General features: G+C 44.3%; 5 protein-coding genes, 1 non-coding gene and 1 pseudogene across 8 annotated transcripts; 2 read left to right on the top strand and 5 right to left on the bottom strand.

Annotated features, from left to right (window-relative positions):
• The first annotated feature begins 5306 nt into the window (after positions 1-5306).
• Positions 5307-6270, top strand: LOC136453901 (uncharacterized). Its single transcript, XM_066454455.1, has one exon. It carries the CDS (start codon positions 5353-5355, stop codon positions 6229-6231), a length of 879 nt encoding a protein of 292 aa, XP_066310552.1. The 5' UTR covers positions 5307-5352; the 3' UTR covers positions 6232-6270.
• Positions 6271-17434: 11164 nt separating this feature from the next.
• On the bottom strand, positions 17435-20389 carry LOC136453900 (protein YLS7-like). 2 transcript variants are annotated; one of them, XM_066454453.1, is made up of 4 exons: positions 20223-20389; positions 19674-20141; positions 19226-19503; positions 17435-18604 (listed from the first exon to the last, which is right to left on the bottom strand). In XM_066454453.1, exons 2-4 carry the CDS (start codon positions 20098-20100, stop codon positions 17807-17809), a joined length of 1503 nt encoding a protein of 500 aa, XP_066310550.1. In that variant the 5' UTR covers positions 20101-20141; positions 20223-20389; the 3' UTR covers positions 17435-17806. The 2 variants fall into 2 exon arrangements, with proteins under 2 accessions (XP_066310550.1, XP_066310551.1); XM_066454454.1 differs by having other exon boundaries at positions 19674-20135.
• A 17025-nt stretch (positions 20390-37414) lies between these two features.
• On the bottom strand, positions 37415-40530 carry LOC136450998 (signal peptide peptidase-like 3; annotated as a pseudogene).
• A 118-nt stretch (positions 40531-40648) lies between these two features.
• On the bottom strand, positions 40649-47220 carry LOC136450997 (EPIDERMAL PATTERNING FACTOR-like protein 9). 2 transcript variants are annotated; one of them, XM_066451713.1, is made up of 4 exons: positions 46896-47220; positions 46684-46757; positions 46175-46390; positions 40649-40787 (listed from the first exon to the last, which is right to left on the bottom strand). In XM_066451713.1, the coding sequence occupies exons 1-3, from the start codon at positions 47008-47010 to the stop codon at positions 46208-46210; spliced, it is 372 nt and encodes a 123-aa protein (XP_066307810.1). In that variant the 5' UTR covers positions 47011-47220; the 3' UTR covers positions 40649-40787; positions 46175-46207. The 2 variants fall into 2 exon arrangements, with proteins under 2 accessions (XP_066307810.1, XP_066307809.1); XM_066451712.1 differs by lacking the exon at positions 40649-40787 and having other exon boundaries at positions 45944-46390.
• Positions 42186-42382, bottom strand: LOC136455691 (U2 spliceosomal RNA). The gene has a single exon (XR_010759171.1). It is a non-coding gene; the product is annotated as a U2 spliceosomal RNA (small nuclear RNA).
• LOC136450996 (pentatricopeptide repeat-containing protein At3g29230-like) lies at positions 42673-44738 on the top strand. The gene has a single exon (XM_066451711.1). It carries the CDS (start codon positions 42673-42675, stop codon positions 44443-44445), a length of 1773 nt encoding a protein of 590 aa, XP_066307808.1. The 3' UTR covers positions 44446-44738.
• A 2938-nt stretch (positions 47221-50158) lies between the features above and the next one.
• Positions 50159-50476, bottom strand: LOC136455510 (putative lipid-transfer protein DIR1). Its single transcript, XM_066455507.1, has one exon. The coding sequence runs from the start codon at positions 50474-50476 to the stop codon at positions 50159-50161; it is 318 nt and encodes a 105-aa protein (XP_066311604.1).
• Between the last annotated feature and the right edge of the window lie 20738 nt (positions 50477-71214).

Below are 71214 nucleotides of genomic sequence, written 5' to 3'. Positions count from 1 at the left end.
CCGATGGATGAAGGCAACAGTGAAAAGCAAGTAAAGTCAAGATCGATGAACCAATACAGTCACGTGATGATATGAAGTGGATCATATTATTTGGTGATTGGTTGGTGCATGTGTTGCATCAATATTGGAGAAGATGGAATGGAATACACAAGGCAAAGGTATAACCTAGGGCATTTTATTTCACCGATCATAGGTGTGTAGAGAAGTTTATGACCAGATTTAGGATAGATGGCCGTACTATCAAGAGGGGCAAACTTGTTTGCATATCGATCATCTAGTGCCACTTGAGTGATCTAACTTTGCATCATCGCTAGGATAGAGTGGCGTGGCAAGCTGAGTGGCTAAATCCTTTAGAAAATGATTATGAAAATGCTAACACATAAACACATGGTGGTGTTGGCACATTTACAAAGGAGATGAAGTTGGAGTTGATATGGATCAACTCGGCAATGAAACGGAGGCGAGAAGGGTTCGAAACTTCACCGGTGGAGTGTCCACCTGTAGAGTGCGGACAGTCTGACGGTGCCACTGGCGCCCTGTACAGAAAAGACAGAGTTTCATAGAGTGCACCGGACGCTGGTCACGTAGTGACCGCTAGCTAGGGTCATGCGTCCGGTCAGTGACAGCAGAGAACACACGGGCGTCGGTCTTCGACCGGACGCTAGTTGGGTGTGTCCGGTCGCACTGGTGTGGCGGTGCACAGAGGAGATAGTGAGTGATTGGACGCTGGGCGAGTCCGGTCGGGGTGACCAGATGCATCCGGTCACGAGTGGAACCTTACTGGAAGTGACCGGACGTTGGGGTACTACGTCCGGTCATACAATGTGCTACGTCCGGACACAACTTAACCATTGAGATCGGACGCTCAGTATTTAAAGCCAGGATGACATGGCAGCCGTCCGTTGACCGGACGCTGGCAGGGTGCGTCCGGTCGATCTGACCGAAGCGTCCTGTCACCCCGAGCTGTGTCTAGTGAAGGGGTACAACGGCTCTATTTTCATGGGGGCTATAAATAGAAGGGGTCTCGGCCTTGGGCTACTCACTGAGCACACTAGAGCCTTAGTGGCTTATGTGGTGGTGCTTGGGAGCTCTCTAACTTACTCTAGCTTGATAGTGATTATCCGATTGAGTGAGTGAGTGATTCTAGTGTGATTGCATCGAGTGGCACTAGGCGATCAAGTTGTAAGTCGATGGTACTTGTTACTCTTGGAGGTTGCCTCCTCCTAGATGGCTTGGTGGTGGTCTACGTCGAAGCCCGCAAGAAGCTTGTGCGGTGCTCTGGAGAAGAGCTTTATGAGGGACATTGTGCTCGCCCCGCGGGAGCCACGAAGTGCAACTCTAGTAAAGCGTGTCATTGAGCAACCCTCACTTTTGGGGTAGGTTCTTGCGGTGCCCGACGTACGGGCTTGGTGGGTGATGCCAATTAGCCATCGAACCATCAAGTGAGAGGTCGACACAATGGGACTAGCGTGTTGGCAGCAAGAAGCTTGTCCGGTGCTCCAGAGAAGAGCTTTGTGAGGAGCGTTGTGCTCGCCCCACGGGAGCCGCGAAGAGCAACTCTAGTAAAGCGTGTCATTGAGCTACCCTTACTTTCGGGGTAGGTTCTTGCGGTGCCCGACGTGCGGGCTTGGCGGGTGATGCCAATTAGCCGTCGAACCATCAAGTGAGCGGTCGACACGATGAGAACTAGCGTGTTGGCAAGCACGTGAACCTCGGGAGAAAATCACCGTGTCAACATTATTCTTCCCGTTGGTTTGCTATACCCTTACACAAGCTTGTATTTACTTTTATATACTTTATGCTTGTGTAGTTGCTCTTGTAGTTAGTTAGCTTGTGTAGCTCACTAGTTGTCTTCTTGCTTGTATAGCATAGAAGTAGCTCCCTTGCATGGCTAATTTAGTTTGTGTAACCTTGTTTGTCACATTGCTTAGTTTGTGTAGCTAAGTATTTGCGCTCTCTAATTTGACATTGGTTGCCTTGTTATTGAGCATTGCTAGTGAGCTTAGTTGGCTCTGTGATTTTGCTTACTAGCATGTGTAAGAGCTCCCTCATTGCTTGAAATGCTAGTGGTATAGGTTTATGTGACCTTGCTCCTAAAATTAGTTAGGTGAGCTCTAGCTAGCCCGACACCTTTGATGCTTAATTAAGATCTTTGCAAGGTGCTAGAGAACATAGATAGAGGGGTGTAGACTTGACTAGACCGATAGTTTTAATTTCACACTTATTTCGGTTAGCCGACGCGATTAAATTTAAAAACAATTATTCACCCCCCTCTAGTCGTCATCTCGACCTTACAACAAGGAGGTTAGGAGGGACGGGGGCATCTTTACTAGACGCGTCGGGGTATAATTCTCTAGGACGACCCTGTTTTCGCTAAAACTCCTCCCGATACATGTCTTGCATCTAACAAAACGGTTGTAATTTAACAAACACAAATCAAAACATCACAAATTAATGTCAATAAGAACCATTTGCAATACAACAAATAAAATATAACCTACACTTTGGTGCAAACTCTATCTTAGATGTAAACATGCAAACTATATAAAAACTATACTTTGGTCACTAAAAATAAAATTTGGTACATCAACGGTATGTCCATATATTTATTCACATATAAAAGTTGAGATGCAAACTCAAACAAGCAAAATTCATATAAAAATTGACCTTAGAATACATGGTAATCATAATTCTAACTAACCAATTAACCTTAACATTGATAATCCTAATTCTAATCCTTCAATCCAACGTTCTAACGAACTCATATTTTTCTCTATACCCTAACTACTCATTCAAATCCTTCGATCCACCGTGGAAGCCGAGGAGGAGCTTCGAGGAAGATAGGGAGGAGGCCGGCAAGGGAGGGAAAGTCAGCGACCGGCCGTGGGGGAGGCGGGAGGCAATGGCACGGCGGTGCGGGCTGAGAGGCGTGGCGGCGGGGGCTGGGCGGCGCGGCGGCGGCGGCTGCTGTGCGGCGACTGGACGGCGTGGAGTGAAACAGAGAGAGGAAAGGTACTGGGTCGCGGGCCTCTGTTTCGCTCTGCCGCACTCTGACGGGTGGCGCGCCACAGCCGCGCCCTGATCGGTGGCGCGGCAAGGCCTGCCACGTCAGCGATCAGCGGGCCGAGACGTTGCCACGTACGCACTCCTGCCGAGCCGCCATACATGGCATGACAGCATTGTTTCGCCGCGTCCTGGAAATAGGCGCGGCCAAAAGTGTTACTTTTAAAGAAAAAAAACAGTGTTAGAATTAAAAATAGTTTAAAAAGTCTTAAAAATAAATAAAAATTCTGAGCACGTACGTAATGTGCGCGGCGGCGGACCCCGCGGGATGCAACGCGTCACGCGTGGGTGTGGGTTAACCCGGCGGCATCGACCGGAGTCGAGTCACCGGACCTGGGTGGTGGTGGCCCAGTGGGCGGGCGAGGGAGTGGTCGCAACCGTCGTCCTACCTTCTAGTGGCCCACCAGCGCGGCTCGCCGCTCTCCATCGGGAGTCGGGACCTCCCGATACGATTCGTGTTCGGTGCTCGTGCACCGGCGTGGGTTACGGACTTACGGCTGTTGGGGAGGATACGGAGTACATTACATGGTCACGTTGCCTGTCACGCACCTCATCCTGGCTTGACGGAGGGGACGGCGAATCATCGAATAGACGGACCTACAGTCCTACACTGAGATGGATCATTGTCGTACTGACACCAGTGTTTCGTACGCATTTGACGCTAGCTAGCACGCGTGCTGCTGAGCTTCGTTGATTTCTCACTGACAAGTTCTCGCTGGTAAACTGTGTGTTGCGCTGCAAACCTACAGTAATAGGTACAAGTACAGGAAAGGCAACAAGTCCATATCTAGATCTCAGAACACGATAAAAAGTCTGTGCAAAGCCCTACAAAATTCCTGCTGAATTCTTCGTAAAGTCAATGCATCTCGAACGGTGCTTAACCCACCACTTAGAACTTCTTCGTCATCAGCATATACACGACCTCAAGTAGCCCCGTCCTCACAACGTCAGGCACCAACCCTCCTAGAATAACGTGCACGAGAATTCCCAAGCCGATGGCGACTTTTGCCACTTCGCCGGCCAGTGCCGAGTAGATACACGATGTATACCCCGCGACCAGGGCAGCAGCGCCTTGGGCCTTGGAAAGAAAGGGGCATGGACGCAGGCAGGACGCCCACTGCCCCGAGGACGAAAGGGCAGGTCCCTATCGGCGGCACCGGCAGGGCTAGTAGCGACGCCGCGCGGCCGCGGGCGCCCGCCCCCACGGCAGCGCCAAGAGCCAGACGCATGCGGGGGCGGGCGTCCGCGTCCCACCGGCACGGCACCTGGCACGCGTTGACCTGGACCAATCGCCCCCGCCCCGCCCGGTCCCCACCCCACAGGCCCGCGTGACAGAGGATAAAGACCGCCGCGATGCCGCCGCATATCCGCAGCCCCCGCCACGCAACTCAGACAGCAGTACTACCAAACCCGAAACGGCCTCCCCGAGTGGGCGAGTGGCATATCCTGCCGCGCTGACGCGCTGTGAGTGTGGCCACGGTGTGCTCACCTTGTCCCCCCCGGGCCATCTAGCTAATCCATCCGTGACCGTGACCATGGACTTTTTCAGTCGCCTCCGTCGAGTCTCGGCACACGGACGTGATGCCTAGTCACTCACTGGTTTTTGATTGAGAACTTGCCCCATCTACACGATCTCGCGAGGAGAAAATAATTCGGGGGCCTTCGTGGCTTCGTTTATTCCCCAGAAGGACTGCGAATATGCTGCGTCTTCATCCTTTTGGAGGCCAAAGGGTCGCTTCTAAACACTGTACAAAATGCTAAGGGTAGGCCACGTAGTACAAACCTCGCTATTTTATCGTCACCTTGACGCTAAAATATGTAGACGGCGTTATGGGCGATAATCACGTGCCTAGAACTTCACAAAGCGGCTACTGAAAATCTCTGTACCAGAAACATGTAGTAGGAGCACGAAAGGAAAAAAAAATGCAGTGCACACGGTAAAAGTGAAACAAGAATTTAGACGTTGTAACGTGCCAGCTATTGGGTCCCCGGAATGGCTACCAATCCCAGCGCGGCATGACAGAATTAGCCAGAAGGTTTTCTATCTTTAGCGCCATCAGGAGAGCATATTCCAGGGCTCACCGCTCGGTGCTCGCTAATCCGTTTTCTCAAACGCCTAATGCCGCTGTTAATCCTGGGAATAAACCCTCCTCCCGTTGGGCGCCCGTCTCCGAGCCAGCCACGACCACCCTATAAAACCCAGGCGCCCGCCTCGCCCCCTCCTCCCCCTCACCGTCGCAGCAGCAGCTCACACCACCACCACCACGGCACCACCGCCTCGCCGGCGACATGGCCGTGTACATCCGCCTCGACGACGCCGTCCGCCCGCGCCTCCGCGGGGACGCCGCGGGGTGCACCAGCAGCGGCAGCGACCACGACGCGTCCGCCTGCCTCTCGGAGCTCGTCCAGGCGTTCCTCGAGACGGGCGCCGGGGCGGCCGAGGAAGGCGGGCCCGGCCCGGCGCCCAAGGAGTACGACTCTGAAGAGGAGGACGGGTCCGGGCGGGCGGCCGCCGCCGCGGCGTCCGTGAGGGCGCTGCTCGACCCGCTGGCGGAGGAGGACGTGTTCCGGATCAGGCTGGCCGCCGCGGTGGCGGCGGCCATGGAGGCGGAGGCGGCTCTCCGGGCGCACGGGGCGGCGTTCCGGCGCGCGGTGGTGCGGCGGCTGCGCGGCGCCGGGTACGACGCCGGCGTGTGCAGGTCGCGGTGGGAGGCGTCCGGCGGCATCACGGCCGGGACGTACGAGTACGTCGACGTGGTCGCGCCTCCATCGGCCTCGGCCGACGCGCGGCAGCGGGCCAGGTACATTGTGGACGCCGACTTCCGGGCGTGGCTGGAGGTGGCCCGCGCCACACCCGAGTACGCGGCCGTCGTCGCCGAGGTGCCGGCGTCGGCGGTGGTCGCAAGGGAGGAGTCGGTCGGCCGCGCCGTGCGCGTCGCGTCCGACGCCGCGCGCCGGTCGCTCCGCGCCCACGGGCTCCACGTCCCGCCCTGGCGCAAGACGCGGTACATGCTCGCCAAGTGGCTCGGCCCCTACAAGCGCTCCACCGCCACCTCGCCGGCCGCCGGGGCAATACCGATGCCCGGCGGTGCCGGGCTGGACGTCAAGTGCCGCGCCGTCGGTTTCTTTGCTCCTCCGGCCACCGCGCCGGCGGCCAGGATCAAGTAGCCTTGCTTTGCTCCTGGTGGTCTCCAAGGACATCGATCACTCGGGGGGAGGGGGGGGGGGGGGGGGGGGGGGGGGGTATGTTTCTGGTAGTGTAGAAAGGTTTCTAGTGCGAGAGTTTGATTTTGACTTTGAGTTGCTCTCGAACTTGTTTTGTACAGTGATTTTTGTTCGAGATTATCAAGAGCAAATTGTTCTTGCACTTGCACATCATTTTGCTTCTTTTTTTTAAAAAAAAAGATGGCGCGAGGAATCATTTAGGACTCAGACCCTGATCTTCCCTTCCTCGGAAAACACCAGAGTTTTAGATGGATAAAACGAATAATGCAGCGGCGACGAGACGGGACGGATCGTCCCGTGGACACATGCGGGGGCCATGCGGTGCTCAGTCTCCGCTCCACTCCAAGGCGTCCGGCTCCGGCAGCTTGGCGAGGCTTCCCGCACGGCTGCGTTCTCGTGCTTTGCAGCTATGCATACTCGTAGATACTTTCTATTTTTAAGGAATAAATTAAAGAGAGAATAGTTTAAATTGTGGCAGTGTGTTTGAACTCTAAGATCAAAGAGCACAACAACGTGTGGCATTGCTGCAACTGCCGTTTGGTGCTATGCAACGGGATATCTGAGTTGCATGGCCATATCCCATAGGGGGGCATGGCATGTCAGTTGACGACGACTCGCCTAGCTAGTGGTCTGTGGATCACTCATCATTGCATGAGAAGTGCGCGTCATGCTTGTCTGTTCCTCCATCCTTACATGGCCAAACGGCCCAGGCACGGCACCACGGGCCACGGCGGCGTTGCCGTGCCGGCCCATCGCCATAGCTTGGCGCCGTCGAGCCACAGCCGCATCTCCGTGCGGATGCACCATCGTCGCAGACGTGTCCCGTCGCGCGAGCTCGCCCCTGCCACCCGCAGCCGTCATGGGGACGCGCCCCGGCCGAGCGTCGCCGCCACGGGGACGCGCCCTGGCCGAGCGCCACCACCGCGAGGATGCGCCCCTGGCCGTGTGAGCGCACCTCGAGGCTGCTCCAGCACTTCCACGCCGGTGCGCCGAGGTCGTCGCGCGCGCGCCGTGGGAGTAGTCAAGCAATTGGGAGGATGGGAGCGGTGACGACTGGGGATGAGGCTATGGGAGGTGTTTGGAAACAAGGAGTTAGAGTTTGGAGATCCTAATATGCTCTCATTCTGATGACTAGAATATCTCCTCAAGTCATCCAACGGTTAGAAAACATCGGGCCGCATCGTGCCGACCCAATTTCTGTGGCGTGCCTGGGCCGGCACTACGGACCGACATGGCGGCCCAGGCACGGCACTATGACCGGACCGTGCCAGGCATGGGCACGATGGGAGCCAGGCCAGGCCGAGCCTGGACCGTGCTTCTTAGTGCCGTGCCTGGGTTAGCCCATAGTGCCAGTGCCAAAGGGCGAAGTATAATCCTCCTCTGTGTGTGCCCAAACGCTGGTTCGGTATGCACCACCAGCTGAAACCGAAATCGGATATACATGTCATATTCGCTTGGCTGATAAGTTATGGCTGAATGTACTGTTGACTGATTTATTGTGAGAGAAAAATACTATTTGTTGACTGAAAAAATATGGCTTATAAACCAAGCGAACAGAACCACTAGGAGTATACTCTCACTGTCTCACACATGTGTCAATCAGCCACTACTAGACACTATACTAGTAGTATATGCGAGGGCATGGATCACAAGCACAGGATTATTGTAAGAGGTGATACGGCACGTGTGCCATCAATCATGGACCTTGACGTGGTGAATTTTGCGAAAGCTTTTGACGAGGTTCAGTGGTGAAAAACGCATGGTCAAAATGTCGGGGAGGCAATTCCCCGCGCACCATTATAAAAGATCCAACTTTTTCATCAGCCACCGAAAAAATTCGCTTTCTCTCTCAACCATTATTTGGATGTTCACATTCTCTCTCAACCATTATTTGGATTTTTTCGACCCCTAAACGCGACTGCCATCGACTTTCGTGATAACAGCAGCTAACCGGATGCGACCCTCTTACACAGGTGGGACCCATGCGTCAGCCTTCTTCGCCCTCTAGCCTCCTCAGTCCCCACGCGACTGCTGCAGGTCCAGCCCGTCACCTCTGCCGCCGTGCGTAGCGCTGTCGCCCGCTGCGAACACTCGCGAGAGCGATGGCTGGCACCCTCCGCGGGGCATGAGCTTGCAGCGCTCCTTGTGGGCGGGTGCCGTGGACACGCTCGCCGGAGACCACGACCACGTCCTCAACGCTGCCGCGCCGTTCGCGGAGCAACCGGCCCTCGACGCCCCTGGCGGCGGTGGCGACGCGGCTTGTCCCTATGCACGGCACCCCTGGCGGAGGTGGCGGCGCGACTTACCTCGCGAGTAGCCAAGCTCCGCACCGACGGCGCCAGGGAGGTATGCCCAGGCCGTGCGACGTGCGCGCCGACGAGCTCCAATCCACCCCCACCCCAGCCCTCGCACCCAGCCCAAGGCAACGCCACGCCCACGGCGGCCGACCGGGCTCGCTCGCCCGCGCCATCCTTCTTCAGCGACTTCGGTAAGCCCATCCTAGACAACGAGAACCCGACTAAGGTGTTGGGGTTTAGTCCTACATCGTTTAACGATGGTGGGGGAGCACAACATATAAGGCGGAAGAAGCTCCCACATATCAGGCTAGTCTTTTTGGTTGGGAAGGCCCAAGGCCTTATGTGTTGTAGCTCCGGTAAACCTAGGACCCGTGGGAGCGTAGACTCGTGGTAACGAGCCTACAGCCAGCTCAAAGATCGAGAACTCGGTGGTCACCACCGGTTCCAATAATTGGTATCAGAGCCCATGGTCAAAAAAGCTAAACCCAATAAAAAAATCTCGAGCGTCACACATACGGAGGGGGCACCCCGATGTATGACTAAGGAGGAGATTATTGACTAAGGGAGAGATTGTTGGGGTTTAGTGAAAGCATAACATATAAGGCGGAAGAAGCCCCACCTATTAGGCTAGTCTTTTGGGTTGGAAAAGGCCCGAGACCTTATATGTTGTAGCTCCGATGGACCTGGAACCTGGTAATGAGCCGGATCGGCTGTAAGCCAGCTCCAAGATCGAGAACTCGGTGGTCACCGCCGCCTCCAACGTGAGGCTCCCGCGCACCTGCTCCTGTGGTGGCCGACGACGGCTGGCCAGGCACGTGCTAGAGCTGTGGTGGGTTGGAGCGGTCGTGCCCCCGTGCTCGCCAGCCGGTCGTGCCCCATGCTCGTCAGGCGGGCATGGCCGGCGGTGGCCGAGTGGAGCCAGCCCGTCCGAGCTTTGTGGCGGCCAGGATGCGAAGACGGGCAGCGCAGCCACGGCCCGCTGGTGGGACGCCGGGAGGAGGTCCCCACCGTCGGCTGCCGAGTCGAACAGCGCAGCCATACCGCGGAGACGGCCGTAGCCGCGGAGGGCGCCGACAGCGCCGCCACCGAGCACACAGTACCCGTGTTTGCTACAATAACAGCGGATTTGCTACAGTACCCACCAGCGGGTTTGCTACAGTGCCCGTGTTTGCTACAATAACCGCCCAGGGGGTAAAACAGACGGTTTTAGATAGTTCAGGGGGCAAAACAGACGGTTTCATAGTTGAGGGGTAAAGTAGACCAAGTATGATAGGTGGGGGGTTAAGTAGACTTTTTCCTGTTGATTAGGACCAGAGGTTTTTTTTTTGGGTGAGATTGGCTTCGATCCATGTTGAACTCTTCTCTTTTTTCTTTCTTTCTTTATTATTGTCTACAGTTCCCCTAACCTGTTTGGAGTAGTAGCTAACGCACACATAACTCGACGGGAAATGCTTGAATTCTTCTACTGAATTTTCTTTTTCTTATTGAAAAAAGAAGTACGTATATTTACACACGCAAGTTGTGATGTTACTGAAAGATTCTTCGTTCATCACGGGATGCCAATTGCTGGTTTGAATTACGATATGGGAGGCACATGTTTTCAGTGGCTACTCCGGGAGCTACTTCCTCCGTTCTAAATTATAAGTCATATTAATATAAAAATATGATGATGTGATCAACATACAACAAGTCGGAAGATTTGAGTGGAATGAGACCAGAGATCTGCTTGGCTTTAACATAGAACCAGCCGATTCTAAAAACCCAACGACGTGCCAGTCAATTAGACCTGCAATTGATTTGAAGAGAAAAATCTTATCAGTAATTTAAAGTGGAACATGTCTGTTGCACCAAGCAGTTCCAAATGTATGGCTAGATAGCCGATTCAATGATGTTATCGACTAAATAGTCGATATCCAGCGTATCCATGAAACGAAGATCTTTAAATCAAGGATTGTTGGCTAATATTAAATGATAATGATACGAATCAAAATAACTGATACCCATGGAACATTAAAAAGCATCATCGCCTAAATGGAACATGATTGATATAAAGCGCCGAGCCGATAAATTTGATGAAAAAAGTATAACATGCAAACAAATCGACTGTCTAATATAAATAAATCTATAAACATTTTTATGTCTAATCTATTATCATCAACAGTGAGGTTCGATCGGATCGATACAGCTATGATAATGATAATAAACTAAAGCCAAAGAAGCTATACAACCACCTATATATTGACAGATTCATGAAAACAGGCTATATGCGTGAGGGTATAGGCAAATCGACTAAAATAGTCGATGCAGTCATAACAAACAAACAATATATATCTTGATCATGAACAAGATCACTAATCGATAATTTCTAATCTAAAATCCTACCAGTGAGGTTCGATTAGATCGATGTAGCTATGGTAGTGTCATTAGATTGTATCTCATTAATTAGTGAGCTTATTCAAGATTGAAACATGTCTTTGAATACATACCATGTTTGATTGGAATAGAGATAAAACAGCCGGAATTAAGCCATCAATTATAAGATTTAAAGCGTGACCAGATCAAAGGATGATCAATTAAGATGATATGATGTCAATCTATCTCTATCTCAATTAGATGATTTGTTATAATTAGTAAAACATTAATTATAACAAGATCGATAACTGGTAAATCAACCAAAAACAGTAAGGAAATCTTACTAATCTTAGCTAATTCGATAACTGGTGATATTGTATTAAACAACAAATTATTTAACACAAGATCAATAACTTTGATCTATATTATGATTCGTAAGAGATCAATCAGCTGATGTAGCCTTACAAACTATGATACGGATCGATAATTAACTTATATTATGGCTCATAAAAGATCAATTAGATGATGCAGTTTTACAAACACAATACAAGTTGTGACGATAGTCATAAGCAAGCTGGAGGCCGATCAGTCGATGCAGCCCTGTTTGCTGAAGAACTTATCGAGATCTACAGTACTCCTACTCCTAATGCGATGGCAAAAGCCGAAAAGATTGTATTGATTGAATGCTCGTGTATTTTTTTACAATAACCAGGATCTAATATTTATACACAGAACCTAACACATGAATCCTACTAAAATACGGCTCATTATAATTCTTGGAATAAAAAAACTTTCTAACTTAATAATAACTTGGACCTCAATTTTTCTTATTCGTAGAATCCAACACATCTCCCTGGCACCACTCAAGTATAGCCCATTGACGCCGTCTGCTGACGTCATCCATAAAATAGCCGATTCTGACCTTACATCTAAATCTGCTGATACCGATTCTCATCCAATCGATTCCTTAAATGACACAATCCTGGAAGCTTCGAGTTCCCATGTTCTTTTTCCTAATTTTTTTGTGTAAACAAGTCGCTTTGACTTTTTTTGATTCATCCATTTTGCTATGTATCTAGACTTAATATTATATCTAGATGCATAGCAAAATAGATGTAAAAAAAAATCAAAGCGACTTATAATTTGGAACGGATGGAGCAGTATACATCAAATTGTTGACAGTCTGGCCCACGTACGCTGACACAATTTTGATCTCATTGTGGATACCGGTGATTTTCAAAGAAATAAAACGATACAAACCCTGTTTCTAAATCTATGGTGTTTCATGTATTTTAAAACGGGACGGGGAATTCTAAACACTAGTCATATCGTTGCTCAACACGCCTTACTGCTCACACAATGACACAATGTGCTAATCCCTTTGCTGATTGGCTCATCACTGGGGTACTGGACAGCCACGGTCCTAGATTATTAGCACGCTGTTCGCATGGTCACCGAAAAGACGAGCAAACAGCATCCGAATCAGGTTGACGACGATATCATGGGTATAAACTAATTCACCCTTGATGAATACAAAAAAATTGCTGGAGCAAATGGCTTGAGGAAGGGATAACATGGGGCCAAAGGCCAAGTGGCATATTCTCCCGGGCCATATATAGAACCTAACCGATGAGATCAAAGCCTAGGATGACAGCTGACAAAAACAATGTTATCTTGAGCTCTGCGGCGATTGACGTTACTGACTGGAGAAGTGTCACATCACATGTCCGTTGTTTAGGCTCATCATGCGAATAGAATTTTGTCGGGGTCGTGCTTCTTTTCCAGGAGTAGTAAAGCTCATGTTTCTTCCTCTGATGAACCAAAACCTCATCTGAAAGCTGAATTTTGTGGACCTATCGGCCATTCAGAAGCTTCCAGTGACAGAGATGGCCATGGACACTTGAAATTTACACCTCCAAGACTGATTTCATCGTCAAGACACCCAGTAGTTGTTACTCTCACTGGCAGTGCAGCCCACTGGCTATCTTGCACGTCCCACTCCCTTTTTCCACAGGGGGTAATAATTAAAACAATGTTTGATCAGTTAAAGCTCCATCCGGCTGACCTTTTGCAGAGCATAATGCGATTTATTATTATCTCACGTACATATATTGATAGCGTGAAGCTCTACGAAGGGACTGGACGCAACAAGCTGTCACTAAACTAATGGCAGACACATTACTGAGTTTATGCGGACGATCTCCACCTAACTGATAAATGGTACTATATCTGTCCAAACAGATTAATATTTTAGTTTTGTTCTATAAATTAAATTACCTTAGGTTTGATCATGTTCTTTTATATAAAAAAAGAATCACTAACTAGTGTCATAAATGTTAACAAACAAATTTGATCAAACTTGAAATAGTTTAACCGAGAACAAATTAGAGGCGAACCAATCATCCTATGTCCACCGCCTCGATCGAGGTATGGAGGTCAGAATAAATAGAATAATAATGAATAAAAAAGAGAAAATCATTTAACTGGATAAGGGGCGGATGTAGCCAGGTGGATCAAGGCAGTGGATTGTGAACCCACCATGCGCGGGTTCAATTCCCGTCATTCGCCCAACGCATTATTGCAATTTCTAAAAATGCAATTTTCCATATCAGTTGTTGGGTTCCTTGTGGTGTAACATGTCCACCCGGTTCAAGTCATCGACTTAGCATGGGTGCACGGCTATGCTTTCAGTGGTAGGCGGCGTCCCCGTCGACAGCGAGACGCCTGTGGTGACTTCATGAATCTCGAGATCTGTCTGTTCAGTCCTTTGAAAGTGCTCATAGGGGTAGGATTTGCGTACGTAGGTTCATAGGGGTGAGTGTACGTATGTGTTATAGGCGTATACGTTGTACTCTGTAATTCTTAAAAAAAGAGAACAAATTAGAGTATCAAGTTTCTCTAGAAGAGAGGTAGGGAGAAAATAAACCTTTCTTCTAACAAGTTTTTGTGCACTTGCTTCTGAAAATAACCCTCCATTTTAAATTATGAGTCATTTCAATTCTTCTTAAGTCAAACTTATCTAATTTTGACAAGTTTATCATAAATTATATTAGCATATATATAACATCAAATAAATGCACTATCAAAATATATATCTAACGGTGTATCTAATGAATCTTGTTTCATGTAGTAGATGTTTGTGCATTTTTTTGTAAACTTAGTCAAAACTACGTAAGTTTGACTTAGAACCAAGCTAAAACGACTTACAATTTCGAATGTGAGAGTAAATAAATAACATATAAAGATCATGTGTCAACAAAGACCAAACACCATTTATGTAACTTCATTGAATATAATTTTTCAGAAGCTTCTAAAGATATTTTTATAAGCTCTAACTATATTATTTAGGTTCTTGTGTCTCCTATCTGAGACTTTTCTCGGGATTTTTAGAAGTTTGAAGATATTTTTGTGACCGCCACACCGTTACATATAGACAATGACTTAGCGTCCTTCATGTGACCTCTTTTAGATTTCTTAACTGATAAATGGCGAGTTATAATGTACTCCATGGGTTTATCAAATTTGAAAAATCATAACTTTTCATAGCGAAGATAAATATATAGTTTATAAAAAAGTAAAACCCTACTGAGACCCACAGCTCTGTAGTTCAACGTTTTTCTATTTGAGGTCATTTGAATACCAAAATAATGGTCGAACCTGCCCCCGCGTCGCTCCCACGTGAGCGGCTCGGGCGGCTCCTCCCCCCAATCCCTAGCAGCCCCTCCCCTCCCCTCCCCGCCGTGCCGCCGCCAGAGCTGGCCGCCGGCATGGCCGCCCGGCCAGTAGGGATGGCGGCGGCGGGGCCTTTCTCCTTCCTCTTGGCGGCGCGTGCGGCAGTAGGCCGACGGCCCCTCCCCTCGCGTGAGCTGCGTGGAGCTCAGCGGGGAGGGCTGTCGCGGCTATGGCGGTGCCGGCTGGTGCCCTAGCTGGCGCAAGGGACGGCGGCGAGCTCTCCTTCTCCTCCGCGCGTTCCCCTCCTCCTCTCTTGACGGCGACAGCGACGACAGCTGGGGCCGCCGGTTCGGGCCACGTGAGGTTAGATCCGGTGCCCGGGAGGCCGGATCTAGACTCCAGGTGGCCAGTTCAGCTTCGGGGCCGGCGGCGGGTGAAGTGGTGGCCGGTGGCGGTTGCGGCGGCGGTCGGGGCTTGTGATGGCGCTGGGGCAGCACTCCCTCTGCGTGCCTCTCCCCTCACGGCCCTGGCTGTTGCGGTGGCGGCCGGGCCTCTTCAGGGACTGGTTATGGCCAGGGCGGCAACCTGCTGGCTAGCCTGCCCGTGATGGCCGGTTTACCGGCCTCGGCGGCGGGCAGGGCGACGGGTCGGCACATTGCGGTGCCTGCGGTTGTGGTCAAGACGGAGGCGGCAGCGGCGGCATGGGGCGCCGGGTTCGGGGCCTGATGTCCGGATCCGGCGATCCCAGGGCAGGGGGCGGCGCCCGAGATGGTGGGGCACACGCCCTGTAGCGGCTAGCGGCGAGGTCGGCTACGACATCGGCGGGTGCCAGGGGCGACGAAGATGGTCAGTGGTGGCCTCGTCGTGCAGCACTGGGACGCGAGCGACGGAGTCAGGTCCGGCTATGCGTGGCCCGGACAGAGGGGGCGACGGCTGACGCAGCTGTGCGGCTGCTGCGTGCAGCCGGCGCGTCGATGCCCCTCTGAAGGGGCTTCCTTGGGCGGCGGGACAGCGACGATGGCGGTGAAGGCTGGCAGGGGGTCCGGCTTCGTGACCCGGCGTTCGTGCTAGAGGGTTCTTGGGCGAAAGCCTTGGCGACGGTGACGCCATTGGGCGCCGTTTCCCTGTTGGGGGAGTCATGTTTTTCCCTCTAGCATGTCATCCAAGGGTGAAAACCCGGTCCACTTTAGACGTGCGACGGTGGGGCCATCGGCAATGCTCCCTTCCTGAAGACGTCGCATCTGGATTATTGCCGTGGCCTCGATGCGAGGCATGGGTTTGCGACTGGAAGTCGGAGCTGCTCTTCAATGGTTGAGCTTGGCAACGATGACCGGTGGCGGTCGTTCCTTTGGACCAGTCGGAAGGTGACCAGTGGGTGGCCTGCCATGGGAAGTCCAAGCTGCTGGCAGCTTTGCTTCCATGCTCGGCAACGATGATCCATGGCAGCATGTCGTGTTTGTGCTCAATCACGTCGCGTGGGGTGGTTAGCCCCTCGGGTGCCATTTTGGCTACTCAGTTGGCTAACCTTCTTGTATATTATTACATTCTTTCGTCTTAATTGAGCGACAAAGCTCCTGTCTTTTGTTTCAAAAAAAATACCAAAATAATTTGTAGAATGTGTAGATCTACGATAGACTTGCTCCAAAACATACAGTTGTATGCCAGATATACCATGTATCTCATAGTAACTCAGTAATGTCCAACTCCTTTGTATTACCTGTCATTCATGCTAGACAAGGAAACATATTTAAAGGGCCTCCGTACTCGTGTCAAGCACTACTGCACTCTCCTTTCAAGATGCAGTCTTGTTGACAAGATAGGGCAAATTCAGCTTGTCGATGCTGTTTTGTAAGTTTTTTCTATGTATAAATAAAAGACATATTACAAGCCCGAGAGCTTTCATGGAAAAGAAGAACTTTCATCTAGAGGAGCGATTCTTCACACTTTTTTCTTAACACAAGCGGATTCACAAGTATGGCAGTCAAATGTTTTTGTTTCTTGCTCAATCCTGCAACTATCTTCTCGCCAAGCCTGCTGGGATCACTAATATTTCTACTCCCTCCATCCCAAATTGTAAGTCATTCCAAGAATCTTGGAGAGTCAAAGTTTTTCAAGTTTGACCAAATTTATATAACAAAATAATAATATTTATCATACCAAGTAAGTATCATTAGATTCTTCATTAGTTATATTTTCATATTATACATATTTGATGTCATCAATCTTTGTGTTTCTCTCTATAATTTTAGTCAAACTTGAAAAAGTTTGACTCTCCAAGATTCTTGGAATGACTTACAATTTGGGATGGAGGGAGTATTTTTTATAGTTGCACCCTATGTTCACTTTCTTAAGAGGTCCCTGTTCTTGTGAACTGTAAACTGGATGGCAGTTGAGAATATTATACGCCATGCGCAAAATTTTTATCTGAAGTGGCCATGGGATTCTATCGAACTGGTGCGTGACGATAGTATGACAGTTTGCCTCACTGCAATTTCAGAGGATTTGAAATTGCCGTAGCTTTTGTCTAGCGTCTAGCCCTGATACTTGTCCTATCCTAGCTGGTCAAGCTAGTTGAACCAAAAGCAGTAGTTGACCTTAGTTACTCCTAGCTCCATCCGGCTGACTTCTTTCCAGTACTTTATTATCCACCAATCAGTGTCTCTAGTACACTGGTAGTCGCACACAATACAGAACTTCTGCAGCCAAAAGCACCAATCTCCACCTAACATATCAAAGATCATGCGTATTGGCAGAACCAAACACCATATATGCCACGCCAAAAAAAACATATCTGCAATTTCAAGAATAACTGCATGTAGTTGCGCGATGGCAAAAGAGCAGTACATTTTTTGTGCAAAAACGCACACAAAAAAAAGCAGTTAAAAGCGATTTTTCAGCAAATCATTCTCTCCTTTCCACCTGTTACATTTTCATTCTATTACACCAAACCAGGCTGACTACTACAAAGACAGCACGTAATATCAGTTGACACTATTGGGCTTCAGGTCCACAAAATTTGGCAAGAAAATGATATCCAAGAATGTGTCAGAAAAAAATACAGTGAATCTTATGTATCCGAAACTATGTTCCTTCCTATCTATGGTAAACACAACATGCTAAGTGCTGCGGTACATGTCTATGATGTTTGCAGCGCAGAATGTATCACGTGATGGCGAAGTAGCCAGCAATTTCTATCCTCAGGTTCTCTCTCTATCAAACTCTCTTCGTATGGTCTCTAGCAACATCTCATTCCATGTGTCTACTGGTCCTGGCATGCACCAATGCAAACAATCCTGAGGTGGAGGTTTTCCATCTGGCCCTCTCTGTGTCTTCTTGTGAGGGTCAGGACTTCTATACGGGCCAGGATGACCATCAGCCCTGAAGGCAAAGGGTTCAGTGATATCCATCAATTTCAACCTGGAACCGTGTTCCCCCGCATTCTTCACTGCCTTCCTGAAGCCTGTAACCTGCTTTTCATGCATCGCATCGGTAAAGCCATTCCTCACCACTTCATCCAGGGGCTTGACCTTTCCAGTGCATGATCCACCAGTGTTCCATGCTCCACCTTCATAATGATCAGGTGACCATGTTCGCACAATAGCTAGGCCTGTGAAATTTGGGTTAGTCGCCACAGCAGTTAGGCAAGTCTCGACAGAGATACCAAAAGCATCCACATTGTTGACCTGCATTTTTCCTGCTTTACGAGGCCACCAAAGCTGCCCTCCAACAACATTCCCATTCAGGATATAGGCTGATCGTTTGGCAAACCAGTGGCCAGAGGAAAGGACAAGTACATCAAACCTTGGGAGGAATTCCATGAAGGTCTCATCAGGAATATCCAGAAAAACCTTATCAATACCCTTAGGAGCAATCCCCACAGCTTCAGTTGACCTGTGCACTAACCAAGAAGACCAGACACGGGCGATAGTTGTTTTAGTTGACTTGAAGAGCCACTTATGCATCCTTTTGTTGCCTCGGTTTTGTGGGACATCTACCTGTAAAAAGGAGAACACCAAATGCTTTAAGACAATGAAGCGGATATATGTTGCCTGAGAACAAATGCTACAAATACATTGAATGTAGAAACACAGAACTGTTTAAAGTTGCCCTTCATATTACATTTACTGTATTCTAGGAATAAAAGCTTGTTAAGAAGTGTTCAGTAGAGATTAATGTCAAACATGGCGAGAAAAGGAAAGCTACTAATCTTAGTATAAGTCTTCGGAACTCCTATAAGAGCTTCTGAAATAGGAGGAGCCTTGTACCCTGATGAAATACACACTTTTAAGCAAATCTAACTCACAGAGCCTCCTACCTGTAACCCTGTAAGGGTATGGATGGAAGGATCCAGTTATTTTCCATTCTTTTTCTTATCAGTAATAGTTATTTTTTTTAGAGAAAAGATCTCCAATGAAAAAAAAAACGATGATGTTTGACCTAGGGTACATCATCATCTGTAAAAATGCCTACGAATTTGTTTGTATTCACATACCAATTGTATGACAGGGTATAAGTTAGTAAACTAGTCACATAAAGTATTCAGCAGGTCATGGTTTTATCATAATTACACTATAATGCAAATGTAAGATTCTGAACAGTAGCAGGAGGTATCTCACCTGCCACAGAATGCAAAGGAGGGACTCCATCTGGTTTCGAGCAACTGAATCCCCGACAAACGCAAGTGTCTTTCCTCTCATCAACTCCAAGAACTTCCTTGCATCAAAGCGCGGGAGGTTACACTGCTCTGGTTTCCATCTCCAATTCTCATAGTCCTTATCCGGTCGCCCATTTCCTTGGCAATTTTGCATCTGTGTGATGATAGGGCAAGAGTTGTTTGTGTAAAGTGGCCCAGAAGAATCAGTAACCCACTCTCCACGATATAGATCGCAAGTATCTGCACAGTCAGAAAACAAAGATCAATTCCAGCTATCCCAGATACTCTGATACGATGATGAATCTAATAAAATCACTACAGTACAATGACAAATGACATCCCAATCCATTCATGTTGGTAATGGTAAATATGCTGTGCAGAAATCTCTGGGGAACGAACTAACAGTTCACCTTGCTCAGCCTTTTGAGATTCGTTAGATGTCTCTTCGTCAGGAGTCGCTGTGGGATCACTAGAAGCAACTGGATCCGGCTCGTTGTCATCAATCTTTCCTGTAACTGCAGAAGTTTGGCTTGAATTCACGTCACCACCCTGACCATTCTGCTCCACTAAGGGTTCCCGTCCGCCCTGCGACAATTCTTCCCCAATTGCAGCGCCACTGCTGTTTCCATCAGCACGCTCCGACGACGAACGCTTCCCCAGGTCAGTAACTCCGGCGGGGAGGTATTCGTGCAGCGACGTCCGAGGCAGGGACGAGCCCTGGGACAGCGATATCACCACGAGGGTCAGCACCAGCGCCAGTACCGACACGACGACGGTGACGAGCCACCGCCGGACTCCAGAGACCCCCGCCGGGGCCTTCCTCCCCGGCAAGCTCATGGGCCCCGAGATCAACCCTCCCGTCCGTGCGGCATCTGCGGCTACGCGGGGCGAAATTCAGATCCAGGAAAGGGAAACGGTAGCGACGGTGGACCGTGGACAAGCTAGACGAGGAGGCGTACCAGCGTGGAATTTTGTGCGGGCGGCGCGGGGATCGGACCCGGGCGCGGAAGTGGCCAAGCGGAAGCGGCGTTGCTATGCTCACTGAGTCACCGCGGTCGGAGCTGGAGGAGGAAGCGATGGGGGGAAGGGGAACTCCGAACTCCTGGGGTTGGAAGGGCAAGGTGATTAATTGCTGATCAAGTGATCATGCGGCTTGTCCAAGTTAAAGGGTACAATGTTTCCAGTGGTTAAATAAATGTGGTTAAAATAGATTCACCGGGAAAAAGCACCGGCGACCTGTCTTTTCGTCACCTGACGAACTCGTTGTCATTTACCCTACCAGGAATTTATTAAAACAAATAAAGGGTAAATGAGACAGTTACGACAAAGAAAAGCAAAGAAAGCGAAAGATTGGGAAATATTTATTAAAATACAAAAAAGATTGAATAATTTTACTTTTTAATCATTTTGTATTTCTTTCTGTTAAAATAAAAGAGTTTTGTTGTTTCGTAATTGATTGATTGAATTCCAAAGAAAACCTATATTTATAGAAAATTCTTGAATATTTCATGGGGCTTAAGTTTAACCCACTCCGTTTAGTCACTTTTAGCCTTCCATTGATCCAAACAGAAGAGCTAAAACTAGGGACTAAACTTCAGTCCACCTCTTTTCTATTAGCTAAAAAGAGCTAAAAGTGGTCCTGAAACCAAAAGACACATATTACCCCCGCTCACCCAACGCTTAAATCTTGGACTATACTATGAATTATTTTAAGATTCCTGGATTCTAAATTTAAACATGAATTACATTGTGTCATTGATCCACTCATCACATTCAGCCTGTTCGCTGGTTGGTTTCTGGGCTGATAAGCCCGGCTGATGCTGGTTTACTGTGAAAGAAAAACATTGTGTCATGTCTGATAAACCCTCGCTGAAACCAGCCAGCGAACAGGCTGATTGTATTTAGACGAGTTGTATCTAGGCTGATTGGTTGACGAACGTGATTGGTTGCCAAAAGGAAAGTCAAATATTTTACTGTTATTGGGTTTGCTGCCAAAACTCATATCTTTCAGCCTAGTTCGTTTGGCTGTGGCTTGTTGTAAACGATCGTAAATTTCCAGCCAGAATAGTATTTTTCTCTCACATAAACCAACCAGCAGTACTTCTTCACGAACCAGCAACAATACGAACCTAGCCAACCAAATAGGCTATTTATTGCCAAATCTGTGGTAATTCCAACTTTTACGTATCATCATCTAAATATTTGGCTATGGTAGCAATAGGCAGACCCTTTTGTCTTCTCTTGTGGCCTTTATGATCACCTTGATAACAACTGGACTAAGTCACAATAAACATCTTTTTCCTTTAAAAAACAAAAGTCGCAATTGACAGCCATGTCGTCGTATGCTACTAGGAAAATAATTAGATGTCCGAGTGAGGAAACATAACAAATGGAGCCATGATCCAAATTTAAATCATTACGTGATAGAAGTCTCAACATCAGGACTATAATCCTTTTGCCAAAAAGTAAAGATGCATGCAAAATTCAGCAATACAAACCCATATATTTGCTTACCAATAGAATCATAAAAATTGCTTACCAACAGAATCATAAAAATTACAGATAAAATTGCTTACCAACTGAGTTATTTTATCTACAAAAAGTAAAGATGCGAGCAAAATTCAGCAATACATATCCAAACCAAGAAAGGCCTCAGGCAAGGAGACCCTTTCAAGCCTATTTGCTTGGTCGTGTTTGGCTTATAAGCCATGGCTTGTCAATCAACGAATAATATTTTTCTCTCACATCAAATCAACCAACAGTACTTTCAGCCATGGGTTATCAGCTAAACAAGCCCAAACGAACATGGCGTTTATCTCCAATCCTGTTCAACATAGTGGCAGACATGTTAGCAATTATTTTAAATAGGGCCAAACAGGATGGTCTTATTAGGGGAATAATCCCACATCTAATAGATGATGGACTGTCAATCTTACAGTATGCTAATGATATAGTTATTTTTTAGATCATGACATCGACTTAGCAAAGAATATGAAATTGTTACTTTGTGTCTTTGAACAATTGTCTGATCTAAAAATTAACTATCATAAAAGTAACATCTTCTATTTTGGGCAGACAGAGAGTGTGAGGAACAATACTCGTAACTCTTTGGTTGCAAACTAGGACAACTCCCCTTTAAGTACTTAGGCATCCCAATGCATGTTAGATGACTATCGAATAAAGACCGGAAAATGATAGAAGATAGAATCGAGAAAAAATTAAGCAGCTCGAAGGGTAAATTGTTGTCAGCCGGAGGGCAGTTTAGTCCTGATAAATTCTGTTTTATCTAGTTTATTGATGTTTATGATGTCTTTTTTTAAGATCCCTAGGAGTGTTCTAAAATACTTCAGATCTAGATTTTTTTTGACAATATGATCAGGAAAAAAAGAAGTATAGGTTAGGTCAAATGACATATTCTCTGTAAGCCAAAAGACCAAGGTGGAATGAGAATTATGAATTTAGAGCTGCAAAATAGGTGTCTGCTGAGTAAATAGTTGTTTAAGTTATGTAACGAAGAAGGCATGTGGCAGGATTTGAATTAAAAACAAATACCTAAAAAATAAAACATTGAGCCAAAAAGAAAGCAGGGGTTTCCTAGTTTTTGGCTAGCCTTATGGGTGTCAAAGATTAGTTCATAAACTTGGGTTGGTTTAATTAAATAATGGAACTCACATCAGGTTTTGGGAAGACAAGTGGTTGGGACACTATGTAAATGCATCTAGCCTTTTAGTGGGTTTTAGTGAATTGAATGACAACACCATTAAAGGTCTAACAAGTTTACTAAGTATTGAACAGCTAATCCCCGAGCGCCTTGTATCTGCTGAGCAACACCGTCTTGAGCTTGTCCGAGCAGTTGAACATGTAGCTGGTCAATAAGAGCACGTGTCTGACCAGTTTAACTAGGAGCCAAGCTATTGAATCAAGCATCCGACCGGTTTTACTAGGGAGCCAAGCTGTTGAATCAAGCATCCGACCAGTTGAATTGGTAGCCGAGTTGTTGAATCGAGCATCTGACTAGTTGAACTGGTAGCCGAGCTGTTGAATCGAGCATCCGGCCAGTTGAATTGGAAGCCAAGCTATTGAATCGAGCGTCCGACCAGTTTAACTGGGAGTGAAATTGATTTTATTGCATACACTTGTGGATTGTAGAATGAGAAGTGTATATAGGTTCAATAAGAAGGCAAACTTAATGATATTCCACATAATGTTCAAATACAGGCCAAAATTGTGTATTGTTGTGTTGGAAGATCATGAAAACAATATAGTTCAAGAGAAAGACAACAATGCAAATGGAGTTGATGAAATGGCTTCTATGTTGAGGAATATCATAGTATCATGAGAAAGCAAGCATATTTGGCAAATGTTAAAAGAGACATGAGTTGATGATTTTGGATTGGTCTCAATAATGACTTTCTTTGCATGAAAAAGAAGAGTTTGATAGTGGATTAGCTTTGATCAAGGATTGAAGGATGAGTCAAGAATGCATAAGTGAAGAAATATCAAGCAAAGGTTTAAATAACAAAGGACACAACTCATATTGAATATAAATTGGTCTCTGTGTTGGTTTGGTTGTATGGATAAAAATTTGGAAAATCACTTTGCATTGCCTTGATCAAGCTAGAAGTATGAAGATAGATATTGAAGTGAGTATTAGGAGTGTTAAGCCAAGATGAAGAGGATATAAGGAATCATGAATTGGCTTGACCATATTGATGTTGATTTATATATGTCTTTATGTTAATCAAACTAAAGCTTGATTGATCTCAACATTCATATCTAGAAGATATTCAAGCAAGAATCATACTATTGAAGAAATGGTTTTTCAATGAATGCTTAATATGATATGACTTGTGTATGGCTTGATAAGGTGAAGATAGCAAGGAAAGGGCTTCGAGGGACTAAGCGAAGGTGAAGGACAAGCGATGGCTTGAGGACCGAGGTACCATGGTTAAGGTGAAGAAGAGAATATTTGCATTGAGTCGAGGAACTAATCAAGCTATAAGAAGTCATATTGTGTTGAGGATCAAATCATTAGTATAAGTGACTTGAATCCATGAGGTGAACTCATATGTATGGAAATGGTTCAAGTCACATGCTCAAGATATGTTTGCTCGAAGAAATGAGACAAAGATGTTTGCAAAGCCTTTATGAAGTGATATTGAGAAAGAGGATAATACATGAGATGGTGAAAACCCCCAATTATAAAAGGATACGGTCACCAACGCAAAAGTGTTTAAATTCTTTGATGTTTTGAATTTGAGTTTAGAAAAAGTCGTACTATAACAGGGGATACAATGCATAAGCTTTAATGTGCAACCAAGTGCTCATTTACCCACCAAATATCCTTAAAGCCTCAGCCAAGACCGTAAGCTTTGCAATCGTATCTTTTGTGCTGTCTGGCAGGTGAGGCATTGCCGCACCTGAAGAGAGACACTGCCACAGAGTTGGGGGTATTTATACCCTTCCTCTTCCTCCCCAATGGCTCTTTGGAACCTCCTGCTCATTCCAGCTCGTCAAAAACAGAAAAGAGCTGCTCTCTCTCCCTCACTCACTATTGGAGATCCTCAAGCTTCTCCCTTTGATTCCCTTCCAAATCCAAGAGAGTTTGAGCCTTCAAACTGCATTAGAGAGCAGCCCTAACTGTTCTTCATCTCCTAGAGCACTTGGTTCGTATTCAAGCCAGTGGATTATGTTTGTTACTCTTGGAGCTTGCTCCTAGCCGGCAAGACCATGGAGCTTGCCAACTTGTGTGGCAGCCCTGGGAGGTTTGTAATCACCCCAATCATCTAGTAAAATCACTCCTCATCTCAAGGGTTCATTCTCTTGACTTGAGAACGAGGATACGGTTGAAAGAGACCAAAGCCTTTGTGGCTACCTCGACAACATGGACATAGACAAGCCTCAGTGATGAGCTGAACCATAGGATAAATCGGTGTGTCACTTGTGTTCTTGTGATTTGCATTGCTACACTTGTATTTGTGGTGATTCTATGGTTTGTTCCCGATCTACTTGCTCGTGCACTTCCGCTAATATCTTGGTGGTGGAATAGGCTCTACACTATCCTAGAAACATTAGTAATTTGCTTGATCTACTTTTCCTTGGGTAGTTTTTGAATTGTAGTTCAAGCTTGTCTGCAGTAGCAGGCTAGCAGCAGTGCCGCACTTTTAGTGAGGCAGTGCCACACCTATAATTTAACATCCGCTGCGAGTTTGTTTTAAACAGGCCTATTCACCCCTCTCTAGGTGACATCAAGGTCCTTTCAATTGGTATTGGAGCATGGCTCTTAATTTTGGGCTTAACCGCCTTGAGAGACGATGTCGACAAGTGAGGAGGTATCTCTAAAACTTCTACTTTTAGATGGCTCAAATTATGCATCTTGGTCTGCTAGTGTGCTTGATGTTTTTAGGGCCATGGGTCTTCATATTGAGCGGATTATAGATGTAAGCATTTCACCTCCTAGTGACGATTTGGCCATCTTATCTAAAGAGGAAGTGAAATGCTTACAAAATAATGCTCAAGCTACTAATGTCTTATTTAGTGCTTTGAGTGAAGATGTTTGTTATGCCATCATATTTGGAGATGATGAACCACTTGATGATGCTCATATCATTTGGACCACACTCAAACAAAAATATGACAAGTCCAAATATGAGAAGAAGACACTCATTGGAGGAACCACTTGAGGAGTGCTCAACTTCACCGACAAATGAAGAGCCTCAAGTAATTCTCCCAAAAGGCCTAAGTATCATGGCACATCCACTTCAATTCCTCGCCAACATATGACCTAACGAAAGGCAATGAAATAGTTAGTGAGAACAATATTTTTACACGTGCTACTTCTACTTCCTCTTGTTCTTGTGAGACTAACATTTTGAAGGAAGAAGAAGATTGTGATCGGTGGAGGCCAAATGATGAATCCACCTCACCAAGAATCTCAACTCTCTATGTCACTCCTCATTTAGGTCTCATGGCAAAGAAAGAGAGGAATGTGGCAAGTGAGAGTGAGAGTGAAAGTGAAAGTGAGAGAGAGAGTGAAGATGAAAGTGATGATGATGATGAGTTCAATCAACACTTGGCATGTCTAAGCAAGAAAGACAAGTTGATTGTGCTTAAGCTCATAGAGAAAATTTAAGAGCAAGAAAAAACACTTCACGAGCAAGAAGAGTTTCTCATCAATAAGATCAAATGCTTAGAGAAGTTGACCAAAAGGCATGAAAAGCTTAAGTGCTCTCATGCTAGTTTGGTCGAAAGGTATGAGAACTTGTCAATTGAGCAAACTCATACTATTAACTCTCTATCTTGTGTTGCCAAATTAGAAGATGAGAATTATGTGCTCAAGGACAAGGTGGAAAAGCTCACTAGCAAGAATGAGATCTTACAAGAAGATCATGATGTGCTTTTGTACTCTCATGAGAAGCTTATGGATTCTCATCTCATACTAGAAATTGCTCATGAGGTTGTGGTAACAATGGTAAAATCATACCAATCTCACACTCACAAGTGCACATGTGCACAAGTTCCATATATTTTATCATGTGCTAACAATTGTTGCTCTCAAGCAAGCCAACCTTCCGTTGAGCATGTGATTGTAGAAATTTGTGATGATTTCATTACAAAAGAAAATAAAGAGCTCAAGGAAGAAGTTGAGAGGCTAAAAAGAGACTTGATTCAATTAAAGGGAAAGTGCAATTCTCAACTTTCTCAAGATAACCATGAAGACATAGTGAAGAAGCTTTAGAAGGGATCAACCAAAGCATGCATCAAGCCCCATCAAGAAGGACACAAGTCCAACAGTGGCAAAGTCAAGTGGAAATTTGAAGAAGTGTAATCTGTCCAAAATGCAGCAGTTTAGCTCAAGGCTATAGAGGTTCTAGGATGAGGTAGTGCCGTATCCCAGTGCAGTAGTGCCGCACCTAGGTAGAACAGCAAAGCCCCCAAGGCCACCAAGGTGCAACTTATACCAAAGAAGACTCTCATCACTTGCTTTAGGTGCAAGAAGAAGGGTCACCATGTAAGAGATTGCTCCTTGAAGAAAGAAAACAAAGGCATGAGTAAGATTCAAGAGAAGAAGAAGATGGCTCATGTCAAGTGCCTCAAGTATTCCAACATGGGACACAATGCCTCTATGTGTTCCAACAAGGTTGATGACCAAGCCACACTTCCAAAGAAGAAGACAAGAAGAAATAAGAGGAAGTGTTATGGTTGCAATGAGAAGAGACATGAAATTGGGTCATGTTCTAACAAGAAAAGTGAAAGCCTTGTGTCATCAAGAAAGAGACTCATTAGCAAGGTAGCAAACAAGAAGCAAGATAAAAAGATGTCTTATAAGATCAAGCGCCTCATTTGCTACACTTGTCGAGGAAAGGGACATCTAAGTATGGATTGTCCCATTGGTAACACTCCTAAGCTCAACTCATCAATTGATTCAAATTTGCTTAGGAGGTCCAAAAATGACACTTGTGCTAGAAATGTGATTTGTTCACCACGTGCTAGCACAAAGGCCATTTGTGTGCCTTAGTCTCTTGTGACTAACTTTGATGGACCCAACATAGTTTGGGTACCAAGTTGTGCTTGATGAGTGTGGTAGGTACTTGAAGGTGGTATGAAGCCTTGGGGTGCTTGAGCAAGTTAATTGAAAATATCATCTCAAGCTATCAATCTTATTCATATTGTCTATTTTCTCAAGATTGACCCAAGGGCAACTTGATGGATATATTTCTAACTTCATACTCACCTTGGTAACTAGTACCTAACCCTTCCTAGCTAGCCACTTGACTTGTGTAGTCTCTAGTAGTTCACAAATATGTGTGTGTTTGTGAATTGTTAAGAGTGGCTAGAGTATTTCAAGTTTAATGAATCTTTTGCCATATGATGCTTTTAACAGCTCTCTAGTAGAGCGAGATCTTATTTATGTTGTAGGTATAAGGAACCACCTTGTGTGGCAATCAAGAAAATGGCCATCGGTGATATAAGACCACAAGAAATGCAGGCTACAGAGGTGGAGGTTCCTCATATCACAGCTGATCTGCAACCTATTGCTAAAATACAAGCAGCAGTGCCACTCACACAAGTAGCAGTGCCACACAGAGGAGCAACACTGCCACACCCATGCAGACAGTAGCAGCTGACATCGGTCCAATTCATGGACAAAGCCTACAACCCATCTTTGAGCAAGAATAAGATGAAACTCAAATGGAAGGTCAACTCAAGACCAATCTCTAGTGCTACAACCAAGAGCTCATCAAAACATTGAAAAGGAGTGAATTTCAAGAAAGCCAAGAATAAAGAATCAAGCTCAAGTAGAGGCACTTATCACTCATATTTCAAGAACTCTCTACTTGATGGAATCTTGTCTTATGGTAGATTGCCAAATTCTTATTCTTATCTTATGGTCATCTACATGTTCTAATGGTTGTAAGTATTTCTTGGCATATTTCAATTCAAATATTCTATTGTTACCATGACCTAGACGTAGAGTAAAATCACAAGTTTTTAAGTGAATAAAGTGTTATGTGAGAAATTCAAATACTTAGAGCACTTATCAAAAGAGAATTTACTCTATGACTGGTGTTGTGAGACTAATCTTTCTCTCTAAGTGATTTGTGTAGTCTCACTAAATGAGAATGTGTTTCTCAAATGGAGTGTGCTATCATAGGAAGATCATCAATCCAAAACTATGTGATGTGCTCTCTCTCTCTCTAGTTAATTTGGAATTGATTCATCTATTTTAGCCACTCACCATAATATGGCTTAAATCTACCCTTTTGGACTTAATTAACCAACCATGCACATTTACATTTCCATTCCACTCAAAAGAATGTGCATGAGGGTTTAAGGGAGATTTAGTCAATGTTATGAGGTTTCTCTATTTTATTAACCTATTTGTCTTCCACACATAAAAGATCACTAAATGAGAAACTAGTGCTTGTGTTACTAATGCCTCTTGTGTTGAGCTTATTTGTAGAAAATCAAGAAAAAGAGGTTGTGATTGTTTAACTAAATAAATCACAAGCTCATAGTTACTCTTCTCCTGAAGAAAGATGAGGTTGCTAGAGGCCAAAGAGACCAAATTCTTAGTTTGGATAAAATCAAGTTTGAGGTTGAGTTGAATAAGCTATATTAGAAGAATTCATAAGACCACAAGTATCAATAAGAGAACTGAATGGAAATAACATCTTGTGAGTATTCTTAACCCAATTCACCTCAAGATTGGACAAGAAGAAGAGAAGAATTGGAAATTATCAAATCTGTCTAGAAAATTGAAATTCTGAATTGTCTGCCTTCAAGCATGGATTTGGAAGTTCAAATACTGATGAATTGGCCTGGAACTTTATGAGCATGCTATACACATATAGTACTTGTTTATATATAGTTGGCATGGACATTGGTTAGAAGAAAGTCGGTTTTGAGTTGAATTCTGTCAGCTTCAGTACTGCAGTTTTAGACCTTAGCAGTTTTGGTAGAAAATTGATTTGACTGACCAAATGGAGTCCAAATGAGCTAAAATTTTCACAGCAGTTAGAGGATTCATGGGTGCACATCTCAGTAAAATTTCATGCATATTGGACTAGTGGTATGAGGGATATGAATTTTTCTTCATGGAAGATAGAATCTAAAAACTCACTGTATTGGATTGGATTGCATTGTAACAATAAGATTAAGTTGGCTCTCAAGTTGGTCATGAAGAATCAGTATAAATGACAAGCATTAGTTTGGTCTAAAGGAGTTGCAATAAAAGAGAAAGACTCACACAAGGGTCCAAAGATTTGCAATCAAAATACAAGAAGCAGCAAGTAATTGCAATCGATTGGAACTAGAAGAAATCAGTTACAGGCTTTCAGAAACAGCAGCTGAGATCAATTAAAACAAGATGAAACTAGTTGACTTCTACAATTACAAGTAGCAGCAATAGGCTACAATCAGTTGGAACTCTTTGAAATCAATTGGAAGCAACTAAAACCAGCTGAAACTAATTAGATCGCATGCAGCTTGAAGGAGTTTAAGATTAGTTGGAATATAATGTGTAAACTTCTCCCTTAACTTATGTTATTGATGTGCATGAAGGTGCTTTGTGTACCCTTGTATGCACAAATTGAGGGGGAGTTTAGTCTATATCTTGTGGGATTAATGGTTTCTCTCAAGTGTATGTTGTGCAGTCCCACACATGGAAAAAAGGAGGATGGATGGTTCCTTTGGATTTCTAGGTGTTTCAGAATTATTCTAGGGGTTCTTGGTCTTTATAAACCAAGTGCTCCCGATTTATTATCGAATGTCCCAATCCTTTAGTGGAACTAGATTTGAATGAGTTGGAGAAAAGAATTGAAGAGTGGGCTTTCATTTCTATTTCTCCTCTCTAGAGCTCATCAAGTGCATATGGATCCATCCCATTGATCACCAAAGACCTTATCAACAAAGAGTTATAACTCCTAGTTCCAAATTTACAAATTTTATGAATTTTACCTTTTGCTCTCTATGTGAGTTGCCTTAGGTAAAGAAAGAACTAGGAACCTAATATGGATCTTGCATGATTATAAGAGCTCAGTTTTACCACATTTCATCAAGTGAAGAACTATGGCTATCCAAATCAAGTTTCACTTATGATGGTCATATCAATGTGGTGATCTATCTACCTTGGTGGTGGTATGTTTTCTTTGGCAAAAATCTCAATTGTTGCAAATTTGTTATGCCTTGACCAAGATATAGGATGAACTCCTCTAGACTCTTAAACCGATTCAAGTGCATTCACAAGTAATTCGAGTACTTGATGCACATATTAAGGGAGAGCCCATTCTATGTCTTATGTCTTTAAGACTAACCTTTTCTTTTAGTGAATTTATAGTCTCTCAGTGAGAATGAGTTTCTCATGGATATGCTACATTGACTCAATCCAAATTGGTTATCTCTCATATTCATTTGGATTGCATTTTTACCTCTTAAGTAGCTACTCTCCATAATATAGCTTAAATTCCCTTGTTTGGACTTAATTGACCAAAAGTGCCTATGTTCTTGCCTTCCACATCTATATGTATGCACTATCAAAAAGGGGGAATTTAGTCTATGTTATAAGGTTTTGCAATTAGTGATCTACATACCTTTCACATCCAAAATGATCACTAGTTGTGAAACTCTAGCCTGTGCAATTTAATGCTATTTCTTGTCTTTATGAGCATTCCCTAGGTGACATTATGAGATACAGGAATCTATTCCAATTGGCATCAACTTGTGAAGACTCTCCTTCAAGTGGTGTCAAAACTGTGAAGATCATATTTCAATTGGTATTAGTGGATAATCTTTTAATTCGGTATATCAAGAAATATGTCTTCAGTTGGTATCTCAAAATGACAAGAACTAACAATGGAATTTCAAACTAGATCAAGCACAAGTTTGTGAAATCTTCATGAAGGTCATGATTAAAAGAGATGGACACAAATAAAATCTTTTTGCATTATGCCAAGCCCCTCAAAGCACTAAATTCAAAATATCATGATCATAGTGGAGATTATGAGGCTTAGAACAAAGGTATATCGCTCCATGAACTCTTGTACTACTTTTGTGCATCTAGGCCCTTACATGCTAGTGTGTGCATGTGTATGCAATATTTTAAGTCACACCATGAGTTTCTTCTTGTGGTGACGATTAGAGAATTATTTAGATATTTGGTTGATATCTCTTATGGTGACGGCATGAGTCAGTCTCATGTTAAAAGTGTCATCTAAGTGAGGTATGAGCTAAATATGCTGACTTCTCAAGAATCTTGACTTAACATGATGCATACTTTGTTTGGTAGAAAACTCAGGACAGAAAACCTATACGCTAAACTTTCACCTACCTCTTGCCCTCACTTGTCTATCATTATTTCCTCCTTTTGGTGGAGAGATCCTTTTTGGAGATTAATGCCAAAGGAAGAGAAATATTGGGAGAGAGTGTAAAGGAAAGAGATTGATATGAGGATTTAAAGGGGTAAAAGGGAGGCATATAAGATTTTTCAATTTTTATTGTGTGGTGTGTGCAAGAATAGTTTAAATTGATGCTCTTGATAAGGACCATATATGCTAATGTGTGATGTTCATGCCTTGAATGATGTGTTGTTTATTTTCTCTAACTGCCACTGTGCGGCAATGTCGCGCTCACTCATGGAAGTGCCGCACATGACAGCTTCAGAAACTTCTTGAGTGCATAAACTGCCATGAGCATCACGTTTATCATGATGACACCATGCACCCACGGATGCTAAGATATAGGAGAGTTCCCACACTATATCTTGAATATGTGCATTTGGCATTTGAGGCCAAAATTTGAATTCCTTTCAATGCACACATTTAGGGGGATCTCACTATATTATAGGATTCAAAATCTTATTATTTATTAATCTCTTGTAAGCTTTAATTGTGTTATCATCAATCACTAAAAAGAGGGAGATTGTTAGTGCATCTAGCTTTTTAGTGGGTTTTGGTGAATTGAATGACAACACCATTAAAGGTCTAACAAGTTTGCTAAGTGTTGAACAGCTAATCCCAAGCGCCTTGTATCCGCTGAGCAACACCGTCTTGAGCTTATCCGAGCAGCTGAACATGTAGCTGGTCAACAAGAGCAGGCGTCCAACCAATTTAACTGGGAGACGAGCTATTGAATCAAGCATCCGACCAGTTTAATTAGGAGCCGAGCTGTTGAATCATGCATCCAACCAGTTGAACTGGTAGCCGAGCTGTTGAATCGAGCATCGGACTAGTTGAACTGGTAACCGAGTTGTTGAATCAAGCATCCGACTAGTTAAATTGGGAGCCAAGCTGTTGAATCAAGCGTCTGACCAGTTTAACTAGGAGTGAAATTGATTTTATTGCATACACTTATAGATTGTGGAATGAGAAGTGTATATAGGTTCAACAAGAAGACAAACTTGATGATATTCCACATAATGTTCAAATCAAGGCCAAAATTATGTATTGTTGTATTGAAAGACAACAATGCAAATGGAGTTGATGAAATAGCTTCTATGTTGAGGAATATCATAGTATCATGAGAAAGCAAGCATATTTGGCAAATGTTAAAAGAGACATGAGTTGATGATTTTGGATTGGTCTCAATAATAGCTTGCTTTGCATGAACAAGAAGAGTTTGATAGTGGATTAGCTTTGATCAAGGATTAAAGGATGAGTCAAAAATGCATAAGTGAAGAAGTACCAAGCAAAGGTTTAAATGACAAAGGACACAACTCATATTGGATATAAGTCGGTCTCTGTGTTGGTTTGGTTGTATGGATAAAAATTTGGAAAATCACTTTTCATTGCCTTATCATGCTAGAAGTATGAAGATAGATATTGAAGTGAGTATTAGGAGTGTTAAGCCAAGATGAAGAGGATATAAGGAATCATGAATTGGCTTGACCATATTGATGTTGATTCATATATGTCTTTATGTGAATCAAACTAAAGCTTGATTGATCTTAACAATCATATCTAGAAGATATTCAAGCAATGATCATACTATTGAAGAAATGGTTTTTCAATGGATACTTAATATGATGTGACTTGTGTATGGCTTGATAAGGTAAAGATTGCAAGGAAAGGGCTTTGAGGGACTAAGCGAAGGTGAAGGGCAAGCGATGGCTTGAGGACCGAGGTACCATGGCTAAGGTAAAGAAGAGAGTACTTACATTGAGTCAAGAAACTAATCAAGCTATAAGGAGTCATATTGTGTTGAGGATCAAATCATTAGTATAAGTGACTTGAAGCCATGAGGTGAACTCATATATATGGAAATAGTTCAAGTCACATGTTCAAGATATGTTTGCTCGAAGAAATGAGACAAAGATGTTTGCAAAGCCTTTATGAAGTGATATTGAGAAAGAGGATAATACATGCGATGGTGGAAACCCCTAATTATAAAAGGATGCGGTGACCAACTCAAAGGTGTTTAAATTCTTTGATGTTTTAAATTTGAGTTTAGGAAAAGCCGTACTATAACGGGGGATACAATGCATAAGCTTTAATGCGCAACCAAGTGCTTATTTACTCCCCAAATATCCTTAAAGCCTCAGCCAATACATCAAGCTTTGCAATCCTATCTTTTGTGCTGCCTGGCAGGTGAGGCACTGCCGCACTTGAGAAGCAGCACGGTTGGGGCTGGGGGATATTTATGCCATTCCTCTTCCTCCCCAACGGCTCTCTGGAACCTCCTGCTCATTCTAGCTTGTCAAAAATAGAAAAGAGCTGCTCTCTCTCTCCCTCACTCACATTGGAAACCCTCAAGCTTCTTCCTTTGATTTCCTTCCAAATCCAAGAGAGTTTGAGCCTCTAAACTGCATTAGAGAGCAGCCTCAACTGTTCTTCATCTCCTAGAGCTCTTGGTTCACGTTCAAGCCGGTGGATTGTGTTTGTTATTCTTGGAGCTTGCTCCTAGCCGATAAGAGCGTCACCCGTAGAGCTTGCCAACTTGTGTGGCAGCCTCGGGAGGTTTGTAATCACCCCAGTCATTTAGTGAAATCACCCCTCATCTCAAGAGTTTATTCTCTTGACTTGAGAACGAGGATAGGGTTGAAAGAGACCAAAGCCTTTGTGGCTATCTCAACAACGTGGACATAGGCAAGCCTTAGTGGCGAGCTGAACCACGGGATAAATCGGTGTCACTTGTGTTCTTGTGATTTGCATTGCTATACTTGTATTTGTGGTGATTCTAGGGTTTAGTCCTGATCTACTTGCTCGTGCACTTCTACCAACATCTTGGTGGTGGAATAGGCTCTACCCTATCCCAGGAACATCAGTAATTTGCTCGATCTACTTTTCCTTGGGTAGTTTTTGAATTGTAGTTCAAGCTTGTCTACAGGAGCAACAGTGCCACACTTTTAGTGAGGCAGTGCCGCACCTACAATTTAACTTCTGCTGTGAGTTTATTTTAAACAGGCCTATTCACCCACCCCCCCTCTAGGCGACATGAAGGTCCTTTCACACTGGGCATTTAAAATCCAATATCCAAACCTATACAATGTGGTGCGCAAAAAGCAGACAACGATAGTCGAGGTTCTGTAAACTGCTCCTCTAAATGTGTCCTTCAGAAAGGCTTTGGTTGGAACAAAATTAACAAAATGGCATAGCCTAGTTGCTAGTATTGTGCACGTTACACTCAACAATATGTCATATAGGTTTGTTTGAGGTATACATAAAATTTTTGTTCCTTTTCGGTGAATTCTATGTATAAGTTCCTTGTCACCAATGATTTGAAAGTCACGCAGGAGATATGGCAAATGAAGATACCCTAAAAAACAAAATCATTCTGAAAAGGGAGGTAATTTTAACAAAGGATAATCTAGCAAGAAGAAATTGGAATGGTAGTAAAGTTTGTTGTTTTTTTAATAAATCTGAAACCATCTAATATCTTTTCTTTAATTGTCATTATGCTCGTTTTCTCTGGCGTGCAGTTTATTGGGTGTTTGGTACCCCTCCAACAAGTGCATCTCATTTGTTTGGGGCATGGTCAAAACTAGGCCGCCGCAAACACAATTTGCTTGTTTTGACAGGAGCATCGGCCCTGTGCTGGGCAATTTAGCTCACAAGAAATGATTTCGTTTTTAACAAAAGCCAAAAACAAACTTTTTTGCAGGTACTGTTTTGGGGGACATATTGGCTCCGATTCTGGACTCAATTACAGCGCTTGGATGAGCACAAGACTTCTATTGTGGATGCATGGAGGCTTTTAGAGTCTAGTGCCATGTTTCTGTTTACTTCTCATGGGTGGAGTTTCTCTTATCGCCTTGGACATTAGGATTAGTGCCCTGGTTTTATTTTAAGTGTGATTTAGTAATAGTTGGTTTGATTCTTCCTCCCAGAGGAACGATGAATCCGAAACTTATGTTTCCATTATGTAAAAAAAGAAAGTATATTTTTCAATATTCAACCTGCATAGTAGTCTGATTTTTAATCTTTGAACTATGAAAAGGACACATTATACAACTAGCAAAACCAGATAAATGTGGTCCTCTTGAGTATGGATGAAACTGAATCAGATATGTACGGATATTACGGATACCAATAAGGTAGTTGTTTCTTTCTCAGATTCACAGTCGAATACGGATAGTGTCAGATACGTTGAATATTGATATTTATATTATATTTGTATTATAAATGCATCAGATTCGGATACAGTATGAATATTAAATATCCGGATTCATCTATGGATTATCTAAGTTGGGTTTAGACCCTTTTCAGACTGATGATATCGGGAAATATCCATCCTATTTTCACTCTACTCTTGATAGTTGTAATTTTTTTCCTATTTTATAAAAATAATAAAAAATTTAGAACTAGTTTGTTTCTATTATTATTGCTGCATTGTTTGTAGTCATGCTTATTATTTGGAACTAGTTCAAAGTTAAAAACGAGATTGGCATACAATTTAGAGGTTGAAAATATACTTTACCCTCTATATAATGTATGTAGTGTTGTCCCTAATCCTTATGTGGTCAGGGGTGGATCCAAAGGGGGGCTGCCGGGGGTACAACCCCCTAGCGAGCCTGATTTTTTCATTAGACCACGGTTACTTAGCCTCAAATCACCATTAATCTCTAGTCCTAGTTCCTAAATCTTCATTATTTAGTCCCCCTTTGTTCCCATCCTGCATCCGCCACTATATGTGGTGACCATGTTCTTACGGTGAACTACACTAAAAGTTGATTAAAATACATTGAAACACAATCACTATGAAATATTACAAACTCACAATGTTTGCCCAAATCAAAGTTAAATAGTTCATCAAGTTTCACATGGTAAGACAAAAAATTGTCCGTATTCCCCGACATATCCAGAATGCAAACTTTCTCTTGAAACAAAGTTTAGTCTTTTTGAAGGTCTATAGCATTTGCTCCTTGTATTCCAAAATACAAATCAGTTTTAGTTTATTTTAAGTTAAACTTATCTACCTTTGACCAATCATATAAGAGTTTTATTAGTAACATCTATAATATCAAATAAATACACTACCAAAGACATATTTTATGATGAACTTAATAAAACTAATTTGACATAGTAGATGTTGGTACACTTTTCTATAAACTTTATTCACATTTGAGAAGTTTAACTTAGGATTAAAAAAAAACTATATACATTTTAGAACGGAGGGAGCATGTCGACAATTGTCCATGAAATGGAGCAGCTTCTGAATGACTATTGGAACTTTACATTGCCTGTAATCAAACATTGTTATGAACAAATATCGTCTAATTTTGCTCAAATTTACATCACGCTACCAATTTTGACTCGCAGTGTGCACTGCAGCAGGCTAGTACAATTTAACCACCCTTCGTGTGTGTTGCGTGCTGAAACAAAGAAATTTCCTAACCATGGATCATGCTGATGCTTGACATAATTTCACCCAAACCCATCAGATACATGAGCACAAGTGACAAGTCTAGCTAAACCAAAGCCCGTTTTGAGCCTGCAACCAATGCCATCATATCAGCTTATGAGCCTCCCAGGCAGGCTACGCCTTGGCGTTCCAGAGCTGACTGAGCTCCCCCCTCTTCGCTCCAAGCAAGACGATAACTCCTGCACAAATTCGACGCAACAACAGCTATAAGAACTCTGATATATTGCCCACCAGAATGTGTAAAAAGGAATCAAAATTTCTGTTGCTCTGGTACCTAGTGTTCGAAGGAACAAGGTAGAGCAGAGCTGGCTGGACCACTGTTCATTAGGTACAAGCCAACATATGTGCATGACAAGCCTGCATTGGCATGACATTGGTTTTTTAGAAAAAGAATCAGGCAGGGAGCTGCCGATTATATAAAAAACCAGAAAGGCATGACATTGTTAATGTAAGCAGTATTGTTCTTCTCTGAAACTTAGATTCAGAGATGGACTGACTGCTACATACCGAAGGCATAACCAATCATTAGGCAGAGGAAATAGCCGTCTGTCAAATCTTTGCCGTGTGTTCTGTCAAATCTACAGTTCAGTTGCAGCTGGTAAGTTTCAGTCGAAGAAACGATTTTGTTCTTATAGCTGAAATTGTGGATGAGATCAGAGTCCACTTCAGGTATTCACCTGAAACTGAAAGCAACAAGCAGTCCTGGGAAGAGAATGTCCCCGAATCCAATCATGTCATACCCATTCCACGAATCGAACTCCTTTGGCATCTTCAGTACCATGGGAAGGCTCGGCCCATCATCACTGCCACGAGCAACCTGAATTTTGCGAGATTTCATTTCGGCTATGCTCAGCTCACGACATGAAAATGTTCAGTTAGCAGCCATATGTGATTTGAAACTCACTGTGATCATGACGCTTTTCTTGAATATAAGGGGGGATATGAAGACCCAGAATATGTCGTAGAAAAAAGCCGCGACAAGGAGCGCCGTCGCAACCTGAAAATAATGATCTAGTGCTCGTCAGAGATGTGCTCCACTCCAGTTGACCAAAGCAGATGAAGAAAATATGTCATCTTGAAGAACTTGTTGAACCATAGCATGTCAGTCCATATATAACCGCTCGTACTTTTATGTTTGGCATATGCACCACTTGCAATACTAGAATCATCATGCAGATGCCCTGGATGAAGAAGAACCGTGTCAGTGAGCACAGTCACTGATGAAGGATGGGAGCAAGCAGGAAAGTAGCTGTGAATAATGAGATGAGGAGAGCACATTGGGCTCCTCGGACACAGGCCCATGGATCTTACGTACCATGAGGTTCTGACCAACCCAAGCAAGCGGTGAGTTCTGGTGTGTGGCCCAGGCCAAGGCGAAGATGAAGGCTAGCGGCAAGATGACTAGCGTGACCACCTTCACGTTCCCTAGAGCAGGAAGCTTCGCTTTCGCCTCGCGACACCGCTGGCAGAGTCTGCACGCAGCAGTTTTTCAAGAACTAGATAGGCGTATGCAAACAAGCACTGAATAGGTAGCACACGAGTATATGCACACCTTACAATCAGAGATGATGCCACGTATTCCATTCCCTGCAAGTAGATGATGACAAGTTACAGATGAGGTGACTGCACTTCGTGCATTAGCTGCGTCGATCATGTGAACCAGCAAAGTTCATTGGAATTATTGGGTATGTACCTGGACACCCCCGAGGCAGAAGAGGAAAACCAGGAGCCAGGCGGACCAGCTGGAGTTGAAGAAGAAGAGGAAGAGCAGGACAAGCGATGACGTGATGATGAACACGAGCGCCGTCTGGGTTTGCAGCTCCACGACCTCGGCAGTCCGGGTTCTCCTCCCCACCCAGGGAAACATCGCCCTGCTTGGTAGGCTGGAACAAGAAAGGCGGTCGTTGCCACATGGACATTTCAATTTCAATACTCTTTGCAAGGTTCTGCAGCAACTCTGCCCGATCGACGTTCGGTTTCTTTTGTGCGTGTGTGCTACGTACCTCTTCTCCGACGACGGCGACGGTCCACACGGAGGCGCAGGCCACCGTGCCGACGGCCATCATCCATAGGAAAGGTATGGCGCCATCGAAGGACGGTTTCAGCGGCGCGTACATGAGAATGTCGACTGCGTGCAAGAGAACCGAATCATAGATGGATGAAAATGGGTACGTACGTGGCACATGAGAGCGTGGCGGTACTGGGAACGCGTAGCTATCTTTTCTCACCCTTGGCCCCGTCCCCGATGGCCGACTGGACCTTGTCGCCGGCGGACTTGGCCACCATGACGACGGGGATGCCGATGTTGGGAGGTGGGTCCTTGTCGGAGCAGACCATCCTCTGCAGGTCGTCCTCGTCGTTGACGAGGAGCAGCGCCACGGCGCCGCCGGCCTCGGCCGCCTTAGCCTTCTCGATGAACGTGCACTCCCCGCGCACCGCCACGGCGACGGAGCCGGCGAGCTGCGCGGACGACTTGGCGCAGCCGGTCTTGGGGCTGGGCACGACGGCCCGCTGCTTCTGGTCGTCCGACGCCGCGTCCGGCAGGACCGCGCCGAACCTCGCGCTGATCCCCGTCAGGCTGCTCCGCTCGTCGCCGTCCACCCAGTACGTCACTTTCACCTTCTGGAGCGTGTTATCGCAGCCGGGGAACTTGGGCGAGGTGCCGTCGTCGAACTCCGAGCCGGTGCCGGCGCCGGCGGCGGGGCGCGCGAGGAGGACGATGGAGAGGAGGAGCGGGAGGAGGGCGAGGCGGCCGCGGGGAGGGATGGTCAGGAGCGCCATTGCCGTGCCGGCTTGCCGCGTGCGGGGAGGCAGGAGCCAAGCCGTCGTGCGCGCGCGCGTCGTCCGCCCCTGCCGCTGCGAGTCTGCCTCAGCGGCATGCACGCATCGCCGAAGGCGCCGTGTGTGTAGCTAGGTATTGCTATTTTCCGTTCCGAGTGTCGCCTTCTCCGATCAACCGATCCCTTCATCGTTTCTCTGTGTAACTGAGGTGGGTGACATTCACCCGAACCGTTCTCGGGTATCTCCACGTACGAATTTTTTCTTCTTGTATGTATGCATAAATCAGAATATTATTGGATTAATTTTTTCTAAGCAGCAAAGCAAGCATCTGTAGCTGTACACTCACAAACTTCCCCTGTTTCCATTACTCCTGTCATTCCTGTGCTCTTTAGTGAAAGCACTGCAATCAGTAACATACAACTCTATCACTGATAACAGCTCTATGCTGTTGAAATGAAGATATGTTTGTTGTAAAAAAAAAACCCGAACATGTCCTACCATTTGTGATTAAGACACATTACAAGTATTCAAAATAAGAAGTAGAGCTTATACCATTATTCTATGAATAAAGTTAAAATTAATATTCCATCCGTTCCAAATTATAAGTCGCTTTGAATTTTTTTGATACATCCATTTTGCTATGCATCTAGATGTAATATTATGTCTAATACGTAGCAAAATGAATGAACCAAAAAAGTCAAGTGACTTATAATTTGGAATGGAGGGAGTAATAGACAAAACACTGTAAAGAGCAATATATATAACTAAGAAATGCTTTAAAACACCATGAAATAGGATAAGTTTAGGAATCCATTTATGTAAAAAAGCAGATCACAAAAGGGACTAAAAAACGATGTAGACGTCTCACTGGATATTTGTAGGATTATGTAGAAATTTCGTGTTTCTGGTGAGAGAACGTACGCTTCCAGTGATGAGAAACAGTTCCTTTCGCGCATACTGATTTTTAAATTTTAAAGCATTTTCCTTGTTCATATGCATACCTCTTAGCCAGACATTCCTTAACCTTTCTTAACCTATTTTGCATACTGTTTTTTAGCATTCATTCGCATACCTCTTAGACTGTCTTCAACAACCGCGACCCAAAATGGAAGACCCATTCGTCCTTGTGATAGCGCTACAGATAAAAGGTTCAATACTTATTTTTTTATCTTCTCCAACAATCCTCTAAAATGGATCTTACATATATGTACTCTGTTGGAGGGGGTATTGTGTTGAAGACCCATTTTGAATTTAAGTTCGGTAACGGATCTCCGGATCTCCTATTGGAGACAGCCTTAGCCAGCCATTCCTTAACCTATTGGCCGGGCAAGCTCATATGCTCAAATGAACCTCTAATCCTTCCTCACCTCTCATATGCTCCAAATGAACCTCTAATCCTTCCTCACCTCTCATATGCTCTAGGCTGCTCATGCTCCTATTGACCCTCTGTTAGGCTGCTCATGCTCCTATTGACCCTATGTTACAGAAGCGTTAACTGGAAGGCCCAAAAAGTTTACTAAATGTTCCGCTGTTACAGCCCAACGAGTATACAAAATTTGGAAGCCCAACGAGTATACAAAATGGGCCTCCGATTAATTAGGCATGAATAGCCATGAATAGGAGGGCCACGACCGATTAAATAGCCATGAACAGGAGGGCGCGCCTTTAATTGGAAGCCCAACGAGTATACAAAATGGGCCTCCGATTAAATAGCCATGAATTGGAAGCCCAACGAGTATACAAAATGGGCCTCCGATTAAATAGGCATGAATAGGAGGGCCACGACCGATTAAATAGCCAGGACCCCAATAGTGCAACGCCCAACAACACGCGAGGACCCTAATAGCAAGCTCTGTGATTGGCCCTCTCCCGACTAATAAATTTAATTTCAAAGTTCGCACATGACCCACTTATCAGATATTAAACTGATAATAAAAATAAATAATACACTTTATATTAGCCAAAAAGCCGAGAAAGATATGAGTTGCTCTGTTGCCCATGGTCTTCTTTTATAGCCTTCCTCTGGCTCCGCTCGTCCAAAGTCTCCGAGGTGGGACTAAAATGAGTTGCGCTCCGCGCAGGCACGGCGCGCGCTCTTTAGTACCAACAAGGCAACAAGGCGTCGGTGCTAGCCAAGCCGCAGGGAAATGGGCTCGCTAAGGCCGATCAATAGCCAGCCCACTAAAGAATCCCTCGGCCCTGGAAGGCTGGAATTCACTCATCGTCTCCTACTCTCCGTACACAGCTACACTTGGCTTTGTCAGAGTTTCGATGCGGCCTCCCTGTCCCGCCGTCGCCCTGCCGACGCTCCTCTCCCGCCTCCGCGCGTGCAGGTCCGCCTCCCACGCGCTCCAGTGCCACGCCCTCCTCCTCACCTCGGGCCACCTCGCAGCCTCCCCGCTGCGCCTCTCCAACCTCCTCCTCCTCGCCCTCGCGTCCGTCCCCGGCGCCGCCGCGCTCGCGGACGCCGTCTTCGCGCGCCTCCCGGAGCCCGCGCCCCGCGACCCATTCCCCTGGAACACCGCCATCCGCCTCCACGCCCCCGCGCGTCCCCGAGCCGCGCTGCTCTACTTCGCGCGGATGCGCCGTTGCGGCGTGCGGCCCGACGCCTACACGTTCCCCGCTGTCCTCAAGGCCTGCGGCTGCGCGCCTGGCTGCAGGGCCGGACTCCTGGTTCATGCCGAGGCCGTGAGGAGGGGCCTGGGCGCGGACCTCTTCACGGTGAACGCGCTTATCAGCTTCTACTGTAGGATCCTGGACTGCCGCTCGGGCAGGAAGGTGTTCGACGAGGCAGGTGGCGTCTCGCGGGATCTCGTCTCGTGGAACTCCATGGTGGCTGGGTACGTCGGGTGCGGGGAGATGGGGCTCGCGCAGGAGCTGTTCGACGAAATGCCACAGAGAGACGCGTTCTCCTGGGGGACCTTGATCGACGGGTATGGGAAGCAAGGTGGTGCTGGTGTGGACCGTGCGCGCGAGTTGTTTGATCAAATGCCCGAGAGGGATTTAGTGTGCTGGAACTCGATGATCGATGGTTATGCCAGGCATGGAAGGATGGATGAGGCGAGATCACTGTTTGAGGAAATGCCGGAGCGGAATGTGATATCGTGGAGTATTGTCATTGATGGGCATGTCAGGTGTGGGGAGGCGAAGGAGGCTTTGGAGTATTTTCAGAGTATGCTACGGTGTGGCGTAAGGCCTGATACGGTCGCTGCCATGGGGGCTATCAGTGCTTGTGCTCAGTTGGGCGCTTTGGAGCAAGGAAGATGGCTTCACTCTTACTTGGAGAAGAAGAAGGTGCTGTCTGATGTTGTGGTGCAGACAGCTTTGATGGACATGTACATGAAATGTGGGCGCTTGGATATTGCCATGTTGATCTTTGAAAGCATGGCTGAGAGGAGTGTGGTCACTTGGAATGTGATGATTGTTGGACTTGGAACTCATAGTTATGGTCTGGATGCTGTCATGATGTTCCGTCGAATGGAGGCAGAAAGGGTTGCAGTGGATGATCTTAGTGTACTTGCCATTCTGACTGCTTGCACACATGCTGGGTTGGTCTCAGAGGGTTTAGAAATATTTCACAGAATGAAAAAGGATTTTGGGATAGATCCCAAGGTAGAACATTATGGTGCATTGGTTGATCTACTTGGCCGTGCCGGACATTTGGATCAGGCCAGGCATGCTATAGAAACAATGCCCATGGAACCGACTCCGGAATTGTGGGGATCTCTTCTTGCTGCCTGCCGAAGCCATAGTTGTGTTGAGCTGGCTGAGTTATCAGTGGAACGTCTTGCAAATCTTGGAGCTGATGATTCTGGAGTCTATGTTCTTCTGTCAAATATCTATGCTGATGAAGGAATGTGGGGTGATGTTTTGAGGATTAGGAAATTGATGAGTGATGAGGGGATGAGGAAGGATATTGGGCGGAGTGTGATTGAAGTGGATGGAGAAATACATGAGTTTGTGAATGGAGGTGGCTCACATCTTTGTACGGATCAAATATACTTGATGCTGTGGAATTTGTCTAAAATGGTACCATCTATTTGATTGCTCCTTTCTGCACCAAATTTGCTAAGTCCTTCATCATGATGTCTGTTGATTTAACATTCTAGACATGCACCAAATTACATCTGATGGTTCATAGCCCTGATGGTAACTGGCTATTTTTCAAGCCTGAGTTTTCCAGCTCAAGCACAAACAGTGGCAACTTAAACAACACTAGATCGATGAGGATCTTGAGTATCCATGTGCGGTCCATTTTATTAACTTTTTCTTGACGTGCTTGCACAGTGGTGACTCAACATGTGATTGAACGAAGAAGCTTTATATTTGAGGCTGCAGTTGTTTACTCCTTTTAGTCTGTTCTAAAGGGCATAATGCTAACTGTCTGGACTAGCCACTTGTGGATTATGGGACTTAAAAGTGGTTTTAGCCTTTGAAGGACAAGTTTGGTCTCTAATTGAGAAGTGTCTGCACCTCCGTAGCATTGTTCTTTATATCATCACTTCATCAGAATCAAGATACATGAAGTTCAAATATCAAGATTGTATGTTGCCTCTCACTTCTGTCTACTTTCTGCATTTCATTTTGTAGCTGTGTTGTTGATTGCTGATTACAAAATGAAAAATGGCTGATATTGGGAACAATAGTTCTACAATTTGGACTATGAAATATGCCTTGTTTTGGTTCTTTGGCTTCAAAACTGAAAAGTAACTGCTTTCTAAATTACCAATCTGTTTTAAGCATATAGTCCTGACTACCTGATCATCAGAAAGTTGTGTGATTTGGCAACTCATTTTGTTTAGTCAATCTAGCATGAGTTAGACATCGAAACGGTTCGTCCTCTTTGCTACTTGTACAGAAGCATGCTCAAGCTTAGAATTTAAAATTATATCCTAACAGAGTTAACAATGATGATCACTTTCAAGCTACATAGGTGCTGCTGGACCATGGGTTTGATGCTGTGTTGGCGTCAACCTTGGTGCATGAGACTCAAGTATAGCTTGATGTAGGTGTCTTATGCACGCAAAATAAAAACAGATCGATATGGATCCTCTGACTTACATCCATGTGAGTCTTAGATTCAGGACCACCTGAGAGGGCGCCAGTATGACCTATTCTTGTTTATTTAAGACAAATGGTGAGATCCCATTCTATTGCCTAATAGTAGTACTGGGTTCTGGGCCGCTACATGTCAGATTTTTTTGTTGTCTAGCCGTATGCATCTCCTCTCTTGTGTCCCTCTCAGAATAACAGTGTATTCTATTTTTTCTGTGCTTCTGTTGTCCTTTTTACGATATCAGCAAGTGTTGAGCTACAGTCATAGTATGTAGCAAATTGCTATCATCCCATGTGATAACTGATGAGTCAGCGTAGTGTGATTTACTCAAGCAAAACTCTTACTTTATGTTTTGAAATTATTAATATGAAATATAACAGACCTTTTAATGTGCGTCTCAGCTTATATTTTGAGGTCTGTTCATACTTCATAGACTCGATGATGCATCGTAGCCATAGGTCAACTATACTATTTATGCACACTTACTTTAGATGTCAAAATTGATAACCATTTACTAACAAAATTACTAGTCCATAACCTGAACTAAGCATTTTAAAGTACAAAATGCCCCTCCATACTCCAGTCCTCTACTAGCTAGCCTCTTGTAAAATAGAAACGAAAAAAAGAAGCCTTTTCAACAGAGAAAACAAAGAATAGAAGGAAAAGAAGAGGGAGAGCCAAAAATGGGGGAAAATACTACTATTCTCCACGACATACCATAACATAGAAGCTCCTCCTACTCATTGAAGATCACCTGTGGCAAACACACTTGTAGTGGTAAGCACTGTTCATGGGGTCATTTGCATCCACTGGGACTTGCTCAGCAGTACACTTGAATCGACACCCCCTGCACTCGTTGTATGTGCATATTGGAGCAATTGAGCCGATCAACATTCTCCTTGCATACTTCGACAGTATGTCCTTGTTTAGACCCTAATATCAAGGCATGTGAAAATATCACGCTAACTATACTTGCTTGAAGGTCATTAAGCACTTTGTGTGTTAACCTATTCCACTTTTTTTTAAAAAAAAACATTAGTTTCATTTCTTGTTTCTATTCTAAAGTTTTTTCTAGTAACACTACAGGAGTAATGTTGGAGGCAAGTGGTTGGCATTTTCTCCTTCCAAACTTTTCCTTGCATAATTCATGTGTAAAAGAATAAAAAAGTACTGCAAGCCTTTGAAACTTAGAAACCTGAAGAACGCTACTTAACTAAGATAGGTACCTTGACAGCCTCCTGCAAAACTATATGTTTAGCAGGCAATTCCTGGTGGGGATATTGCACCACATAATCAGCACCTTCACCGCAAATTAGATTCATATGAGCGAATAAGCAGTGAAAGTGAACAAAAAGCAAATACTAAAAGAAAGAAGGGACTCGTCTCATTCAAGGAAAGAGGAAATAAACAACTCAGGTGTTTGTGTGAGGGGAAGAACCTGATGTTCTGTCATTGTGACCTTGGCTGCAGAGAGCATGGCGGATGAGCAGGCAAGAGAGAAGGAAGAAGAGGAGCAGGGAGCTTGTGGTAGTTGTGGGGCAACCATTAGCCATCCCTCTTCTTCAAATGAGCAATGGATAGAAAATGGGAGGATGGTGCTTTATTTGGATTCTGAGAAACAGCATAAGGAAGCGAGTGTTAGGGGTTATATAAACTGGAGACAGGTGCAATGGCTTGTGTGTGGCCGCTGTGACTCTGCTCATGCCTTGCATATGCATATCCCTGTGCCGTACCATGCAGAGACACTGGTTTGGAGAGGGAGCAGTGGGGACTGCGGAGACCACCAGGTGGCTCCACCCTCTGGTATGCACGAACGCACGGGATAACAGACGCGTCTGAAACTTAGCTACGGGGGCCTTGCTTCAATTATTACCATAGCATCACTTTGTCTGCTATACATGTTCCTTTCTGCATTTTTTTTTCTGTATCCGATTTTGAACGTAGCAATACTTTTTTTACAGAACAATCGAAGTTAGTGGGCACAAGGTTCGAGTACAAAGTTTGGGTGTTTCAGTATCGCACAGCAGGGAAGGTAAGGTTGACATGGCACTTCCCGGACAAAAAATGAATGGAAATTAACTCCATATCTTCAATCTAAGACGGTGAAAGAGAAATCAACCAAGCTTAAGCTAACAAGTTCGGACGGACGGATCTTGTGACCAATAGAAGCAAATAGAAAAATGGAGAGCTGAGCAGCGGAATAGATGTTTGAGCCCCGCAGCTAGAGCACCCACAGTGTAGGGAAGAATCGATGCTTCAACTTTCTCTCTTGTTTGAAGCAAGCACTGTGGCTACGGATACTCAGCTGAAAAAACTTGGCATCGAGGATGCAGAGGCATCGGTGCCCGTTTCACGTGAACAAAGTGAACAAAATTGAAGCAGACAAACATCTTTTCTTATTTAGTTAGAGAAGATGCTTGACGAAAGGCAACAAATGGAGAAACTATTCTGAGCCTGTGATGGTGACCCCGCAATGCCAGAGGAGGGGTTCGCAAGCTCTGGATCCTGCATCTCTGCAAGGCAAGGGTTGCTCAGTCCTCCTGCATCTCTGCAAGGGCAAGGTGTTGTTCCGTCCACCGCTGTCCATCTCATGTGATCTCGAGCCATGGGCGGCACGCATCTGGATTTCATATTCAGAGCCGTACCATCCACAGCCTGGTGATATCTCGTCGACAGTAATGGTTGGAAGCTCTGGATCTGCAACGTATTTTTGTTGTAACTTTTACATGGTTCTTCGACACCCCCTTTGGTGGAGGATGTTGCCATGTTGGGATCGGATGTGAGCAGGCTTCAGCTGCTGTTGCTTTCAGTCTCAGAGCTGCTATGGTACCACTGGTCACGACTCACGAGGCCGTAGCTGAGCCCTTGCTTAGTTTCCACCTAAAACTTTACACCATGTCACATCGAATATTGGACACATGCATGAAGTATTAAATATAGACTAAAAAATAACTAATAACATAATTTACGACTAATTTGCGAGACCAATCTTTTAAGCCTAATTAGTCTATAATTTGACAATAAAGTGCTACAGTAACATATGTGCTAATGACGGATTAATCAGCCTTAATAAATTCGTCTCGTGGTTTACTGATGGATTCTGTAATTTGTTTTTTTATTAATATCCGAACACCTTATGTGACACATCTATGTAACATTCGATGTGACACCCTAAAACTTTATAGCCGGGATCTAAACCAGGCCTGAGTCAAAATGTGGTCAAACTAATTTGAGTGGTAAACAAGCTATAAGACACCGGTATGACGACGCATGCGCTGCTGGGTACACAGCAGGGGTATTTGGCTGCAATGGAAGCATTCGGCTGGCGGGTAAAAAGAAAGCCATGCATGCATGTGAGAACTTTACCATGCATGTAGAGCAATCTGTTTCCTACTATTTGTTTGATTCTGCATGCTGCAAACGGCTGGTAACAAAAGGCAGACTATTCAAAGCAAACATGCAGCTTTATTGGCGCGATCTGTGTTTACAGTTTTGCGCCACGAACTTTCTGTGAAAATCTTGTGGGTAAGCTAGGCCGGTCTGCTGGCAATCTGGCATGGGTTTGACACTCGTGACAGTAAGGATCTATCTCGCCTCGATCGTCGAACTGTTAGTGCACAGAACAAAGGGAGACTTCATCGGTCGGACGACCTGAGGAATCTGAAAAGTTTTGGGTCTGTTCGTGTAAGCTTATTCAGAATTATTTTTTTAGTTACGTATAAGTATTTTTCTTTCATAATATTTTAGTATAAACTAAATTTTAGCATCAGCGAACAGGTGATGTTTGCGACGACGTGTGGACCCATAGCAATGAGGACGCAACAAAGAAAAAAGGGGTAATTTCTTGTGTGCCATTAAAAAAGATCGTAATGCTCTGTTTGTCCTTGGAAAAGTTCAGCGGTCTTCAGCTCCACTGCTCTAATTTTTTTGTGTCCTCCATGTCACTGCCGTTAGTTTGGACTCTAACGCCGTCAAACTGCAGGTGTGAAAAGTCAAAAATACCCTTAAGTCTAAATATGTCATTAATTTTTTTGAGCATCTTAACGACTTCAAATGAAAAAACTCAAAACAAGAAAGTTGTAAATTCTGTTGAGATCTATAATTTTTATATTAAAATTATCTTCATTTAATTCCGCAAAAAAGATATGATTTTTCTAAGGTATATTAATCATATCAAATCATATTTTTTTGTGGAATTAAATGAAGATAATTTTTATATAAAAATTATAGATCTCGACGAGATCTACAACTTTCTAGTTTTGAGTTTTTTCATTTGAAGTCGTTAAGATGCTCAAAAAAATTAATGACATATTTAAACCTAAAGGTATTTTTGACTTTTCACACCTGCAGTTTGACGGCGTTAGAGCCTAAACTGACGGTAGTGGCATGGAGGACATAAAAAGTTAGAATAGTAGCGCTGAAGACCGCTAACTTTTCTAGAGACATATAGGGCATTGTGATTTTTTTAATGGCACACGAGGAAGTTCCCCAAGAAAGAAACACGTACGAGAGGGTACACAACGTGGCATGCGGCTGACGGATAGCCTGACGATCACAACTGCACAAGCATGCAGCCTGCAGTGCAGCCCGTCAGAGTTTGTTACCCGTAGCACTGAAATGATAAAAGCAGCAACAAGACACGATGGATGGCCTAACATATAACACGAAACACGGCGTGGCATATAGACCCAGCAACTAGTTCTAGTTGGCGTCGCAGGACGCCGGCGGGTAGTCGCACTTGCACTTGCTGGCGAGGTCCATGACGCGCGCGGCGTCGATGTCGCTGGGGAGAACGCTCCGGTAGTTGCAGAGGCAGCTCCACCGAGCGGTCTTCACCTTGTCGCAGCAGAGCGGGTCCGGCGCGGCCTTCGTGCTGCCCACCTTGCAGTAGGGCTTGCACACGTCCACCGCGGACTCGTCCACGCCGCAGAGCTTGATGGCGCTGGCCGCGGCCGCCACGGCCACGATCAGCACGGCCACCAGCGCCGCCGCGTTGCTCGCCTTCCTCCTCCCGGCCATCGATCGATCCACTCGAACACTTAGTTAGCTGGTTTGTGTGGTGGCGGTCGGTGGTCACGTCATCGATCGGAGTCGGACGGGCCGGGGACGGCGGTGGCGGCGGCCGGCCTTATATAGGAGCGGGGTAGCGCGGCCCGTGACGACGTGCATGTGCTCGCGGCTCCATCCGGCGCAAAGCGTGCCAAGTCACGGGCAAGCCAGCGATCCGACGATCGCCATGCGTGCACGCGCAGAGATGCTCCTGCAAGCGGAAGCAGCCAGTAGCCAGCCTGCCTCTCCATCGGTAGTAGCATGCATACCCATGGGCATGTCGACGGTAACGACGACGCTGGTATTGCTGGAGCCGGATGCATTCTGCCCCCTTTGCAGCGTCGCTTCGTGCCAAGTGGGCTCTTTCTTTTCACGGTAGTATATGGTTCATTCATATAGTAGTAGATAGCTTCATCTTGGCGATTACGAGAAATGGTGCGTGGTCGGCGAATCGGACATGGGGCCGGGTACGTATAACTAGTTAACTACTGCACCGATCGATCAGTGTCCCCGTGACTCTTACCTCCTGATGATTTGCATGTCTACACTTTGTATGCCCTTCTTTTTTGAAGAATGCATGCCTACACTTTGTATGCTTTTCTAGTATTTTTTTTCGCATTCTCATTTGTCTCTGTGTAACTCCATAACACCAACCGGGACTAAAGGTGCCTCCTGACATACCACGAGGTCGGCACCCTTTAGTCCCGGTTGGTAATACGAACCGGGACTAAAGGTTTTTTTCTTTTTTCTTTTCTTTTCATTTTTTTGTTTTCTTTTCAAAATAGGTTTTCGAAGTTGTATTGTACGCTGCTAATAATACATTTATACGAGCGTATAGTATGTTTCGGTTCAAGCACAATGAACATATTAAATCACACAATTCAAACATAGAAATATATATATATATATATATATATATATATATATTTACATGCATGTATGCATATGTGTATTTTACATTATATTATTTTATGTGCATATATTATAAAAGATTGCATTACATTTATTGTGATATAACAAGTTTCCTCTCATCCTCTAGCTTGGCTTCCATGGCAGTGTTGGGTCGAAGTAGAACTCGCCCTTAGAATCGATGACCTGGTCATTAAAAAATCCGGCTATAGACTCTTGAATTGCTTTGATTTGGTCTTGTCGTGTGACCTTTTCCTCCAACCATCGAGCCTACAGGTTTGAATTAAAGGAAAATAAATTAATATATGTACATATATATATATATATATATAAAGACATAGTAACACAATCAATAATAATAATTAAATGAATATATAATGTATTTTTAACATACTTTGAGTCTCTCTGTAGGAGTTTATTGACATGCCTACACTCCAATTGGTATGTCAGGAGGCACCTTTATTAGGATGAGTTTATATAAACAAGCATATTGAGGGCTTGTGACGAGGAGAGATTGATCGGGGCATTGGAATGGGCACTCATCCAAACGTCCATATAGCTCACACTTAGTAGCATTAGAGCAAGTATAATAAACTAATGTAAGTGGGTATCAGATTTATGTTGACATGAAAGAGAGAGAAAAGAAACGGACCGTAAACTTACAACTAGTTGATGCACGGACTCTAATACATTTTGTGAGAGGATAAGGTGGACCAGGTATTAGTGATGTGGTATATATATCTATAGCCAACTATTACATGAGTGGGCTTTAGGTAAACTGTAGATTGTATGACAATGACATGTAGCTAGCAGTTAGCTTTATTATTAGCCATACTCAGTGACGGGGCATATATACCTATAGCCAACTATTACATGAGTGGGCTTTAGGTAATGTAGATTATATGACAATGGCATGTAGCTAGCAGTTAGCTTTATTATTAGCCATACTCTCTTAGACGAGTGACTTGGAGTGAGATCCAATTGATTAAATGTTTATCATTGCTTAGAGAAATACCTAAAGAAATTTTATAGTACTTTTGCAGAAAGTTCACAGGAAGAAGTACAATTCCAATGGGGTTTCAAAAAAATCCTACATTCTTTTTCAAGTAAAATATATTGGTAGTCACTCTCATAAACTTTCACTTTTTAAAATTTTTAGGTCCTAAACTTTTTCCAGGCTCCAGCACTAGTCTAAACGGGTTTCGACCCACTCTATACACTGACATGGCATGCTAACTCAGTGCTGACGTAAATCTAACATATTTGGTCTAGTGCCTAAACTTGTACGCAGTGTCATCTAAGTCTCAAACTTCCTAAATTGTGTATTTAGATCTTAAAATTGCTAAACGGGTCCCACGAAATACCTAAACTTGCAATGCGGCGCCATGTACACGAAAGTCTAAATTACTATTGTTTGTGATAAACTACATGTGTTATTGCTGACTATGCACCTGACATGTGAGCCCACATGTCATCCTTCTCACACTGGTACAGAGACGGCCTTTACTCCTGGTGGGGAACCCCCTCTAGTCCCGGTTCCCCACCCGGGAGCAAGCATCCGGGACTAAAGGGGGTCCTTTAGTCCCGGGTTAGAAACCGGGACTAAAGGAGGACCTTTAGTCCCGGTGGGTAACACCAACCGAGACTAAAGGTGCCTCCTGACATACCACGAGGTCGGCACCCTTTAGTCCCGGTTGGTAATACGAACCGGGACTAAAGGTTTTTTTCTTTTTTCTTTTCTTTTCATTTTTTTGTTTTCTTTTCAAAATAGGTTTTCGAAGTCGTATTGTACGCTGCTAATAATACATTTATACGAGCGTATAGTATGTTTCGGTTCAAGCACAATGAACATATTAAATCACACAATTCAAACATAGAAATATATATATATATATATATATATATATATATATATATATATATATATATATATATATATATATCATATATATATTTACATGCATGTATGCATATGTGTATTTTACATTATATTATTTTACGTGCATATATTACAAAAGATTGCATTACATTTATTGTGATATAACAAGTTTCCTCTCATCCTCTAGCTTGGCTTCCATGGCAGTGTTGGGTCGAAGTAGAACTCGCCCTTAGAATCGATGACCTGGTCATTAAAAAATCCGGCTATAGACTCTTGAATTGCTTTGATTTGGTCTTGTCGTGTGACCTTTTCCTCCAACCATCGAGCCTACAGGTTTGAATTAAAGGAAAATAAATTAATATATGTACATATATATATATATATATATATATATATATATATATATAAAGACATAGTAACACAATCAATAATAATAATTAAATGAATATATAGTGTATTTTTAACATACTTTGAGTCTCTCTGTAGGAGTTCTTCGGGAGACCTCCTTGATAAACTTGCTGTAGGATCTACAGGAAGATAAAGAAGGCCTAGAGGGAGGGTGAATAGGCCTGTAAAAATTTAACTCAAAACTCTGTTAGAACAGAGGGCAACACTGCCGGCCTTACAGGGCGGCACTGCCGCTTTGCAGAAATTAATCTAACACAGTTGAGATTTAACAGATATGAACCTGACCCCACTAGCTGCTTATTCCTGCAATATAACTTCAAGATCCAGTTTGAAGACTGGATACCATAGAAACTTCACACAAATGTAAATCAAGTAACTAAACCCTAACAACAGCTAGCAACAAAGTAAACAGCAAATGTAATTAAGATGAAGCACGCAAGACACAAGATTTATCCCGTGGTTCAGCTCACCACTAAGGTTTGCCTAAGTCCACGTTATTGAGGAAGCCACAAAAGACTTGAGCTTGCCACAAAGGCTTGCCTTACCCTCGTTCTCAAATCAAGAGAGTGAACTCTTGAAGTGAGGGGTGATTTCTTAGCTTTCGAATGAGGTTACAAACCTCCCAAGGCTGCCACACAAGTTGGCAAGCACAAGGGCGACGCCTGGCCGACTAGGAGCAAGCTCCAAGAGTAATAAACCCTAGAACCATCGGCCAAGCGTGAACCAAATGCTCTTAGACTTTGGGAATCAGTGGATCTACTCTCCAATCGAGTTTTGCTGCCTTTTCTCTCAAGTTTTGATGGTTGGAATCAAGGATTTGCTTGAGGGATAGAGGAGCAACAATGGTGGAGAGGGATGAGCTTTGGTTCTATCTGTTTTTCGAGCAGAGTGACTCAGTGAGAAAGATGACCGTTGTGGGCCGGGCCTGAGGGGTATAAATACCCCCCGAGTCCAACGGTCGGTTAAGGGTGGCACTGCCGCCCTAGCCAAAACAGGTAACATGATCTAAAATTTGGTTGGCTATTTTGACTAGGTGAGATGATGTAGATCTGTGAATCTGAGCATCTGCTTCAACACTTGACCAACTATCATAAGATCCCTCTTAATAGTATGGCTTTCCCTAAATTCAAATTCAAAATAAAAATGAATTTAAACCTCTTTTGAGCTGGGTCTAGCCACCTTTCGTAATTTGGACACTTGTAACCTGTACATCATCCTCATACTTTGATTCTCTGCTTGTCATCTCGATAAACCTCATTAGTCCTCTAATTTGGTGGTCATCAATGCCAAAACCCACAATAGGACTTGATTGCACTTACAATCTCTCTCTTTTTGGTAATTGATGACAACCCAATTAGAGCTTCCATATGATATGAAATTTAAACTGAGATTTTCGAATCATGGATGTAGGAGCCTCCCCCTAAATCTGTGAATAGAGATTTGAATTCTCAAACTGGCCTAAAAGACCATGATTCACATTTTAGGTGTGAAGGAAGCCTCCCCCTAAATCCATGCCTGCTGTGGGGTGCTGAACAAAGTGTCACAGGAATAAACAAGATGCATATGACAGGTTATATCAGTTTAAGCACACGAGATTCTGGCTGATACAGTAGAGGGCGGCACTGCCGGCCCAATAGGGCAGCACTGCCGCTCTGACTATGTCAGTCAGGTAGCAAACAGATTTCTACAGTAGATCATATATATATAAAACAATTTAATCTTAGAATATGACGAGCTGAAAATAGTAACCATGAATACATGTCCATATCCGAAGCAAATAAAGTCACAAAGTAGCATAATTTCATAAAATAGAGTTTTGAGCGACTCTCAAACTCACAACCTGACAACTACTCTCATCGGATCTGAACATAAGCGCAGCACAAAAAATCATATGGCGTCGAAAAACATTGACCCCTCTAATTTTCTCCCCCTTTGGCATCAAGTACCAAAAAGAGAAGAAAAAGAAGAGAGATCACTCATCACTATCGGAGTCGACGCGGGCACGTTCGGCGATGTGGGTGTGCGAAGTGAAGCATGCTAAACATCGCGGATGAACTGTCCCAGCTGATGTAGAAGGCCCTGGCTGATCCGTCGAAGGACGCGGTCTCCTAGAATAAGTGCGAAGCAAAGCTGCCTGAACCTATGGATCGGCCTCTGTAGGGTGAATCTCTACACCAAGGTCCTCCTGCTTTGGGGGCTCCTCAAAATGCTGCCCCTATGGGTACCCATAGTACTGACTAAATGGCTCATATGAGTGCCCATACTGCTGATCTTCTGGCTGCTCATCATGGTGCTCATCTGCCTGATCCTGCTCCTCATCAGAAGAAGAAAGGCGAGGTAAGTTAGGAAACTGAGGTGGTGGCTGCACTGGTGGAAGTGGTGGCAGCCTTGCCATCTCCCTAGCATGTCTCACTGCTTCTCTGTTCTCCATTCGATCCTCATAAATAGTCTATGAGGCATATGTACACTGAGCAAAAATTGCTTTCATCCATGCACTCATCTTTCCCCACTTTGACTTCTTTTGTTCCCTAGCCCTGGACGGCTCAGGAATATCTCTGTGTTCAGCTCCAGAGGGATGAACGCCTACTGCCCCACTATCTCCAAGTCCTCTAGAACCAGTGTGCTGAGTAGCTGAGCCAAGTCCCCCTAAACCACCATGGGTCTTTTTGATCTTATAAACAGTATGCTCACAATCCTTAGGGAACCACATGCCAGTCACTCTCTCAATCATAAACATGAGGTAAGGAGCATATGGCAAAGATCTCCTCCCATCATCCATGGCATATGCAAGCTCAACCCAAATAAACCTTGAAACATTAAATTTCTCACTGTTGGGAAACCTAGACAACACATTAGTGATATAGCCATTCAAATCTGTTGCATTGTCTTTAGGGTTGAGAGTGATCCTGAAAAGATTGTTTATGATGTAATAAAAACTCTTGAGCTTTGTTCTTGACCAATAAGGAACTGCAAGATTTTGATCCTCCCACATGAAACTTACTTCCATTGGCTCAAAACGACGCTTATTATGTATCCTCTCATATGCCCTGTGGATGTGTCCAAAACCAAGAATTCGACAAAAGGTGACAAAATCAATACGATAATGTCGCCCATCAGTCATCCAATGAAGCTCATCCACTTCCCTGTTCCAATAGTAAGTAGCATGGAATTGAGCAAGAATCTCCCTATTCTAGTCATACCTGAAACTCATGATGTCTGTCATCTCAAAGCGGTCACAGGTCTTGATTGCTATAGCAAACTGATGATCATCCCTGCTCTCCAAGTCACCAAAGTCAATGTACTGCATCTTGCTAATCTTGCCCTTAGACTTATACAGAATGGCTGTAGCATAAAAATCAGATTGGAAAGCATTCCAAAATCTATAATCAATACCATTTGATATGTCAGAAGAGTAGGGATCAATCTCTCTGGCTTCACATGTCTTCTTCCAACTCATGGAATAATCAACAATTCTATGATTATCACTGTTTTGGGGAGGAATGAGATCGAACCTATCTGTGTTATTTCTCATGTAGCTGCTATCGAACTCTGAAATGTGCAAAGGAGAATCAGGCCACACACGAATAGTTCTTCCCATCCTCTGAATGTTTTCCTCTTCAGCAAGGTCTTCATCAAGATCTCTGTCTCTAGGAGTATAGCTCGCCTATCCTCTGCATCTCTTGACCTTTTGCTTGGTTGTCAACACCTTCCTTTTACCTCGGTCCATCTATGCAATATAAATGAGACTTGATAAGAAACTGTAAAAGATAATGAGTTAGACATAGCTGCAAGCAGGTTTTAACAAGAAAAAGAACTTTGAAGATGACACAGGAAGCTGTGCTGGATTCAAAATCAGCATGGTAGGGCGGCACTGCCGCCCCCTAAGGCCGGCACTGCCGCCCTCAGTAGCTTCACTATTTCATCTTCAATTTTCTCGTTCTGGTTAAATCCTATTTCCAACAGTGTCTATTCATCATCACAATTTCATAATCACAGTCTAAACAGAGAACACATAAAACCCTAGCCATGGATTTAAAAGATTGAGTATGAAAAACTTTTAGAACAATTTTTGATAAGTGAATCCAATCCATTCTGAACTTCATCGGCTATTTAAAATTGAGTATAGCAGTTAGAATCTGTGAGGGATGCCATTAATGGTCCCAAGGGCGGCATTGCCGCTCTCCCCAAAATCATCCAACCGGTGAAATCCAAAATCAACTCGATTCAACCATCAAAAACCTTTCTAAATCCTTCATACTCCCCCTAGAAACTGAAATCCATGACCAAAAGCTTCACATTGCATAGATTGAGAAGGGGTTAGGGTTTCACCTTGCTTCCAAACCGTTGGAGTGGAGGGAGAAGAGAAGAAACGGCTTGGCCAAGAGCCTCCTGCAGTGACCAGTGAAGAAGAGTCTCGGCCGGCTACAGGGGCGGCACTGTCGGGGTGGCAGTCCACGAAGAACAGCGGCGGCGCGTGTTTGTGAGAGAGAAAGAGAGAAGCACAGGCGTCGGCGTCAGCTGGGAGAAAAGGAGAGAGTTGCGTCGGGAGCCAGAGAAGGAATAGGTAGAAGAACACGGGCCCCGCGACCCAGCCAAAATTGGTTGAAAACGGCCCAGTTTTCAGAGAGCGGCACTGTCGGCCATAATGGGCGGCACTGCCGCCCTATCAATTTTGCAGGGATTACGCTGAAACTTTATGACCTTCTTAACCTCAGATATGGATATATATTCTCTAAATATCATGACCAGTAAGCAATCAACAATACAGGCAATGGTCATGACACTTAGTTGGTCTTTTTAAAGTGATTTTGAAACACAATGTAATATCCTTTTAAATCATTTTCCTATATTGCTAGGTTGTCATAACAGAGGTGTGCTATATTTCAAACCATGTTACGAGAATCAAGTATATTTAGCTCACTACGCAAAGCACAAAATCTTGACTCGTCGAGAGGCTTAGTGAAGATATCGGCTAGTTGTTTTTCGGTGCTCACATGACGAATTTTGATATCTTCTTTAGTTTCATGGTCTCTCAAGAAATGATGTCGGATGTCTATGTGTTTGGTTCTTGAGTGGCTTACGGGATTGTTTGCAAGCTTTATGGCACTTTCATTGTCACACAAGAGTGGAATTTTGGTAAATTGACATCCGAAATCAAGAAGAGTTTGCTTCATCCAAAGTAGTTGGGCACAACATGCACCGGCTGTAACATACTCGGCCTCAGCGGTGGAAAGGGCTACACAATTTTGCTTCTTAGAACTCCAAGATACTAGGGTCTGTCCAAGGAATTAACATGTCCCTGAAGTGCTTTTTCTATCTACCTTGCAACCGGCATAATCGGAATCCGAATAGCCAAGTAGATTAAACTTGGAGCCTTTGAGATACCACAAACCAAGGTTAGGAGTGTGTACTAAATATCTCAAGATTCTCTTAACATCCACTAAATGGCACTCTTTTGGGTTAGCTTGAAATCTAGCACACATGCACACACTAAGCATTATGTCCGGCCTAGATGCACATAAGTAAAGTAAAGAGCCAATCATGGAATGATATACCTTGATGTCGATGGCTTTCCCTTCTTTGTTTAGATCAAGATGTCCATTAGTTGGCATGGGAGTTTTGATAGGCTTGGCATTCACCATGTCTTACTTGTTAAGCATATCATGGGTGTACTTGGTTTGGCTAATGAATGTTCCTTCCTTCATTTGCTTGATTTGAAATCCAAGGAAGAACTTTAGCTCACCCATCATGGACATCTCAAATCTCTTAGTCATAGTCATACTAAACTCATCACAATACACATGATTAGTACTACTAAATATTATATCATCGACATATATTTGGCACACAAATATATCATTTCTAACTTTGTGAGTAAAGAGTGTAGGGTCGGCTTTGCCTATTTCAAAGCCTTGTTTGAGCAAGAATTCCTTAAGGCATTCATACCATGCTCTTGGTGCTTGCTTAAGCCCATAGAGCGCCTTTTGGAGTTTATAGACATGGTTTGGGAACTTGGGATCTTCAAACCCCGGTGGTTGCTCCACATACACCAACTCTTGTATTGGGCCATTGAGGAATGCACTCTTGACATCCATTTGGTATAGCTTGAAGTCATGATGGGCAGCAAAGGCTAGAAGCATTCGAATTGCTTCAAGTCTTGCCACCGGTGCATATGTTTCTTCAAAGTCCAAGCCCTCCACTTGAGTGAAGCCTTGGGCCACCAATCTTGCCTTGTTCCATGTCACCACGCCATTTTCATCTTGCTTGTTGTGGAAGACCCACTTGGTACCAATGACATTGGTATTGGGCCTTTCCACCAAGTTCCACACTTGGTTTCTCTCGAAGTTGTTAAGCTCTTCTTGCATGGCCATGACCCAATCTGGATCTCCAAGTGCTTGTTCTACCTTGAGGGGTTCCAAAGAGGAAACAAACGAGTAATATTGACAAAAATTTGCTAAGTGTGAGTGAGTTGTTACCCCCTTTCGAATGCTCCCAAGAATGTTGTCAACAGGGTGATCCCGTTGTATAGTTTGACGTAGCCTTGGATGCTCAACACCTCCTTGTTCTTCTTCTGGACCTTCAGTCTCTTCTTGTCCAAAAATAGGTTCTAGGTTGAGCCCTTGAAGTGGTGGAGTAGGAGTTGAAGCAGTTATTGCTGTGGTGGATGGGGCGGCACTGCCGCCCTGCTGATGTTCAGCAGGTGAGTGCTGCCCTTATTGATGAAGTACGTCAGTGGAAATTTGTGCAGCAACTGCCTGGGGATCCTCATCATTAGTGGCTCGATCTTCTTGTGGCCTAATGTCGTTGATTGCCTCACATGGTGGATCCTCCTTTCCTACAACACTTGAATCAACTTGCTCCACTTGAGAGCCATTAGATTCATCAAATGTCACATCTACCATGACTTCAACTCTTCCCATGGTTTTGTTGAAGACACGATAGGCATACTCATTTGATCCATAGCCAAGAAGAATTCCTTCATCAACTTTAGGTGCAAATTTGGAGGTTTTGGGTCTTTTGTTAAGTATAAAACACTTGCACCCAAACACTCTAAAGTATGACACCTTTGGTTTGTTACCGGTTAGAAGCTCATATGAGGTCTTCTTGAGTTTCTTGTGTAAGTAGAGACGGTTGATGGCATGGCAAGCGGTGTTGACGGTGTCACTCCAAAAGAGATCCGACGTCTTGTATTCATCTAGCATTGTCCTTGCCATATCAAGAAGTGTACGGTTCTTCCTCTCTACTACACCATTTTGTTGAGGGGTGTACAGAGTTGAAAACTCATGCTTGATGCCCTCATCATCAAGAAACTCTTCAACTAGAGTGTTCTTGAATTCGGTCACATTGTCACTTCTTATCTTCTTGATAGGAAGGCCGAACTCTCTTTGTGACCTTCTCACAAATATTTTGACTTTTTCTTGCACCTAGGACTTATCATAAACAAAGAACACCCAAGTGAAATGGGAATAATCATCAACAATAACTAGACCATATTTGTTACCCCCGATGCTTATGTAGGTGACCGGTCCAAAGAGATCCATGTGAATCAACTCCAGTGGTTGTGTGGTAGTCATGATGCTCTTTGGTGGGTGTGGTACACCTACTTGCTTTCTGGCTTGGCAAGCACTACAAATCCTGTCTTTCTCAATTTGAATATTGGTTAGTCCAAGAATGTGGTTGTCTTTTAGGAGTTTGGCCAAGTTCCTCATCCCGACATGAGCCAGTCGGCGATGCCATAGCCAACCCATGCTAGATTTTGCCACTAAATAGGTCTCAAGCTTAGCTTTATTTTTGCTGAAATCAACTAAGTAAAGCTTGTTCTTAAGGTGACCCGTAAAGACAATTGAGGAATCCTCCCTCTTAGAGACTTCCACACCCTTATCCGTGAAGAGACAATTGTAGCCCATCTCACATAATTGAGAGACGGACAGCAGATTGTACTTCAAGGAATCAACATGTAAGACATTTGTAATTGAATGATCAAGTGTAATAGCTACTTTACCAAGTCCAATCACACCCCCTTTTGAATTATCACCAAATATGATATTTTCATCTGAATTTGTAGTTGGGGAATATGATGAGAACATACTCCTTTCTCCGGTCATATGATTTGTACATCCACTGTCAAGCACCCAACTTAACCCATCGGAGGAGTATTCCTGCAACACAAGTTTAGTTCCTAGTCTTAGGTCCCCAAATATTCTTGGGGCCTAGCATGTTAGTCACAAGAACTTTAGGAACCCAAATAGAAGCATTATGATAAACATTTTGACCATTGCCAACAAACTTGGCAAACACCTCCCCCTTGCTGTTGTGCTGCAAAACAAAGTTAGAATCCAAACATTGAGGAGGTGATTTTGCCTTTGGTTGATAAGCATATCTATCTGGAGTGACCCAGATAGATTTCTTTGGTTTCTGAACATCCTGCTCTGGAAGTGACACCTTCTTCTTGGGCTTATCATGAGCAGAGGAGTAGGAGGTGGTCTTCCCTTTTCTGTGGGGAGCGGCACTACCGTCCTTCATAGCGGCACTACTGCCCAGAGGCCACGGTGCTGCTCTGGGCTGGCCTTGTGCCACCTTCTGTGCAGACCTATCTGTACCTTCCTGCCCTTTGCTCATGAACTAAACACACTCATATCCATTTATTACCTTTCTTCCATTGGTTTTACCTCCATGAGTATGCCCAAGCCCATCTTTGATGCGTGGATTTCTTCCATCTTTGTATTGTGGCTTTGTTGGTTTTTTGCCTTTGCCACTAGCAGGTTTCTTACCTTCCATGCCCCTTTTTCCTAACATAGCATTGAAGCCTAGTAATCTCCTTTTTCATGACCTCCTAAGTTTGCAAGGTTAGTGGAATAAACTTTTAAGTCAAGATTATAGCATTTTCCACACCCTTGGCTAGTGGAGGAAAATAGAAATGTCATTTGTGTTGGAGGGAAGTGGGGTGCTCTCGCATAGAAGGTTATATTGCTTCTCAAGTTTGTTGTGCTTTTCAACTAAGACACAATACTTGTCATTGAGTGCAATATTTGCCTTCTTTGTGAGAGCATGTTCTCTTTGTTCCTCGGCCAAGGCCTTGTTCAAAGAGTCCACCTCACTTCTCTCTAACTCAAGAGCTTCCTTGCAGCCAATATACATCTTTTCGGTTTCCTCAAGATAATCATCTCTATCGGCTAGTTCAACTTTGACACTTTCTAGTTCCTCCATTAGATTCATGATGAAAAGCTTGGTTTTAGAATCTAACTTTTTGGTCAACTTAACATATTTCTCAACATCACTAGTATCATCATCACTAGAATCACTAAGTTCACTACTAGAGATGTCACTAGGAGGTGGAGGAGATTTAGCTTTCCGATTTACCTTCTCACCCTTTGCCATAAGACAAACGTGAGTGGAGCGGTGGTCATTATCATCGGACATGTTGTTGAAGAGCCTTGATGTAGAGGATGACTTTTGAATAGCCACGGTTGCAATCTTCACATCCTCTTCACTTGACTCTTTAGTTGTGTCCCATTCATGCCCAATGTGTGCCTCTCCCATTTGCTTGTATCTCTTTTTGTGCTCATGCTTGCCCTCATTGTTGTCCTTCTTATATTTGTTCTCTTTCTTGTCATAAGGACACTTAGCAATGAAGTGCTCTGTGCTGCCACAATTATAGCAAGTCCTCTTCTTCTTGTTGGAGAACCTTCTTTGCACTATTTTATACCCATTCTTTTTCAACCCCTTGTGATAGCTCTTCATGAACAAAGCCATGTCATCAATCTTCATATAATCAGCCCCATCATCTTCATCTTCACTTGAGGATGAACTTGGATCATCATTTTGTGGAGTTGACTTGATTTCCTTGGGTTGACTTGTTGATGCTTGCTTGCTGCCCTTTACCTTGTTGGAGATGCCTTGATTGCTTGATTTGTTGGCCTTGAGAGCTACTTCCTTGATCTTCATGCCTTCTAGCTTGGCTTGCAACTCACCAAGTCTTCTCCTCTCATTAGCTTCTTCTCTTTGCATGTCAAATGTCAACAATCTTCCAAGAACATCATTAGGTGTGAAGTGCTCAAACTTCTTCTTATCCCTAATTAAGGTAACTACGGTCTCATTTCTTGGTGAGTAGGCCTCTAACATAACCTTCACAACCTTGTGATCATCAAGCTCATCACACCCATATCCTCTAATCTTGCCCACCAAGGTCATCAATCTATCAAACATCTCTTGTGGCCCCTCTCCATCTATAATCACAAACCTATTGAGTTTGGCCATCAACAAATCAATCTTTGCTTTCCTCACTTTATCTACACCTTCATGTGCTAGATGCAAAGTGTCCCAAATCTGTTTTGCAACATTGACATTCATCACTCGGTTGTACTCATTTCCATCCAAGGCACTAAGGAGAATACTTGTGGCTTGGCCATTGAGATGGACAGCAGCTAGCTCTTCATTTGTTGGCGCTTCGGGATCTTCTGGTGGCTGCAATCCATTCACCACAATCTCCCAAAGACCGGGGTGAAGACCTACAAGATAGGCACTCATCAAGTGCTTCCACTTGGCAAAGTTTGTCCCATCAAAATGAGGCAACTTTCCCATGGGTACATTGACAAGGACCTTTTGTTATGGTTAGACAAATAAGAATAATTAAAGGATACGGCAGCATATTTGTTCTTGTTGTTGTTGCTGCCCTTGTCCTTGTTATCCTTCTTTTTGTCCTTGCTCTTCACCTCCTTGCTATCTTTTGAAGCATGGTATGATACATCATCATCTCCATCGTCCGAGCTACTAGAGAGCTCACTAGATGATGCATCATACTCATTCTTCTCTTGCTCTTGAGTTCTTGCTGCCCTTGTCTTAGCTCTTGCCTCTCTTGTGATTCTTCTTTCTTTTTTTCTCTTCTTTTTGTCTTTGAGACGCTGCTCTTCCTTCTTCTTTTCTCTAGCTTCTCTTATCGATATCTTTGTGGCTTTTCTTTCTTCTCTTGCCTTTCTTCTTTTGGCATCGGTGGTCTTGGGTTCTTTGATGGTGGCATCACTTGCTGTGGACATGGACAGCTTGCTGCTACTACTGACATCCTCAACGTGTACACCACTTGCGTCCGCAACATGAACATTCTTCGAACCTTCTCCTTCTTCCATACTTCACGCGGTGAAGCATATGCGAAGCAACCTTGCTTTGATACCACTTGTAGGATCTACAGGAAGATAAAGAAGGCCTAGAGGGGGGGGGTGAATAGGCCTATAAAAATTTAACTCAAAACTCTATTAGAACAGAGGGCGGCACTGCCAGCCTTACAGGGCGGCACTGCCGCTCTACAGAAATTAATCTAACACAGTTGAGATTTAACAGATATGAACCTGACCCCACTAGCTACTTATTCCTGCAATATAACTTCAAGATCCAATTCGAAGACTGGATACCACAGAAACTTCACACAAATGTAAATCAAGCAACTAAACCCTAACAACAGCTAGCAACAAAGTAAACAACAAATGTAATCAAGATGAAGCATGCAAGACACAAGATTTATCCCGTGGTTCAGCTCACCACTAAGGTTTGCCTAAGTCCACGTTGTTGAGGAAGCCACAAAAGGCTTGAGCTTGCCACAAAGGCTTGCCTTACCCTCGTTCTCAAATCAAGAGAGTGAACTCTTGAAGTGAGGGGTGATTTCTTAGCTTTCGAATAAGGTTACAAACCTCCCAATGTTGCCACACAAGTTAGCAAGCACAAGGGCGACGCCTGGCCAGCTAGGAGCAAGCTCCAAGAGTAATAAACCCTAGAACCATCGGCCAAGCGTGAACCAAATGCTCTTAGACTTTGGGAATCAGTGGATCTACTCTCTAATCGAGTTTTGCTGCCTTTTCTCTCACGTTTTGATGGTTGGAATCAAGGATTTGCTTGAGGGATGGAGGAGCAACAATGGTGGAGAGGGATGAGCTTTGGTTCTATCTATTTTTCGAGCAGAGTGACTCAGTGAGGAAGATGACCATTGTGGGCCGAGCCTGAGGGGTATAAATACCCCCCGAGTCCAATGGTCGGTTAAGGGCGGCACTGCCGCCCTAGCCAAAATAGGTAACATGATCTGAAATTTGGTTGGCTGTTTTGACTAGGTGAGATGATGTAGATCTGTGAATTTGAGCATCTGGTTCAACACTTGACCAACTATCCTAAGATCCCTCTTAATAGTACGACTTTCCCTAAACTCAAATTCAAAACGAAAATGAATTTAAACCTCTTTTGAGCTAGGTCTAGCCACCTTTCGTAATTTGGACACTTGTAACCTGTACATCATCCTCATACTTTGATTTCCTACTTGTCATCTCGATAAACCTCATTAGTCCTCTAATTTGGTGGTCATCAATGCCAAAACCCATAATAGGACTTGATTGCACTTACACTTGCAAATATAGTAACCACAAGTAGTTGTTCCCCTGTTCCTGCCTCAGACATCACTTTACGAGAAAAAGATTTGTCATCCAATCTGGTGATCCGGTGAAAGCTATATGTTTAATTAATAAAGATGATGCGATTTAGGGGACTTACTTTCAAAGGGATTACATTCAGTGGCGCTTTGCATTTTCCCATGTGTTGCTTCTCAATAAAGGTTTTCCAAACACTGCCCAATAAAAAGTTTGCTACGTCATCAGATATAGTTAATCATCATATTTGTGTGTATATATAGTTGCTAGAGATACCGAAATTACCTCTAGATAATATCTATCATATCTTGGTAGTCTTGTTGTGGGTTTCTCATCGAGTTATAGATTATCAAGTGACTTTTCACCAGATCGATGTCCATCAATATCCAGTGATTGCTTCATGTGTTTATAGGATATAATGCATAACACTCATTAATTAACTAGAATCAACATATGAGCCATTAAGGATGATCGATATTATTAACACTCACTTGAAGTTGTAGGGAAAGAGTATATCCTTCTTGTGGCGTTGGTTCACTAAGAAGTTCATGAGGTTACTCTCTGACTCAGACTTCTAATTAGGCTTTGGAGTAACTGGGTCTTTGAATATTATATGGGGATCAACAAAACCAATTTCATTGCAGCCTTCCTTTCTGTGCTCTGTCATTGTAAATCTGCATATATATAGTACTTGTTAGGATAATTTATATGCATATACACACATATGATGAGTTTAATAATAAATCGAAAGAATTATTACTTATAGGCAATAACAGCTAATGATAACTTTGTCCAGAGAGGTCAGGTGGCATAGTTGATGAAATTCTGCAAAGTCAACATACATAACATCATCGCCACGGAACCAATGTTCATCTCTAATTCTGACACCAACGCAGAAGTCTCCACTGGTAGACGCCTACATGTACCACTTGTTTAGCAGGTACATTTACATCCCCAGATCACCTAAGGCTTGAGGGTTGTATAGACTCTGGCCTAGTACAAATTTTTTCTTCCAAATATCAACCTCCGCCGCACTCTCAATGTTTCCATCACCAAACATCTGGTAAAGGTTGAGACCAGTCTCTTCAATAAATTCACCAAGGTGATCCAAATTGACATCCGGAGGTATGTTTGCCTGATGCATTAATGTAACGTCCAGTCTCGACATATATGGCCCAGGCCCACTCTTCCTAGGAGTGGTCCCACCTGCGTAGGAACCCGCTTAAACTTTCGTCCTCGCTTCGTTGAAAATGGTAAACCGAAGATTACTACGTGTCCCTGGCCCTGGTATTTAAGTCGATCCGGCGATTCCTCAGTTTCCAGTATGGTACTAAACACGGGCGCACAGTGTTTCGCTGTGCTACTGTACCCGTAAACAGTACCAGCGAAATCGACCGGCCTATTCTTGGGTGAACAGTGACCGATGAACAGTAGCCCAGAGTCCGGTTGCTACAGTAACCGTCATTCCCCCTGCTACAGTGACACCGTCCCATGCTGATAATTGGATTGGGCCCACTTTGGCCCATTAGGATGTTACAATCACCCCCCTAAGGATTCGACGTCCCCGTCGAATGCCAGATCAGCTTACCCTTTCGGGACATTTACTCCAGGATCCTCCTCTCTTCAACACATTTGTGTGGCCCCGTGCCGTGCATGTGTATGCCATGCCGTGTCCATGACGGGCCCACGCACACACATAGAACATGCCCGCGTAGTCATCCCCACATGCCCATGAAACCTCAAGAGTCGGCTCCGATACCAAATGTAACGTCCAGTCCCGACATACATGGCCCAGGCCCACTCTTCCTAGGAGTGGTCCCACCCGTGTAGCAACCCGCTTGAACTGTCGTCCTCTCTTCGTTCAAAACGGTTAACCGAAGGTTACTACGTGTCCCTGGCCCTGGTATTTAAGTCGATCCGGTGATTCCTCAGTTTTCAGTATGGCACTAAACATGGCCGCACAGTGTTTTTCGCGGTGCTACAGTACCCGTGAACAGTACACACAGGCCCATACTGAAATTGGATTGGGCCCACTTTGGCCCATTAGGATGTTACAATTAATCCTAAATTCGAACCATATTCATTACCAACAACTAGCGGGGGGACTGATTGGTGTGATTGTTGTTCGAGTTGTGCAACTCCTTTCCCTGTCCGCTTCTTTTTCTATGCCGCCTCAATTGACTTGGTGAGAGTGCGGTCATAGTCCATTAACGTTGATTTGGACGGCTTACGAGATTCCCGCTATTGTTGCTGGTAAGAAGCCACCTTTTTTCTTAGAATATCTGGAGCTACGAAGAAGTACGGTTTCTCCGGGTTTCTCCTTGCTTCTTGATCCTTTTTAAGTTTGTCATAGAATCTGGACATATCTTTTTTATATGGATCAATTACTTCTTGCTTCTCTTCAGATATTATTTTGGGAATAGCCCTTGGTTTCACGGTGGCTTTCTTTGCCGGCGGGGACTGGTTCTTCGTTTGCGGGGCTGGCCTCTTGCTAGTACTTGGCTTCTTGGTAGGCGGGGGCGGGGGAGGCGTTGGAGACCTCCTTGGAGGTGGTGGCAGCGGCATTGGAGACCTCCTTGGAGGTGGCGACTACGGCGTTGGAGACCTCCTTAGAGATGGTGTGGATGCAGCCTCGCCTTCCAACACATTATCATCGTACAGAGCACTATGATGATCTGGCGATTGAACAATTGGATTTAGGTTGGGGGAGGATCTGCTACAAAAAAAGGAATGACATATTATTATGAGCAGATTATTAATTATTTAAGCTAATATAAATTAATGATGTAGTGTTTTCATCCGCACCTATGGTGAGGTAGTTCAGGAGGAGGTGGAGGCGACATCCCGGGAATGATGATGTAGCGCTTGCGCCATAGAATGAATGTCTTCTCTGCTTCTCCTAGAGTCTTCTCACCATCACCTCCAGGAATGTCAAGAGGCAAATCACTAAAACCTTTTTCAGCTTTATCTACCGAGATGGTAGCATATCCTTCTTAGATTATATTCCTATGAATCCTTGGTTCGGTCGATAGGATTAACAAGACCGATAGCCACCTTGATTGTGGAATTCCCCTTCGGAATGTGTAGCTCACACGATGTACAAGGTTCAATGATGTCATCCACAGGAAAGCGCAGTCCTGTGTCCCCTTGATTTGGTATCTCTGTGGAAGCGTAGCTGCTTTTCAACTGAACAGATTGGCTAATGTTGATTCCTGGCTCTGATGCCTGCTTGCTTGCACTCACTGCTATTTGCACTTGCCTTCTGATTTCCTCCTGCATTCTCGCTTCAAGGTTTTTTTCCCGCTCCTATGCTTCACGCATCGCTTCCTCCAACCTCTAGAGCCATTGTGCCTCTTCTTCCTTCTTTCTCTGGCGGCTTCTGTAGGAAGGTCTGTCCTGAGGGAATCCATGCTCCCATGAGACACTTCCTTTGCCTCTAGTTCGGCCAATGTGTTCAATAGTCCCGATGGCGTATGTCAGTTCATCCTTCTCTCTGTTGGGCCTGAACGCACCACTAGCAGTAGCTCTCTAAGCATAAAACAATCTTTCTGCTACTTCTTGCAGTCTTGCGCCATAAACGCACTTCCCTGTTTCCTGGTCCAGTGTTCCCCCATGAGTGAAAAACTAATTCTTTGCACGCTCTCCCCACTTGAGTGATTCTGGTGTGATACCCTTGGCAAGAAGGTCTGCTTCCATTTTGTTCCACTTCTTAATGGTAGTCGGGTAGCCACCTGATCCCAACTTATGGTGGTATGTCTTCTATTAGGCATTACGTTGGTTCTTTATCACCTAACTCACACCCTCTTTCGACGTATTGTACTGTACAAACTCATCTCAATAGGGCCTCTACTTTGAGATCGGGCCTGGGACAGTAAAATCTGGTGCTATGTTCTTCTTGACATACGTCGTGTATAGGTGTTTCTTCTAAGTCTAAAACTGGGTGGCCATCTTCTTCATTACCCAATCCCTAACTCACTCCTTCAATTCATCACCATCTATTATATCATTATAACCATCTATTTGGAGCGTGAAATGTTCCAAGACATCATTCCAAATTAACGTCTTATCACGATCGGAGACAAAACTGATATGAGGAGCATTGGTCTTCTTCTTCCATTCGTGGGTACTAATTGGGAGCCAGTCCCATACAAGGTAACCACAGTGGTGCACAAATTTCATTTTATTTGGCCCCGGTTCGCCGTATCCATATTGAACTCCGAGATGATGAAGCGGCCCTCCAATGGCTTTTTGGGACCTTGAACATTTTTACTCTTCGTTGTAGTTGTTGATGTCGATCCAGAGGGCTACAAAACATAAACATTATTTTTAATGTCATGAGCACACATAAGACATATGATAATATAAATAGCTAATAATAAAAAATATATACTTGGCCAATATGTTGTTGCTCATTTTGTTCAAGAGCTAAGTACTGACTCCCGTCATCTGCATCCTCTTGCACGTTATTTTTAGCACCATCATCGCCGGCAACTTGAGTGCCAGTGTTGATCAAATTCATCATCAACTCCTCATCCATGTTTCTCGGGTCGGCCATCTAGCTTCAAAAAACAAAACCAATATATAGTACGTCAAATCTTTGCTTACATGCGTAAAATCTACGAACAATATGCATTATTAAATCTTGCCCCTCGGTCACGGACGCAATTCGCCACACTAGGGCGAACTGCGTCGGTACTAGGGCGAATTAGGGCTATACATAAATGGTCGAGGGTGAATTGCGTTGGTGACTAGGGCGAACCACGTCGGTGACATCAACAACACGGTTCGCCCTAGTCACCGACGCAATTCGCCCTAGTGTGATTGTTTAGCGTTAACGGTAACGATAATATGAATGTTGATCGACTAGGCCACGAGAGAGGGCGGTGTGACAAGAGTGGCAGTGCTCCACTCCTCCATATATATGTTTGTACACATGGGTGAACGAGGGCGGCATTGCTCCGCCGTATACATAGAAACGCATGGGCGAATGAGGGCGGCGGTGCTCCACGACGTATATATACATGCATATGAATACAAATGACGTATATATACGTGTTAGCACGGTGGCCGGTGTGCTGATGACGACGACATGAGGCGGGCCGACGTGC

This window comes from Miscanthus floridulus, chromosome 5, assembly GCF_019320115.1.
Source record: "Miscanthus floridulus cultivar M001 chromosome 5, ASM1932011v1, whole genome shotgun sequence".
Classification (NCBI taxonomy): domain Eukaryota; kingdom Viridiplantae; phylum Streptophyta; class Magnoliopsida; order Poales; family Poaceae; genus Miscanthus; species Miscanthus floridulus.
This window is presented reverse-complemented; position numbering and strand designations above follow the sequence as displayed.

Excerpts from the sequence above, each read along its gene's own strand:
- LOC136453901 (XM_066454455.1), top strand. The coding sequence starts at position 5,353 with ATGGCCGTGTACATCCGCCTCGACGACGCCGTCCGCCCGCGCCTCCGC.
- LOC136453900 (XM_066454453.1), bottom strand. The coding sequence starts at position 20,100 with ATGAGCTTGCCGGGGAGGAAGGCCCCGGCGGGGGTCTCTGGAGTCCGG. Across the intron at positions 19,504-19,673 it reads ATCTCAAAAGGCTGAGCAAG|ATACTTGCGATCTATATCGT; the intron begins GTGAACTGTTAG and ends CTGACTGTGCAG. Across the intron at positions 18,605-19,225 it reads TCCTTTGCATTCTGTGGCAG|GTAGATGTCCCACAAAACCG; the intron begins GTGAGATACCTC and ends TCCTTTTTACAG.
- LOC136450996 (XM_066451711.1), top strand. The coding sequence starts at position 42,673 with ATGCGGCCTCCCTGTCCCGCCGTCGCCCTGCCGACGCTCCTCTCCCGC.
- LOC136450997 (XM_066451713.1), bottom strand. The coding sequence starts at position 47,010 with ATGGCTAATGGTTGCCCCACAACTACCACAAGCTCCCTGCTCCTCTTC. Across the intron at positions 46,758-46,895 it reads TCACAATGACAGAACATCAG|GTGCTGATTATGTGGTGCAA; the intron begins GTTCTTCCCCTC and ends TTTGCGGTGAAG. Across the intron at positions 46,391-46,683 it reads TTTTGCAGGAGGCTGTCAAG|GGTCTAAACAAGGACATACT; the intron begins GTACCTATCTTA and ends CCTTGATATTAG.
- LOC136455510 (XM_066455507.1), bottom strand. The coding sequence starts at position 50,476 with ATGGCCGGGAGGAGGAAGGCGAGCAACGCGGCGGCGCTGGTGGCCGTG.